General features: G+C 39.3%; 2 protein-coding genes across 4 annotated transcripts in view; one reads left to right on the plus strand and one right to left on the minus strand.

Moving 5' to 3' along the window:
• acvr2ab (activin A receptor type 2Ab) overlaps positions 1 to 14,880 on the plus strand; it is an 86,586-nt gene extending 71,706 nt beyond the window's left edge. For all 3 annotated transcript variants that reach the window (XM_082136162.1, XM_082136163.1, XM_082136164.1), the window contains 7 exons: positions 3,745 to 3,888; positions 9,631 to 9,774; positions 10,416 to 10,561; positions 11,022 to 11,136; positions 11,429 to 11,567; positions 11,644 to 11,774; positions 12,999 to 14,880. In XM_082136162.1, coding sequence (XP_081992288.1) covers positions 3,745 to 3,888; positions 9,631 to 9,774; positions 10,416 to 10,561; positions 11,022 to 11,136; positions 11,429 to 11,567; positions 11,644 to 11,774; positions 12,999 to 13,193 — 1,014 coding nt within the window. In that variant the 3' untranslated portion in view covers positions 13,194 to 14,880. The remainder of the gene's footprint in view (positions 1 to 3,744; positions 3,889 to 9,630; positions 9,775 to 10,415; positions 10,562 to 11,021; positions 11,137 to 11,428; positions 11,568 to 11,643; positions 11,775 to 12,998) is intronic.
• A 20,639-nt stretch (positions 14,881 to 35,519) lies between these two features.
• On the minus strand, positions 35,520 to 47,591 carry LOC309473964 (uncharacterized protein). The gene is made up of 7 exons (XM_082136257.1): positions 47,465 to 47,591; positions 47,156 to 47,361; positions 37,888 to 37,966; positions 36,636 to 36,704; positions 36,341 to 36,424; positions 35,953 to 36,042; positions 35,520 to 35,761 (listed from the first exon to the last, which is right to left on the minus strand). The coding sequence occupies exons 2-7, from the start codon at positions 47,160 to 47,162 to the stop codon at positions 35,551 to 35,553; spliced, it is 540 nt and encodes a 179-aa protein (XP_081992383.1). The 5' UTR covers positions 47,163 to 47,361; positions 47,465 to 47,591; the 3' UTR covers positions 35,520 to 35,550.
• Between the last annotated feature and the right edge of the window lie 24,498 nt (positions 47,592 to 72,089).

A 72,089-nucleotide genomic window follows, 5' to 3' on the forward strand; every position in this document is an offset into this window, starting at 1 on the left:
TGTTGGGTTAGGGTTTGGTTTAGGGTTATTTGCATATAATTATGCATAACTTACTGCTATTATAACAGCAAGTACATGTAACATAAAGGACACTGTAAAATAAAGTGTTACTGTGTTGCTGGTCATTCATAAAAACAACAATCAACTATTGTACCATTGGACGGCAAGTGTCACTGCTAAAAGTGATTTTCTTACTCAGAATTTTTGTCTTGTTTTCCAGTGTAGTTTAAACAAGAAAATAATCTGTCAAAGGTTGTTGTTTTTTTTTAAGCATAAACTCACTCAATTTTGGATTTTTTTTATTTTCCAGTCTTAATATTTTATGTCATTTTGCATTTCAAGTCAGTGTTATTTTAGTGTCATTGATATATGATTCTATTTTTATTCATATTTTGAATTAGGTAGAATTTTTTTATACTTCTGTTTTTATTCAAAATTTTAGTTAAAGCTTTACAAATTCAGTTTTTTTGTGTGTGATTTTATTCATTTAAAAAATGCATATATAGTTTTTATAGGTTTTAGTTATTGGTTTGAGTTATTTAAATACTTTAAAAGTTTCAAACAAGACAAAAGTACTGAATGAGAAAATGATTTTATTAAATATGTTGGGCATGTTTATCTTCTTCCAGGGGGATTCATCAAGCAACACCATCCCAGAAATCTTTATAAAATGGTGTTCATGTTGTGTAATAAGTCAAAGGATTGTGATTGGTCCGTCCTGACCAGTGCTGAGATTAGATTTTTTGAAGCGTACTGTCAGTGCGTTTGCTTGTTGCTTTATTCTTCTTTAAAGGGTAACTAAACCCCTGGTCAGAGCCTGACTCCACCCACTGTCAATATTTGAAAAATGCTAGAAAAGTGGGCAGACCCCAGCGGAGATAGAGGGGACGAACCGTGAGCGGGGGGGCGTGCACCTGAGTTTGCTCACAGGGTCGCAAGACGACGTAAAGTACATGCATCTGATGAGTTTTATCAGAGCCCGTCATTCTCTGGTTTTATCAAGTTGATGTCAATAGCGCGCGCTCTCTATATAGGCATATTCATATTTTGCCGCTATGTGAAAAAATCCAGCAAAATGCGCCGACGCGTTTGTCGACCCAGAGGATTAACTTTAGCCTAACCATAAATTGTGATTAAATTATATGATCACTCACATCAAGACGCCGCTGCGGTGGTGGAGTCCATGCAGGAGCGTTTGTCACTGCGTCGCTTTTCAGCGCGAGCTGTGTGGAGAAGCCCATTTCCACCTCTATTGCGTTGGAGAAGCAATCCCGCGAAAATGCAGGTTTCACACTCACGGTCTTCCAGGCCAAGTGCATGCAAACACTGGCGCCTATTTTCCAAGTCTGCTGGAAAGTTATGCAGTCCAGCAGTGCTGTTCCTTGCAACCAGCAACACTACACCTACGTACCCTCCTGACCACTGTGCACAGATAAATCTACGCTAGCTCGTACCAGGGGCGTGATGAGCTCGTACCAGGGGCGTGATGAGCTGGAACCTGCTTACGTCACCTGCCACCTTTTACGTCACTTGCCACCGCAACATCCAATAGGAAAATTCATCTGCAGTAGCCACCGTTCAACCTTAAGAGGGCAGCACTCAGATGTTTTTACACCATATATTGTAAAATTAAAACACTTTATACCCAAATGTCAAAAAAGTTACTCGAATCAATGAACAGCACTAATAAAGCCTCATTCTTACAGATCATTAAATAAAAAAAGTTAGTTTAGGGTTTAGTTACACTTTAAATGGGGGACAAAACAGTCCATAGAAGTGCTAATTAGATTTTTTTTAGATAGCTAGGTGCATATGTGTTTGTTAGAGTGTGGGTGTGTGTGTGTTTGTGTGTTTCTCATTGTGGCATATGAGAATCTATCACAGACACCACATCAATATTTCTCATTCTCATGCTGAGATGATTTTAAGCTCGTTCTTGCTCTCATCACAGCACTTGTGTGCTAGAAACAGTGAAATCCCTCTCTTCATCTTTTGCTAGCGCGCCTTTCATATCATGATAGAGGTAAGAGCTTCATTCACTCTCCCATCCTGCCATGCCGATGCTGTGGTTTTCATCCTCGTTCATGAGTTTGTGATGCGGTCACTCTTGTCTGTAAATGGACTCTTCCTTCTTTTTTTCTTTCTTTCTCACTCACTCGCATGGATTAATATTTAAGTTCTCCTGCATTAGACACTGTTTGTGTGGAGAGTCTCAGCAGTGATTGGTGTGTTTGTGTGGACAGTCTCAGCAGTGATTGGTGTGTTTGTGTGGAGAGTCTCAGCAGTGATTGGTGTGTTTGTGTGTTTGTGTGGAGAGTCTCAGCAGTGATTGGTGTGTTTGTGTGGAGTCTCAGCAGTGATTGGTGTGTTTGTGTGGAGAGTCTCAGCAGTGATTAGTGTGTTTGTGTGGAGAGTCTCAGCAGTGATTGGTGTGTTTGTGTGGAGTCTCAGCAGTGATTGGTGTGTTTGTGTGGAGTCTCAGCAGTGATTGGTGCGTTTGTGTGGAGTCTCAGCAGTGATTGGTGTGTTTGTGTGGAGTCTCAGCAGTGATTGGTGTGTTTGTGTGGAGAGTCTCAGCAGTGATTGGTGTGTTTGTGTGTTTGTGTGGAGAGTCTCAGCAGTGATTGGTGCGTTTGTGTGGAGACTCAGCAGTGATTGGTGTGTTTGTGTGGAGTCTCAGCAGTGATTGGTGTGTTTGTGTGGAGTCTCAGCAGTGATTGGTGTGTTTGTGTGGAGAGTCTCAGCAGTGATTGGTGTGTTTGTGTGGAGAGTCTCAGCAGTGATTGGTGTGTTTGTGTGGAGAGTCTCAGCAGTGATTGGTGTGTTTGTGTGGAGAGTCTCAGCAGTGATTGGTGTGTTTGTGTGGAGTCTCAGCAGTGATTGGTGTGTTTGTGTGTTTGTGTGGAGTCTCAGCAGTGATTGGTGTGTTTGTGTGGAGTCTCAGCAGTGATTGGTGTGTTTGTGTGGAGTCTCAGCAGTGATTGGTGTGTTTGTGTGGAGTCTCAGCAGTGATTGGTGTGTTTGTGTGTTTGTGTGGAGAGTCTCAGCAGTGATTGGTGTGTTTGTGTGTTTGTGTGGAGAGTCTCAGCAGTGATTGGTGTGGAGTCTCAGCAGTGATTGGTGTGTTTGTGTGGAGAGTCTCAGCAGTGATTGGTGTGTTTGTGTGTTTGTGTGGAGAGTCTCAGCAGTGATTGGTGCGTTTGTGTGGAGAGTCTCAGCAGTGATTTGTGTGTTTGTGTGGAGAGTCTCAGCAGTGATTGGTGCGTTTGTGTGGAGAGTCTCAGCAGTGATTGGTGTGTTTGTGTGTTTGTGTGGAGAGTCTCAGCAGTGATTGGTGCGTTTGTGTGTTTGTGTGGAGAGTCTCAGCAGTGATTGGTGTGTTTGTGTGGAGTCTCAGCAGTGATTGGTGCGTTTGTGTGTTTGTGTGGAGAGTCTCAGCAGTGATTGGTGCGTTTGTGTGGAGAATCTCAGCAGTGATTGGTGTGTTTGTGTGGAGTCTCAGCAGTGATTGGTGTGTTTGTGTGGAGTCTCAGCAGTGATTGGTGTGTTTGTGTGGAGAGTCTCAGCAGTGATTGGTGTGTTTGTGTGTTTGTGTGGAGAGTCTCAGCAGTGATTGGTGTGTTTGTGTGGAGTCTCAGCAGTGATTGGTGTGTTTGTGTGGAGAGTCTCAGCAGTGATTGGTGTGTTTGTGTGGAGAGTCTCAACAGTGATTGGTGTGTGTGTGTGTGTGTGTGTTGTGTTCAGGATCCCGGACTGACGCCCCCGTCTCCTCTGTTGGGCCAGAAGCCTCTTCAGCTGTTAGAGGTCAAGGCTCGAGGACGCTTCGGCTGCGTCTGGAAGGCTCAGCTGCTCAACCAACCGGTGGCGGTCAAAGTCTTCCCTGTCCAGGTATCTGAGAGATTCCGTGTCATTACTGTTTGCACATGTTACCTCTTCAGCTTCAGTATAGAATATATGTTCAAGGCTTTAACATTTATAATTAAGCAGTAAGTTGCTGCTCAAAAATTGCTAAAAGCAATTTTACCATGGCATTCAGCATTCAAGATGTAAATGATAGCGATGATGTCATAGTATTATAAATCACAATCATATTTTACTTTTGCACCAAACTAGTCACCAGAATGTGTTATCCCAATATGACTAATCATATTGTGCATTTGCTCTATGTGTATTGCTTATTACTTATTGTGTTTTGTTTATTTATATGGTCAACCTTCTGTGTTGTCTACATGACACTATGTTATGGTTCTCTGTTATTTATTTAAATGTTTGCATAATTACTGCTATATGCAACTGCATTAGCTCTTGTCCATCATCCATATAATTGCTGTTTAGTATTAATTAATTGTTGTATTACTGCTCTTTGTGAAGCGTCCTTGAGCTTAGGAAAGGCGCTATATGAATTACACATTACTATTAAACATTTACCTTTATGCTGCAAAAACTTCGGAGAACAAATCTATTTGCTTTTACGGAAACAACAGCAATATTAAACACACCAGTTAAAAATAAAGAAATAATTGAATTAATAATAATAATAATTTGTTTTAGTGACAGAAGCTTCCACAGCACAAACAGAATAACAGTGAGAAACGATCATTCAGAAAGAAAACGATTATAAAAATAGAAAAAGTAAATTGGAAAAAAAATATACAAAAAATATAGAATTTTTTTTTAAACACTATACAAAAATAGACAATAGACAGTATATGTATGTACAGGTATGTTATTTACAAATGCAAGGAAACGTAAACAAGAAGTATGGTGTGTTAAATAAATAAATCTTCTGAGGTCTGATTTGGTAGCTGAGCTGAACCAGGGCTCCAGACTAACCTTTTGCCTTGGTTGCACTGGTGCGCCTAACTTTTTTATTTAGGTGCACCAGCACAAAATTTGGGTGCACTGAACATTTTTCTCGGCTCGCGTCACCTTTAACGCCACAATTTCAAGCTCACCTTTTTATCACGCTCTATATACATTCATATTATGTAAATGATTTTAAACAAGAATAAGGTGTAGGTAGGTAAATAAAAATCCAAAAAAAAAAAAACATTTTTTAAGTGCTTCACTGAGCTGCCAAACTAACTATTTTGAGTCTCTAGCTCAGGCGCGGTATAGGCTCTACCTCCGTCTCTGAGTCGGATGCCATCTCCGACGAAAGACCAGGGCTTGGCATCTTACCAGGGACTGGGGAGAATGGTGGCTGAAGTAGCTTCATGTCTGGGCTGTTGTCGGAGCATTGACCGGGGAGTAAAGGGTTTTAATGGTATTCCTACTCTTACCGATACTGCTTATCGATCCGGTACTTTAACTGTATTCTTATCGGTTCTTTTTGTTTTTATATATATATATATATATTAGTCTAAAAAGAAATCTAATAAAGTAATCAAATGTAAAATAACACTGCATAATTTTTCATAAATAGATTAATGCTTAATAAAGCTGAAGTTATTCTTTCAAGAGCTTTGTAGTGATTTTTCTCTTGTTGTTTGATTCGCAGTAATGGCGCAATCGTCCGCATGTTTATTAGACTGCGGCCCCTTTAAGACCGAGTGCAGATCTGCTATTGATCTGATGCACCATATTCTCCCAACTATTTCCATAACTACGTCCATTTAAGAAATAAACTGTTTTTAGTGAATCTCCAAGCCGGTCATTTTGACATACTTTTGTGTACATTTGATCGTTTAGACACGCACATTAAACCCAAAGTAGGCTATAATTTGCTTGTCTCGGTTTCGGTTTCGGAGCGCGTGCCGCCTTGCGAACAACATCTCTTGCGCAGATTTTGTGCTTTTAATAGCTCTTTTAATTATTTAACGCGTCTCGCAAGTTAGCAACAGTAGCTAGACTGCATTTTACAACAATCACCGATCGTGCTGATTCTGTCGTTAGGTTTGAGTTTTAGGGAGAAATGACAGTGTAATGCTGCGAAGGGAAGAAGTTGCACTAGATAGAATGCGGCTATAGTTTTTAATGGTTTTACCTCAATATATTATTTTTTATAATCTTTGGAAGCCGAAATCTAAAATAAAATCAGACTAATATCACAGACCTTAAGTGTAACCAGGCTACGTTTGAATGTTTAATTCTGTCCTCCGTCATCACTCATTAAGCGTGAGAGAAGAGTGTGAGTTCCCATGAGTGTGTGAGTTCCGTCAAAGGAGAACAAACACTTAGTTCGTGGAGAGGCAGCGGATGCGAGGACGTTAGGTGCACCGGTGCGACCTAGGAAAAATTGTAGTCGCACCCTTACAAAATTTGGTCGCATGTGCGACCAAATTGGTCGCACTCTAGAGCCCTGTGAACCAGACAGTTATAGAAGTGCAGAGAAGCGACTCGATGACTGCAGAGTAGGGCTGTACTGTCCCAGTCGATTAGTCGATTAATTGGTCGATACGTTCTGGTTCGACCAAAATTCGCCGCGTTTATTTCATCAGTTTTGCCGAGCTGAGGCGCGCTCATTTCATCAGGTGGAAAGCACTAACTGCTAATGGGGGTGTTTTCAGAGTACCCTTGTTTCACTGTAACAGTCTGTCTTCAGAACACCCCCCTTGTTTTCACCTTTTTTGGATTAGCCCAACCCAAGAGAGAGCGATAACTATAGAAGGTTTGATGCTGAATATTATTTATTTAATTGTGAGAGCGTTTAATAGTCAGTCCTCTTCTAACATGTCAACCACAAAGAAATCGACAGTGTGGCAGCATTTTGTTAAAATTGATAACAGGAAAAAGGTCGAATGCAAAGTTTGCAAGCAACAGTTTTCCACAGCTCGACAACAAACATGACATATCATCTAAAAGTGGTAAGCTCACTTGTCTGCGTTAGCTTGCCCTGCCTGTTTTGAGTAGGCTATATGAACATATCAGAATTTGCTTATTTCAATGTTTTAGTGTGATAACCTAACTTTTTAATTTTTTATTTGGAGCCTAATGTGCAATTGCGCTGTGCTGTTGGTTGTGTTAGTTTTGAGCCTAGGATGCTTTATTTTTCAGTTATGCACTTTATTTCGTTTCTGCTCTTGATCTGGTTTGTTTAATAAATATTCTTTTTTTATTAAAGTGGACGAGCTTTTTGTGTTTATTAAGAGTAAAAGCTTTAAGTTAATAGTCTATTCGTGTCTCAGCTGCGAAGCTGAGCTCATGTTCAGCCTCGCTCGGTGCGAGGACATGCACGGTGAAATGATAGTGTCTGACAGTTATAACTTATTATTATAACATATGACAAAAATAATTGTCTAAATTATGTTGCATATTCCTCAACAGTTCTTGTGATATCATCACTAGTTGACAACATAGTACTATTTTCGGAAATCATAAGCTATGATATTGCGCAGGTGCACGTGATGCAACGCTGTCAGAGCCGACAGACTCGAGTGTCAGACTCATTTCAGTGCAAAATAATTAGGTCAAAAACGATTTAATATACTGCAAATAGCCTACTAGTTTTTTTTATGTTTATTTATAATTAATTTAGGCGGACAACAAGGCTACCAAGTACTGCGCACAGTGCGCATCTAATTAATTTCACTTTTTTTTGTTGTTGTCAATTTTAGTCGATTTTTAGTCGAAAATTTCAGGACTTCAGTCGACCAAGATTTTCTTTGGTTGAGTACAGCCCTACTGCAGAGTAGCTCCTGTCGCAGGCTGAACTTCCTCAGCTGGAGAAGGAAGAACAGTCTCTGCAAGGCTGAGTCAATGTGAGTGTCCCACTTCACGTCCTGAGAGATGGTGGAGGCCAGGAACCTGAATGACTCTGTGATGTTGAGTGGGAATAATGCTGGGGTGTTTCTCCTGAAGCCCACAATAATCTCCGCTGTTTTGAGTGTGTTAAGATCCTGCACCAGTCTGCCAGCTCTTTAACCTCCTGTCTGTAAGCTGACTTGTCACCGTCCTGGATGAGGCTGATGTGTGTGGTGGCGTCTGCATACTTCAGGAGCTTGACAGAGGGGTCTGTGGAGGAGCAGTGCAGAGGGAGAAGAGCAGTGGGGAGAAAGCAGTGGGAAGAAGAGCAGTGGGAGAAGAGAAGTGGGGAGAAGAGCAGTGGGAGAAGAGCAGTGGGGAGAACAGCAGTGGGGAGAAGAGCAGTGGGGAGAAGAGCAGTGGGGGAGAGAAGAGCAGTGGGGAGAAGAGCAGTGGGGAGAGAAGAGCAGTGGGGAGAAGAGCAGTGGGGAGAGAAGAGCAGTGGGGAGAAGAGCAGTGGGGAGAGAAGAGCAGTGGGGAGAAGAGCAGTGGGGAGAAGAGCAGTGGGGAGAGAAGAGCAGTGGGAGAAGAGCAGTGGGGAGAGAAGAGCAGTGGGAGAAGAGCAGTGGGGAGAGAAGAGCAGTGGGGAGAGAAGAGCAGTGGGGAGAAGAGCAGTGGGGAGAGAAGAGCAGTGGGGAGAGAAGAGCAGTGGTGAGAGAAGAGCAGTGGGGAGAAGAGCAGTGGGGAGAAGAGCAGTGGGGAGAAGAGCAGTGGGGAGAGAAGAGCAGTGGGGAGAGAAGAGCAGTGGGGAGAGAAGAGCAGTGGGGAGAAGAGCAGTGGGGAGAAGAGCAGTGGGAGAAGAGCAGTGGGGAGAGAAGAGCAGTGGGGAGAAGAGCAGTGGGGAGAAGAGCAGTGGGGAGAGAAGAGCAGTGGGGAGAAGAGCAGTGGTGAGAGAAGAGCAGTGGGGAGAGAAGAGCAGTGGGGAGAAGAGCAGTGGGGAGAAGAGCAGTGGGGAGAGAAGAGCAGTGGGGAGAAGAGCAGTGGGAGAAGAGCAGTGGGAGAAGAGCAGTGGGGAGAGAAGAGCAGTGGGGAGAGAAGAGCAGTGGTGAGAGAAGAGCAGTGGGGAGAAGAGCAGTGGGAGAAGAGCAGTGGGGAGAAGAGCAGTGGGGAGAAGAGCAGTGGGAGAAGAGCAGTGGGGAGAAGAGCAGTGGGGAGAAGAGCAGTGGGGAGAAGAGCAGTGGGGAGAAGAGCAGTGGGGAGAAGAGCAGTGGGAGAAGAGCAGTGGGGAGAAGAGCAGTGGGGAGAAGAGCAGTGGGGAGAAGAGCAGTGGGGAGAAGAGCAGTGGGAGAAGAGCAGTGGGGAGAAGAGCAGTGGGAGAAGAGCAGTGGGGAGAAGAGCAGTGGGGAGAAGAGCAGTGGGGAGAAGAGCAGTGGGAGAAGAGCAGTGGGGAGAAGAGCAGTGGGGAGAAGAGCAGTGGGAGAAGAGCAGTGGGGAGAAGAGCAGTGGGGAGAAGAGCAGTGGGGAGAAGAGCAGTGGGGAGAAGAGCAGTGGGGAGAAGAGCAGTGGGGAGAAGAGCAGTGGGGAATTTTTGGAGCGTGAACCTCCTTACGGGGATCCGCGCACCATTAATTCAAAATGAAACAAAAAATTTTTTTGTTATATTACGCAGATAATTGGTCTGTTCAGTTCGTACAGCACATAAAAGGTCTGAACTCATGATGTGTACAATTAATGAATAGCCTGGCCCTGATTCTATGTTTCGGTGTGGGCAGTCAGAGTACTGGCAACATGTGAGAAGTAATAAAGTGAGGGTCCGCTACAGATTAAAGTGTAGAAGTGCTGGCCCACTTCAAGAACTAAGTTATTGTGCATATTAACTATTTATAAATAGTCATATAACTTTAAATGTGGGTAATTTTGCAAGTTTTTGTTTGTGATCTCTTTCAGAATAAGCAGTCATGGCAGAATGAATATGAGATTTATAGTGTGAGTGGAATGAAGCATGAAAATATCCTTCACTTCATTGGAGCAGAAAAAAGAGGAAGCGGAGTGGATATAGAGCTCTGGCTCATCACAGCGTACCATGAGAAGGTACACACACACACACACACACACACCTGTGAACATCATCATGTAAGTGTTTGTCATCGGCTACACTCACAATTGATATTAGTGTATGGTGATTACTGCATACTGTACAGTGTTTAATTCCAAATATTGAACAAATGTGTAGTACACAGTATACAATGATAAATGTTTTATATTTAGTATGAAATGGAAATTGTGATCTTTTCTTCCCTATTGGGAAATATATCTGAGTGAAACTACTTCTGGAAGGAGAAAAAATGTAGGGCGGGACTTGATTTTGTCCATCGGGAACTGATTGGATTGTTGTTGTTTTGATAATTTGTTGTGATGAGATGTTGTTTTGCGAGGGAAAGGGGAGGTTATTGTTTTTGATTGAAGATTACGAGGCACATGAATGTAAAAAATAATTATGTTCAAGGATAAATAATTTACGATAAACATTGCAATACATAAAAAAATAAGAATGATTAGTTTTGATTTTATGGTGACATGTTAAACAGTAGCATTCTACATTACTGTCACATGACCTTACTATGTTGCACAACTGACAGAGACTGATTGAGTGTTGATGATATCGTGTGTGTGTGTGTGTGTGTGTGTGTGTGTGTGTGTGTGTGCGTGCGTGCGCGTGTGTGTTTACTCAGGGCTCGTTGACGGACTTCCTGAAGGCTAATGTTGTGTCCTGGAATGAGCTGTGCCTGATAGCGCAAACGTTTGTGCGTGGCTTGGCGTATTTACATGAGGACATACCCAACCTGAAGGACGGACACAAGCCTGCCATTGCACACAGGTACAGATCAGTGTTTTAGAGGGCCGGATATGATCATTCTCGTGTGAGGACCCCATCCTCATTTTGAATAGTCATCAATATAGTTTCCTGTATAAAGACTGTATACTGTAAAAAATGTGTACTATAAATATGTGTAAAATATTATTTGCAAAATATTTAGTTTAGTTAAATTAAATTACAATTTCTACTCATAGTAATGTACTGTTAGAGGAATTATTTATTTATATAATTATTTATATGTTTACTTATTTATTTACTTTTATTTATTTACACTATTTTTCTCTAAACTTTTTCACGGACCCCCAGAACTGGTTTGCAGCCCCCAGTCAGATGGCAGTGTGTGTCATTATTTGTTGTACAGGTTACTCATTTTTATTCTCTCCCTCTCTCTCTCCCTCTCCCTCTCTCCCTCTCCCTCTCCCTCTCCCTCTCTCCCTCTCCCTCTCCCTCTCTCTCTCAGAGATATCAAAAGTAAGAATGTGTTACTGAAGAGCGATTTAACCGCCTGTATGGCCGACTTTGGCCTGGCGCTGAAGTTTGAGGCAGGGAAATCTACAGGTGACACACACGGACAGGTAAGTGTATGTGCTTAAAAAAAAGTATGATTTTTTTTGTTGTTGGTGCAAGTAATTTCATTCCCCCACAAAACAATTAATTGCAGACCTTCGTTGACTCTGACTAGTCCTTATTTGTGACAGATTTAAAGTATTAGCTGATTGTTGATGATAATGCTGGTGAAGGTTCCGTCAGCAGTTGTTGTGTGTGTGTGTGTGTGTGTGTGTGTGTGTGTGTGTGTGTGTGTGTGTGTGTGTGTGTGTGTGTGTGTGTGTGTGTGTGTGTGTGTGTGTGTGTGTGTGTGTGTTAAAGGTGGGAACACGACGCTACATGGCTCCTGAGGTGTTGGAGGGAGCGATCAGTTTCCAGCGCGACGCGTTCCTCAGAATCGACATGTACGCAGTGGGTCTGGTGCTGTGGGAACTGGCCACGCGATGTACAGCAGCCGACGGTAAAGCTCATTCACTCAGAGACTCACGAGATGTGTGTGTGTAAACTGGTAGTGACCGTGTGTGTGTCTCTCTCAGGTCCTGTGGATGAGTTCTCTCTGCCGTTCGAGGAGGAGGCGGGTCTTCATCCGTCTCTGGAGGACATGCAGGACGTCGTTGTGCATAAGAAACTACGACCGATATTCAGAGAAGACTGGCTAAAACATACGGTAGAGCACACACACACACACTCACAATCACACACACGCTCTCACACTCACTCACACTCTCTCACAAACACTCTCTCACAAACACACACACACACACACTCACACTCACACGCTCTCACACTCACAAACACTCACTCACACACACACACACTCACAATCACACACACACACACACACACACACACACACACACACACACACTCACTCTCACACACTCACACACACTCACACTCTCTCTCTCACACACACACACACACACACACACACACACACACACACAATCACATACACACACTCTCTCAACACTCTCACACACTCACACACACACACACACACACACACACACTCCCACACACACTCTCACTCACACTCTCTCTCTCACACTCACACAATCACATACACACACTCTCTCAACACTCTCTCACACACACACACACACACACACACACACTCACACTCTCTCTCACACTCACTCACACACTCACTCACTCACTCACTCACTCACACACTCACTCACTCTCTCAACACTCACACACACACACACACACACACACACACACACACTCTCTCTCTCACTCACTCACATATACACTCACACACACTCACTCACTCACTCACTCACACTCACACACACTCACACACTCTCTCTCACACACACACACTCACACCCACACACTCTCTCTCTCAACACACTCTCTCACACACACACATTCACACTCACACACTCTCTCTCACACTCACTCACTCCCTCTCTCACACTCACACACACACTCTCTCACACACACACACACACTCACACTCTCTCTCAACACACTCACTCACACACACACACGCTCACTCTCTCAACACTCTCACACACACACACACACACTCTCTTTCTCTCACTCACACACAAAAATAGTTTTTCACTTAATATCTATATTTTACTAGAATTCAGCTTTATCGAATAACGAAAAAAAATCAGTTGTTTTAGTGAGGTATTGTTCGTAAAAAGTAGTTAGTAGTTAGAGAAAGTTACTGTATTTTGAGAAATACAAAGTAAAGTTATAAAAAATATGGAAGAAATATATGACTTTTTATTATTAAATTATATATTTTGCGATTCTTTTTTAAAAATGTTATACAGTTGTTCAGATTTTCTTGCTCCCACTGAAGCTCCAGATGCTCGTAGGAAGATCTGAGATCCTGCTGATCAGTGAAGTCTGATTGGTTCTCGTCCTGTAGGGTCTGGCGATGCTCTGCGAGACGATCGAGGAGTGTTGGGATCACGAGGCCGAGGCTCGTCTGTCTGCGGGATGTGTCGAGGAACGCATCATCTCAATGCAACGCAACACCAACCTCATCGCCCCCGACGACATCCTCTCTGTCGTCACCATGGTTACCAACCTGGACTTCCCCCCTAAAGAATCCAGCCTATGATGCTGTTCTCTCAGCCAATCGTATTGCGGCGTGTGAAAGACATGTGAGAGAGAAAAGCGGACTCAAGTTTAATTGTTCCGTGCAAAATGAGTGGAAAAACTCAAGGAACTCATGACACACGGACATCTGTGTTTGCACCAAAACGTCTTTTATGCATAAAGGAAAGACTTTTCTGTTTTGTAAGAACACCAACTCATGTGATTTTAGTATAAAAAGGGCAAAACTCTGGACTGCACTTGCTGTTCGTTTCTGCAAATCATTACAGTCATGCCAATACGAGACAATTCTGAATGTCTGCCGTTCAGCCGTGAATCACACACAAGGAATTAGTGCTGAAATAACCATAAACCTCCTTAAACAGGAATACCTCATTTTGATTTTTCGTGCTTTTATCTGAGCAGCTGCTACAGAGGCGAGACGAGTAGCTGTAACACACGGTAGTGTTTCTGCCTTTCACATCTGTGCTTCATTTCATGCCATCACAAAACTCTTCTGAAGGGGTCGTATCATGAGGAGATGTTCGCGTTACTGAATCACAGAATCCAGGGTCCAATAATAACGTCTGCCAATAGTGGATGAATTTGGAAAATGTACTAGCCAGACATTATTACCACTTGTGTAAATGTATTTTACATTTGTGTTAAACACAATTTTCCATGTTATTGACACATCATTTGCAGCGAAACTGCACTGACACATTGTGTTTATGCTCATATTTTTATTTGTGTGGCTTAATGTGAGGAATGGAGAGCTGGAGAGTTCATTTTAACCCCATGCTGTGAAAACAACTCGTTCTGCACTTCAACTTTCTGATGTGAACATCAATGTATGAACACGTTAAATGCCTCCCAGTCATGATGTCTAACAGTCTGATCACCAGCAGAAATTACAAGGAGAGTAAAATGTGGTTAAGTGTGTAAAAGCTTGTGCCGTGGCGCAGCAGAGCCTTCAGTTAGAAACAAGCAGCTCATGTTTTCCAACAAGATCCCTGATCATTTCAGTCTGAGCGACACATTTCTGTGCAGATTGATTTATGAATCTTCACAAAGAGGCTGTTAGCAGTTAAAAACTAGACTGAACCCACAGCAGACACACTCATTTTACTCACACGTGAAGAGATGTTTACATTGAAGACAAAAGTGTAGTAGGATAAAAACCTTGACATGCATTATAAGTGGACCTTCAGGGGGAGCAAGATAAATGATGATAGGCCCCTTTAATGACAGTGTCTGTACGCAATCACATCTTTCAGGGCTGTAAAATCTGTATAACGCCACATTCTCCTGCCGCTGTAAAGCGTCTCTTTCATCATCTTTCTGAAACACTACAGCAGTATTCAGGGAGGCAGGATTCTGCTCAACTCACAGCAATTATGCAACCGACATGCAGCAGCAATTGCAACTGTAGCTTCTATTTATTTCATTAATAATGTGACAAATTCTCAGTACTGTGAAAACAAATGGAGGTTATTGAATGTGTTAACAAACAAACCAACTGTTGGGTGAAAAATGGGTTTGTTAAAGACATTTCAGATCAATCTGTAAATCCCCCAGCAAAACACGTGTACAGGAAATGAATAATGTAAATATTATTGTTGGTTTTAAATTATTAGACTAGCATGATGTTGCTCTGTTCTTTTTGGTGTCACTAATCAAAAACAGTCATTTATAAAGAAATTATTCCAAAACATTGTGATGCTGAGTATTTTATAAAACTTTTTATTGTCTTTATGTTTGCAGGCCCAAAGTCACTGATTATACATGTGATTCTCTCTCCTTTTTTTAATATAAAGACATTTTCTTTATTCTCCTTTTTCTTTAATGAATGAAGATGATTGACTTATTCACCACTAAATAATCACAAAATCAATAATGATTCAATCATTATTGAGCCTATTTACTATAATACCGGTACACATTACGGGGCCTGTATATATAATTCTTCCACAAAAAAGGTCATAAAAACTGTACTCTATTTGCTAAAAACAATGATTTATAAAAAGTGTTATTAAATTCATTAACATGGACACTTCTAATCAAAAATAGTCAAAATGAGTAATAAAACAGCTCCATAAAAAAATTATATATAACTGAAAATGCATTAGAATATAAACTATAAAAATACAAGCTTGGTAGAGGATGTTTATTTTTATTGTTTTAAGATATAAGAATCTTTTTGACTATCTTAGAAGAAAACAAACTCAACCCTAGGTATTCATTTAATACAGTGGCTAAATTAATTATAAAATAATTACAGTAAATAAAGCTAACTTACATAAAATATGGGAAATACTGGGTCTGCACTGGCTTTAAACTGAAGCTCGAACCTGGCCGATACCTGAAATCATTGAATTATATTTTAAGCCCGAACTTGAGGTCTGTTTCTTTTGAACATGTAAAGAACTAGATGTACCGCATGGCGGTACAAAATATGACCGCCGCTCAGGCCTGCACTGGCTTTCCACAAAAATAAATGACGTGGAGCAATTTGGCTGTATTGCGTGTTTATGTATATACCTAAAAAAAGTAATAGTATGTGCATGTCTGTCTGTGTGTGTGTCTGTGTGTTCGTGTCTGTGCGTGTATGTATGCGTGCGTACATGTGTGTGTCTGTGCATGTGTCTGTGCAAACGAAATTTTTCCGTAAAAGCCTAGTGGGGCTACATGCCCACCAAATTTCATGTTCCCCGGTGTTTCGGTGTCCCTGGTATCGTTAACGAAAAATTCAGTAGATGACAAAAAAAAAAAAAAAAAACTTTGACAATCCCTATAGGCTATGACCGCTTTCGCTAGCTACGCTAGCGGCGGTCATAATAAATAAATATATATATTATATATATATAAAATACAATTAAAATAACATATAAATAAGGACATGGACTTCTCAGCACAAGAGGAAGAAGTTCAAAAAAAATTTTTTCTGGTCCTACCCCCTTTCTCTTCTTTTATCCTTAATTAAATACAAAACAAGTAAATGCTTTATATTTTTACATACAGATTCACCTTATATCTACTTACAGTACCTACACTCACCGAAACACATGTATACACAGACACAGATGCATACCTTCATGCAAACACATTCACATTTCCATCTATCTTCTTCGTTTCCATCTATCTATATCAATCCGAATTATAACCCATCCAAACTAGACTTAGTATATAATCCCAGAAACCATACAGTCAGTATACAATACTAACGCCTCAAGTCCTTTTCGTATCCATTCAATATTTTTATTTTAAATGTTTTTTTTTAAATTGCTCATTGTTGTACATGATTTCATCTCTTCACTGCAGTTGTTCCATAAATTAACTCCTTTGGTTGTAATGCCGTGATATTTAGCACTTGTTCTCATAAGTGTCTTTTGAAATACAAAAGTTCCTCGATGCTCTCATTTGAAACAACCCTTGGATATTTTTCAATAGCTGTTGATTATTTACTTTATACATAATTTGTGCAGTTTTAAAGTCAACAATATCTCTAAATTTGAGTGTTTTTAGTTTGATGAAAAGAGGATTAGTTGGTGCTCTATAAGTGGTTTTATTTACAATTCTTAAGGCTCTCTTTTGAAGTATGAATATAGGTTCAGTGTTCATTTTGTAAGTGTTTCCCCACACTTCCAAACAATAGGTAATATATGGAAGTATGAAGGAACAATACAACGTGTACAATGAGCGTGGATTTAATAGGTATTTGGTTTTATACAGTATTGCAACTGATTTGGATATTTTGGCCTTAATATAATGTATATGTGGTTTCCAACATAATTTTTCATCAATTATTACTCCCAGAAATACTTTTTTCTATTTCAATGTCATTTATCATAAGTGTTTTGTGTAAATTTGTTGCTTGATTGCCAAAAATTCATTTTCCACTGTATCCAAGAGTTGATCCAAATTTTCCCCAGAACAGATTAAATTAGTGTCATTAGCAAATAAATGGTTTTCAGTTTTTTGACACCTCCCATATATTATTTATATACAAATTACAGTTTTTCCAACTGCTTACACACGTTTTCAAAACTGTCACCTTTTTTCAAAACTCTACACACAATTCCCAAAACTGCACACACAAAATGCAAAATGCCTCACATGTCCTTAAAAATGTAAAACTGTATTCAAATGCCATAAACACATGTCAGAAGGAAGCATTTGCATCAAATGGCAAACACTTCTTTCATAATAGTAATTTTTTGGATATACCATGTAAACACTGCTGTTCTAAATCTAAAGCTCTTTGGTCTTTCATAGGCTTATATCTACTTAAGGGGGCTTTATCTCTTCTCCGGGCTGGGTCTGGCCACAATACTTCGTCCACATCACAAGATACGTTTTCTCTTGCCAAACATCGAGGGAAGTATCTCCTAGCATGGCATATCAAACCTTGGACAGAGGAAACCTCTATGTCCCCACATGCGTCCTCCATTGCCTGGAGAAGCGGCATGCGGGCATAGTGTTGGCGATCATACACTTTCCAGCGCCAGGCTGAGAAGAATTCATCTATGGGATTTAGAAAAGGTGAATATGGGGGTAGGTTCAAAACTACAAATTGTGGATGGGTGGCAAACCAGTTTTGGACCAGAACAGCCCGGTGAAAACTAACATTTTCCAATATAACCACAAATCTAGCAGGCTCCTGATCTGGATCAGGGACAAGCATTGTGTGAATTGCATCCAGAAAAGTGAGCATATGGCCGGTTTTGAGTGATGGCAGCACATCATTATATTACCCCCACGCTCTCCGGGGACATCAAAATACATTTTATTAACTATTTTATATTGATATCTTTTATCAATATATAATGAACCCCCAACCCTGTTGATAAAAAAGAAAACTATTTTATATTGATATATTTTATCAATATATAATGAACCCCCATCCTGTTGATGAACAGGACCCTGTTTCCTGTTGATATGAAACAGTTCGTATCCCTCAATCTCAACCAAATCATGTTGTTCTGCCGTGAGCCAAGTCTCTGTTATTGCAATTGCTGTAAAAAAAAGAAAAAAAGAATCCCACTTGTTTTAGGCACTGTTTGATTTTTGAAAGGTTTGCGATAAGACTCCTGCCATAAAAATGTATTATTGATATTGTGCCATCCATTTTTATATACTCTTTAAACTGCTCAACTGTGTAATATTCGTACTGGCTGTGAGTACCAATATAAAAGTTTTTATCTGGGTCAATATAATTTTCAATATCTTGTGGTTTATGTTCAGTATATTTGAAAGTTTCCAAGTTCAGTTGTTCCTGTGAAACAGATAAGTTTCTGTCCAAGTTTGTCATGGTTATTGCGTTTGATAAGATCAGTTCAGTTTGTATTCAGTTACCTTATGAAGGCCTATGTTGCTCTTTATTCATTCCTTCTTCAAACTTATCCAGCTCGGTGATATCCCTGATGAGGAGCACTTTCGCTGCCTCAGGTGTCGACCCATGTAATTTGATAAATATTTTACAATTTCTTACCCATGTTGCCTGGATCTTGTTTTCTGAGTATGCAAGCTTTTCTAGCGATGTCAGCGTTTTTCTTGGTGAGGTGTTCATTGATGTAAACTTCTGTCCCTTTTAATTTCCTTCCCTGTCTGAGGAATGCTGACTTTTTCTTTCTGTTTGTGAACCGGATTATCATCAATGGAGTGGCCTTTTTTTTATTTTTGCTTGGCAGGGTATGACAAGCCTCAATGTCACCGCTGTCAACATAAATGTCTTTGCTGTCCAGAAAGCAAATCACATGTTGTTCCAGCGACGCCTTCTCCTCCTCGGAAGCTTCACTCACTCCGGCCGCGGTGTGCCCAGCGTCCGCAGCCACCCTGGCACAGTTCCGGTGTTTGGTTCTTGATAACCACATCGTTAACTCTTGGAATATTGCTTGAGGTCTGCTTATTGCAACATGAGTCTCCAGAAAAGCGATCTTTCGGTCCTACTCCAAGCATTGGCTCTTGCTGATTGATTGGATTGCGCTTGCTGATCGATTGCTTGTCTGCCTCGTTGCTCCTGCTGCTGCGTTGGTTTGCGTCTGTAAGCGTCGCATGTTTTTCTGTTTTGAATCATTATTTACTATCATTCCTCGTTGTTTATACTGCTAAATATAACTTAATCAACGTCACACATTAACCTGACATCGCTAGCTTCAATCTAAATCGTTATTGCTAGCACAACACGCTAGTAATTTGCTAGCCTGTTAGCGTGCCATCCGTCCGCCCTTTATTTTTATTTTTATTTTTCTCGCGCCTTTTACGAGTTCATCAAACAACTTAGGTGAGTAGGATCAGTCAACAAACACGGTAAGTCTTGTCATCTTCTCCTCTTATTGTTACTTGCACTTCATGCCACATGTTTAGCATTGCCTTCACCGTCAGCACAGGATTTCCATGTGATAAATGCAGGGAGATAGTCAAGCTGACGGGGAAGACTTCAGAACTAGAGACACGCATCAAAGCTTTAATTGAGGTTAATTGTAAGAGTGCAAGGGATTTAGATACTGCTTTGGATGCGACTAGCCTAGTGAACTCTTTACATTGTTCGGTTCCGGTTGTAGAACCCGTGCAGCAGGACAATTGGGTGACGGTGAGGCGCTGTAGTCGTGGGACAAAACACTGCTCTTCCATTCCAATTACAACTTCAAATAGATTCTCCCCACTCAGTGAAACACCCACTGAGAATCCTGTTGAATGTGCCCTAGTCATTGGTGATTCTATTACACGGAACATGAAAACAGAGACACCAGCCACCATAGTCACATGTTTACCGGGAGCCAGAGCGCCTGACATCAAAGCAAATTTAAAAGTGCTGGCTAATGCTAATCGTAAATTCTCTAAGATTATTATTCACGTCGGCACTAATGATGTTCGACTCAGCCAGTCGGAGATCACCAAAATTAATGTTAAAGAGGTGTGTGAACTCGCAAGTACCATGTCAGGCACAGTAATTTGCTCTGGCCCCCTTCCTGTTCACCGGAGTGATGAGATACTTAGTAGATTGTCCTCACTCAATGGCTGGCTGTCTAAGTGGTGTCCGCAAAATAATATAGAATTCATAGACAATTGGAAAAGTTTTTGGGGCAGACCTGACCTGTTGAAAAGAGATGGTATCCATCCCTCCTGGGATGGTGCTGCTCTTCTCTCTAGTAATATGGCTCATAGTCTTAGAGCTCAAACATGAATTGGGGCTCAGGTCAGGAAGCAGACAGACTGGCAAAACCGACCGTCTGCCAGCCGTCTCACGTCACCAATGTCAGATAAATCCCATCACATAGAGTCTCTTTCACCTAGATATCATCATATAGAGACTGTGACTGTTCTCCGAATTAGGACATACAAAAAACTTCCAAACCCATCTAAGCTTAAAAATGTAATTGATGTTCAACAAATAAAAAACAGATATAATATAAATGAGCAAATGATAAAGCTTGGGTTGCTGAATATTAGATCCCTTACTTCAAAAGCACTTATTGTTAACCCTCTGGGGTCTAAGGTGTTTTTGGGGTCCTTGAGATGTTCTGACATGCCCTTACATTTGTGCTTTTTTCAGTTGCTTATAAACATATTAATGGCAAAGGTATAATTACACTATTTAGCACAAACAGGGCTACCATAATATGTGAGCAACATGTATGCACATGTTTGTATTTTTGAGAGAATAATGTTTATGCATGGTTATTGAAAAAAACTAAAAATGAAAATTTCAGAAATTTCAGAAATATTTCACTAAATATGTGTCCATAAGACTTCTGAATAATGCATTTTGTCGCCTAGAGTTTTTTCTTCAAAATGATGTGAAAATCATCCTGACTAATCATTCACATAAAACAATACATTGATTTAAATTTTGTAAGACACTTTTTGTTTGGAAAGGCAATATGCGGGTGGGCGTAAACGACCAACACCATAATGAAAATTGAGTGGTTCACACCTGAGAAGTTCACACCCATAATTAGCCTTTCATTCAGGTGTGTCACTGAGCCACAAGAAAGAATGCAAGGACAAAATAAATAAATAAATAAATAAATAAATACTGTATGTATGTATATATATATATATTTAAATAACACAGTTGTTGTTGTTTTTTTTTACAAATTGTGCTTGCAAATTGTATAATATCCAAGGTAAACATTTCTAGTAATAGTGCAGTTAATTGTTTTCACTGTATTTTCAGAAAATTTTGGAATATATTATCTACCCAAATGTGTCACTAATAAAGCACAATAAAAATAATTTAAAGAGAAGGCTTATATTGACCTTTTAAGATCTATCCTTGTATATATATATATATTTGCTATTTTATTAAAAAGGTTATACAATTACAACAACAATTAAAATTAACAATATTTCCAGTGTAATCTTTCTTTGTAAAAACTAAAGTATACATTTTATCATACATATTTCAAATTTAAGGATTCATTAGTTTGAATATAGCCTACATTGGAACAAACACTAGGCCTATAATAACATCTTAGTTGATTACTTTATTTTTGACAAAACATACACATATACACACATATACATACATTATATATATATATATATATATATATATATATATATATATATATATATATATATATATATAACAAGCAGAAATTGGCAACATTATAAGCTTATTTGATGTGGCAGTATTTTACAGTAAAAACTTTATAAACTATCCGATTTTTACTCATCTCTGTATAGCAATAGACTTTGGTAAAAGCTGCTCATTCATTCACACAAAAACGCGATTCATATTTAAACAGTATTTTTTGCCAGCTGTAGCTACACAACAGCGCGCATATGTGCGTTCATTCATTCACACACAGAAACGCGATTCATATTTAAACAGTCTTTTTGCGTGTACAGACACTTGCGATTAGATCAAAGCAAATATTTAACTGACCTATTCCTCAGCCGGATCTTGATCCTCGAAATGAAACTTCCAGCACTTCTGAGGTAAATTTTCCAGGATTATTATTAAGATAGTATTATTCCTCACAGAGTCGTAAAGTACATGAGTCTGAAAGTACATGAGTCTGAAAGTGAACTCGCGGTGTGTGTTATCCAGCTGATGGGGGCGTTCACGTTCGCATGGATCGCCTCAGATAATTTGCGTTTGAATAGCGCGCGCTCTCCGTGGGCGGGGTCACATTAAAACTTAATGAGATGAGATGAGAACGACTGACATCTCTCTCTTTTCATACATATTACATAAACTGAGAATATTTGTTTTTTATAAAAATTACTTCATTTAAAAGAAGATAATTCAAGCTTCATGCCTGTGTATCTGTATGCCTGTTTGAGTATTCGCTGAGTTAGTTCATTTTCGAATGCGTTTCAGAATGGACTACACTGACAGAGAGTAGGCAGAACTCACATCATGTTTATTTTTCTTTATTTGGCAAAAAGCACAACACTTTGTTTTTATTGTGAGTATACACACAAAAAAATGCACACTTAACAGGATCGATTGATGTATGAAACTTGTTTGTAAGATCAAAGTCAACAGAGTATTTTGAGTCTCTCTTGCACTGATAAGAAAAAAGCGAGCCTATCGCGCCGGCGTGATAGCCGACCTCAGGGGGTTAATGATATGATTACAGATTATAACCTAGATGTGCTGTGTTTGACAGAAACCTGGCTAAAACCAAACGATTACATTAAATGAGTCCACCCTGCAAGATTACTGTTATAAACATGAACCTCATCTGAAAGGCAAAGGGGGAGGTGTGCTGTAATTTGTAGTCATATTTTCAGAATTACTAAGAAGTGTAGTTTCAAATAAAATTATTTTGAAGTGTTGGTGCTTAATATATCAATATATAGTGTAAATGATAAATCACCTTTGAGATTTGTGCTGGCTACTGTATACAGGCCACCAGGGCACCATACAGACTTTATCAAAGAATTTGCTGACTTTCTATCAGAGTTAGTACTGGTTGCAGATAAAGTCATAATTGTTGGTGATTTTAATATACATGTGGATAACGAAAAAGATGCATTGGGTTTGGCATTTAAAGACATTCTTGATTTTATTGAAGTTAGACAACATGTGTCAGGACCCACTCATTGTCGTAATCATATTCTAGATCTAATATTATCATATGGAATCAATGTTGATGCCGTTGAAATTCTGCAGCAGAGCGAAGACATCTCAGATCATTATCTAGTCTCGTGTAAACTTCATTTAGCCAAGGCTGCAAAGCCGACTCCGTGTTACAAATATGTTAGACCTATCACTTCTGCCACTAAAGACTGCTTTATTAATAATCTTCCTGATCAGTTTCATCATCTCAGCATCCCAGATAGCTTAAAAGAACTCGATATTGCGACAGAAACTTTTAATTCTCTCTTTTTCAGCACTTTAGACACAGTTGCTCCGATGTGCTTAAAGAAGATTAAAGAAAATAGTCCAACGCCGTGGTACAACGAGCACACTCAGGCCCTTAAGAGAGCAGCCAGAAAAATGGAGCGAAACTGGATGAAAACAAAACTAGAGGTATTTCGCATTTCATGGAAATAGAGCTCGATTGCATACAGAGAGGCCTTAAAAGCTGCTAGATCTGCTTATTTTTCAACCCTATTAGAAGAAAATAAACCAAACCCTAGGTATTTATTTGAAACAGTGGCTAAACTAACGAAAAATAAAGCTTCAAGCCCAGAAGTTTCCAAGCAGCACAGCAGTAATGACTTTATGAACTTCTTCACTTATAAGATGATAATATCAGGGATAAAATGATAACTATGCAACCTTCTACTACAGTATCACATCAGGGAGTGCACTGTAGTCTCCCTAAGGAAAAATGTTATTCATTCATTGCTATAGAAGAGGAAGAATTTGCTAAACTCGTTAAATCATCTAAATCGACAACATGTTTGTTAGACCCTATACCGACTAAGCTACTGAAAGAGATGCTTCCAGAGGTCACAGATCCTCTTCTTAATATCATTAATTCATCTTTGTCATAGGATACGTACCAAAAACTTTTAAGCTTGCTATGATAAAACTGCTTGTTAAAAAACCGCAACTTGATCGTACAGAATTAGTCAATTACAGGCCGATCTCGAATCTCGCTTTTCTGTCAAAGATACTAGAAAAGGCAGTATCCTCACAACTATGCTCCTTTTTAGAAAGAAAAGATATCTGCAAGGATTTCCAGTCAGGATTTAGACCATACCATAGTACTGAGACAGCTCTCATCAGAATCACAAATTATTTGCTCTAAACATCCGATCGTGGTTGTATCTCTCTATTAGTGTTCCTCGATCTTAGTGCTGCATTTGATACTATTGACCACAACATTCTTTTAAAATAGACGCGAAAATTATATTGGCATTAGTGGAATTGCATTAGCATGGTTTAAATCATACTTATCTGAGGGTTAGGTTAGGGTTAGGTAAATGAAGAGATGTCTCATCGATCACAAGTTCAGTATGGAGTACCACAAGGCTCAGTACTAGGACCATTGCTTTTCACTCTGTACATGCTACCCTTGGGAGATATCATGGAATCCTGGAATCCTGGAAACGGTGCCATGGATGAGATCCTCCATCACTCCACCTGCCCTTATGAGACCGTCCATCACTCCACCTGCCCTTATGAGACCGTCCATCACTCCACCTGCCCTTACGAGACCCTCCATCACTCCACCTGTCCTTATGAGACCCTCCATCACTCCACCTGTCCTTATGAGACCCTCCATCACTCCACCTGCCCTTACGAGACCCTCCATCACTCCACCCGCCCTTACGAGACCCTCCATCCCTCCACCCGTCCTTACGAGAAACTCCATCACTCCACCCGCCCTTACGAGACCCTCCATCACTCCACCCGTCCTTACGAGACCCACCATCACTCCACCCGCCCTTACGAGACCCACCATCACTCCACCCGCCCTTACGAGACCCACCATCACTCCACCCGCCCTTATGAGACCCACCATCACTCCACCCGCCCTTACGAGACCCACCATCACTCCACCCGCCCTTACGAGACCCACCATTATTCCACCCGCCCTTACGAGACCCACCATCACTCCACCTGCCCTTATGAGACCTTCCATCACTCCACCTGCCCTTACGAGACCCTTATGAGACCCTCCATCACTACACCTGCCCTTATGAGACCCTCCATCACTCCACCTGCTCTTACGAGACCCTCCATCACTCCACCTGCCCTTACGAGTCCCTCCATCACTCCACCTGAGGATGTGGAGCCCAGAGCTGAATCCTGGAAACGGTGCCATGGATGAGATCCTCCATCACTCCACCTGCCCTTATGAGACCGTCCATCACTCCACCTGCCCTTATGAGACCGTCCATCACTCCACCTGCCCTTACGAGACCCTCCATCACTCCACCTGTCCTTACGAGACCCTCCATCACTCCACCTGTCCTTATGAGACCCTCCATCACTCTTCCTGCCCTTACGAGACCCTCCATCACTCCACCCGCCCTTACGAGACCCTCCATCCCTCCACCTGTCCTTACGAGATCCTCCATCACTCCACCCGCCCTTACGAGACCCTCCATCACTCCACCCGCCCTTACGAGACCCTCCATCACTCCACCCGTCCTTACGAGACCCACCATCACTCCACCCGCCCTTACGAGACCCACCATCACTCCACCCGCCCTTATGAGACGTCCATCACTCCACCTGTCCTTGTTATGGAGGGTCTCATAAGGACAGGTGGAGTTTTTAACCCTTTTTTTTAATGGTTGTTCGTGAGTCCCTTGTTTGTCCCGAACAGTTCAACTGCCCAATGGTCTTCAGAAAAATCCTCCAGCTCCTGCACATTCTTTGCTTTTCCAGCATCTTCTGCATATTTGACTCTTTACTAGCTGTGATTGTATGATTTTGAGATCCATCTTTTCACACTGGGATTCATACACAACTACAGGTATTACAAACACTGCAAACATTCAGTGACGCTCAAGAAGGAAACATCCATTCAGTGCCAGGGCGTGTAAATTGTTCTTATTTTGTTTAAAAATTCATTAACTAGTTTAATACTGCCCTTCAGAGGCTAAATACGATATTAACATGTAAAAAAAAAAAAAAAAAAAAATGTACACATCACCATCTTCTTGCTCAAACGTTTACCCCTGGCTCTTAATGCATCGTGTTGCATTCTTGAGCATTACCTTGCAGATTCTGAATAACGTGACCAATCATAATGCAGATATCCTCCATTTTTGTCTGACAAACAAACCAAACCAAAACCAAAAGGTGTGTATTGACATCTTTTTGCATTTCTAATGTTCATTCATGTTTAAATCGTGCTATAACTAAAATAGATGATCAGTTCACATGCTGCTTGAACTAAGGCGCTATACAGTAAAGCGCCAAAAAATGGTATTTATTGTTTGAATTTCACAAAAAGTACTCAATTTTAACCCTCTGGGGTCTGAGCGGTTTTCTGGGCCCTGGAGGTGTTCTGACATGCTCTGACATTTGTTTTTTTTTCAGTTATTTATAAACATGTTAACCCTCTGAGGTCTGAGCTGTTTTCTGGGCCATGGAGGTGTTCTGACATGCTCTGACATTTGTGTTTTTTTCTGTTACTAGTGACATTTTCATGGCTAAAGTCTGATTACACTGTATTCAGCACAAACTCTGCTACAATAATATATCAGCAGAATGTATGTAAAAGTTTGTAGTTCCCTTTCAAGGGAACTCCCGTTGCGTCGAGAAATGACGCTATGGGAACGCTTTGCGTGATGACGTCTTGAAGCACATGTAAAATCAGTCCAATGGTGTGGCGGAACGTCAGAGGCGGGTGACGTCACGTACCAGGAAACTATAAAAGCCGGCCCAAAACAGAAAACGAAAGCTTTCTGAGTCTTCAGTTGCGCTCTGTGTTGAAATCTGTCCTTGTTATTTGGTGTTGTCTGTCTATATATATATATATATATATATATATATATATATATATATATATATATATATATATTGATTCAGTTATTGCGAGCAAGCAGCAGTATCGAGTGTGTGTCCATCCCTGCCCGCGTTATTTAACGGGAGGTGACACACACACTCTTTGTGTCGTTTGTTTGGGAGAGGAGCATGCCCAGTCAGCACTCGAGGGTGGTGACTGTGAGCATTGCTGTGCGCTTCCATTGCGTACGCTCCGATCCCGTTTGGCTCGGTTCAATCCCGACCACGTTCCCCAGGGCTCGGGTCCCGCCGCGGCTGAGGCTCGGCGGCGATATCAGACCTGGGGTTCGCAAATGGATCTGTCAGTGGATGTTGAGACGGGCTCTGCCTTATCTCAGCATCAATCTGACAGATCCAGTGCCTCTCATCAGGGTGCGGAAGCACGCGCTGCGGTTTCTTCCCCCCTGATAGAGGCACCAATACTGCAATTGTCCAGCTCTGAGGAGTTGGATGTTGTGAGTGTTGAAGCTGAGTCTGAGGATTCGCCACCTCAGTCTCACGCGTTTGAGGAACTGCTCGATGTTATCACTAGAGCAGTTGACAGACTTTCCATTGAGTGGCCAGAGGATAGGCAGGACGTTCGCTCAAAAAGCAAGCTTGACGAACGCTTCCTGCCATCTCGTGCGCAGCCCCAGCGCAGGAGTCTTCCGTTTTTCCCCGATCTCCACACCGAGGTGTCGAGATCGTGGGAAAAACCAGTGTCATACAGAGTATTTTCACCACACACATCCCACTACTCTTCCATTTATAAATATAAAGAGCATGGTTATGGGGAGATGCCGAAGGTGGAAGAGACGCTTGCGAGCTATCTCTCTCCAGCAACGGCATCTTCCCTGAAGACTCCTACACTTCCATCTAAACCAGTTAAAATAACATCTTCCCTGGTTCATAAATCGTATGCAGCCGCTGGTCAAGCAGCAGCGTGTCTGCATACGATGTCTATTATGCAAGCCTATCAGGCTGAACTGCTGGGTGATTTAGAGGAGGGCGGGGGTATTGGTCCCGACACTGTGGCTGAACTACGCAGAGCCACAGATCTGTCTCTCAGGGCCACCAAGGAGACCGCCAGATCAATTGGGCGGTCTATGGCAGCCCTGGTGGCCACTGAGAGGCATCTGTGGCTCAATCTGAGCGACATTAAAGATAAAGAAAAAAATGTTCTCTTAGATGCTCCGGTCTCCACGGTTGGTTTATTTGGCGATGCAGTTAATAGTGCAGTAGCAAAATCACAGGAAGCTGCCAAACAAGCAGCTGCTCTCCAAAGACTTCTCCCCCGCCGTTCTTTCTATGAGGCTGCTGAGCGGGAGCAGCCTCACTCCTCTAAAAAGAGCGCTGAGCACCGTGCCACTCAGAAACAGAGCGTTTCCTCCCGTGCTCCCCCACAAAAACCTCGGGGACACGGAGGGCGCGCTCAAACCCAGCAGTCTTCGAGGGGTAGAACGGATCTGCGGACCGTTCTTACCGCCAAGAAGGCTGCTGGGAAAAAGTCCTGACGTCCGAGGACCCAGGACAAATGAGGGTAGTCCCCCCCGAAGCAGAGCGGTTAACACCTCATTTTACGGTGCCCGTCTCTCTTCGGTGCCCTCAGGGGACCGTTCTGCCAACCCTGCCGCCTCCGGTGTTTCAGGGCGCAGCGGTCTCCGGCGAGCACATATCTCAAGGTCCACCCGGAAACGTAGTGGCCTCGGGATGCCCGCCCCCTCCGAGGAGGGTGCTAGAGCAGTCTGTTCGGTCGTTCCCTGCCGGTTCGCCGTTACAGGGCGTCGAACCGACTACTCAACAGCAACAAAATCCAGAAACCAGTCTCGAGAGGCTGGTACCTCTAGTAGAATCTTTGACAGCGTGGAAGCTACTGTCAAATGTTTCTCGTTGGGTCCTGCAGACCGTGGAAAAAGGGTATCAGATACAATTCAAGAAACGCCCACCTCAGTTTATGGGGGTCCTGCCCACAGTGGTGGGCCCCGAGCAGTTTCTGGTTATGGAACAGGAAGTGAACACTCTGTTAGAGAAAGGGGCCATAGAATATGTACCTCCCTCCAGCAGGGAAACCGGGTTTTACAGCTTCATAGTTCCAAAAAAGGACGGGGGATTGCGTCCCATTTTAGATCTTCGAGTTCTGAACGAGTCAGTCATGCAGCTCAAGTTCAAAATGTTAACATTGAGGCAGATCGTGCCACAGATCAGGTCCGAGGACTGGTTTGTCACGATAGACCTCAAGGACGCATATTTCCATATATCCATCCGTCCGTGTCATTGGAAGTTCCTGAGGTTTGCTTTCGGGGGCAAAGCATACCAATATCGAGTTCTTCCATTCGGCCTAGCTTTATCACCCCGCACTTTCACCAAATGCATGGATGCAGCTCTGGCGCCACTGCGCCTCCAGGGTATTCGCATTATGAACTACATCGACGATTGGTTGATTTTAGCTCATTCGCATCAGATGGCGGTTCAACATCGAGATGTTGTTCTCGCCCACATGAAAGAGTTGGGGTTACGGCTGAACGCCAAGAAGAGTGTGCTTTCTCCACTACAGAGGACCACTTTTCTAGGCGTGGTTTGGGATTCTGTGTCGATGCAGGCGCGCCTGTCACCGCCACGGATAGATTCCATCCTTGCAGCTGTGAAAAGTGTAAAGCTAGGCCAGCTACTCACTGTCAAACAGTTCCAGAGACTGTTGGGTCTCATGGCAGCAGCTTCCAACGTGATACCTTTTGGACTGCTACACATGAGGCCCCTGCAGTGGTGGCTCAGGACCAGGGGGTTTTCCCCGAGGGGCAACCCATTTCGCACAATCAAGGTCACGCGGCGATGCCTACGTGCCTTGGTTATGTGGAAGAAGCCTTGGTTCCTGTCCCAGGGCCCAGTGTTGGGAGCTCCTTGTCGTCGCAAATTGCTAACGACGGATGCTTCCCTCACGGGCTGGGGAGCGATCCTGGAGGGTCGCTCGTCTCAAGGTCTGTGGGAAGACCATCATCGTTCCTGGCATATCAATCGCCTAGAGATGTTAGCTGTCTTCCGGGCTCTGAGGAGCTTTATCACAGATCTCAGGGGGCACCATGTGCTAGTACATACGGACAACACATCGGTAGTCGCCTATATCAACCACCAAGGGGGTTTGCGCTCGCGCTCGCGCCCGTTATCCAACTTGGCACGCCATATCCTCTTGTGGTCCCAGGGGAAGTTACTGTCACTCAGGGCAGCTTACATCCCCGGGGTACAGAATATAGGAGCAGACACTCTGTCGAGGCAGGGGCCGAGGCCCGGGGAATGGAGGCTCCACCCCGAGGTGGTGGAGCTGATATGGAGGGAGTTTGGCCAAGCACAAGTGGATCTGTTTGCGTCTCGAGAGACGTCTCACTGTCCACTTTGGTTCTCCCTCACGCATCCAGCTCCTCTGGGACTGGATGCTATGGTACAGACGTGGCCGAGGCTACGTCTGTACGCCTTTCCCCCAGTTGCTCTGCTCCCGGGAGTTCTGGAAAGAGTTCGCAGGGACCGGGTCCATCTACTTCTTATAGCCCCGCGCTGGCCGGGCAGAGTATGGTTTCCCGATCTTGTGTCCCTCCTCGACGGGCATCCTCTGGAGTTACCCGTCAGGAGGGACCTTCTGTCCCAGGCAGAGGGCTCGATATTTCACCCTCGGCCAGAACTGTGGAACCTGTGGGCTTGGCCTCTGAGGGGGCCCAGCTCATAGAGTCAGGTCTCTCAACCGAGGTTGTTGAGACCATTCTACAGTCCAGAGCTCCCTCCACGAGGAAACTTTATGCCCTGAAGTGGAGAGTATTCACTTCTTGGTGTAGTGACCGTCGGTTGGACCCAGTCCACTGCCCAATTGGTACAGTGCTGGAGTTCCTGCAGGAACGGTTCACTGCAGGTCTGACCCCGTCCACTTTAAAGGTCTATGTGGCGGCCATAGGTGCTTACCACATTCCTTTGGGTGGAATGTCTGTGGGGAAAGACCCCTTGGTATCTCGTTTCCTTCGTGGCACTTGGAGGCTGAGGCCTGCAGTTCGCTCGAGGGTGCCACCTTGGGATTTGTCCTTTGTGCTACAAGGCTTATCCCAGGCCCCCTTTGAGCCCATTGAGGAGGTTCCTGAGAAGTTTCTTACTCTGAAAGCTCTTTTTTCTTCTGGCTATTTCTTCTCTCAAGAGAATAGGGGATCTTCAAGCATTGTCGGTTGCTCCGTCATGCTTAGAGTTTGCTCCGGGTATGGTTAAAGCGTTCCTTCATCCGAGACCGGGTTATATCCCCAAGGTCCCCACTAATGTGGTCAGACCTGTTGTTCTGCAGGCCTTCTGTCCTCCTCCCTTTCAAAATGCTGACCAGGAGGCTAATAATTTGCTTTGCCCTGTGCGGGCGTTAGACGCTTACGTCCACAGAGCTGCCCTGTGGCGTAAAAGTGATCAATTATTTGTGTGCTTTGGGTCCCCTAACAAAGGGGGCCCGGTGTCTAAGCAAAGGATGAGCAAGTGGGTGGTCGAGGCTATCTCACTTGCTTATGAGGCGGCTGGGCAGCCTTCTCCTTTGGCTGTCCGGTCGCACTCGACGAGGAGTATGGCGGCCTCTAAGGCCCTTATTTCAGGAGTTTCATTACAGGACGTCTGTGATGCGGCAGGCTGGTCCTCACCGCACACTTTCGTCAGGTTTTACTCTCTGGATCTAGACTCTGCTCCAGGGTCTCATGTTTTGTCTTCCTAGTGCTGCTCTACGGATTTCACACAGGACAGACATTTGTAGCTATGGAGGCGTTGGTATAGACGTTCCCATAGCGTCATTTCTCGACGCAACGGGAGTTCCCTTGAAAGGGAACGCCTCGGTTACGACTGTAACCTCGGTTCCCTGAAGAGGGAACGAGCGTTGCGTCGCCCTGCCATATCTCCTTCATGCCTGTCAGCTCGACTTCAGACTTTTACGAAGCTTTCGTTTTCTGTTTTGGGCCGGCTTTTATAGTTTCCTGGTACGTGACGTCACCCGCCTCTGACGTTCCGCCACACCATTGGACTGATTTTACATGTGCTTCAAGACGTCATCACGCAAAGCGTTCCCATAGCGTCATTTCTCGACGCAACGCTCGTTCCCTCTTCAGGGAACCGAGGTTACAGTCGTAACCGAGGCGTTTTGAGATAATGACATTTATGCGTGGTTTGTGAAAATACAAAAAAAAATTCTCACTGAAATAAGGCCATGAAACCCATACTGATTATTTCTTCACAAGACTTTTGAAAATTGTATGACATAGCCTAGAATATTTGCTCCAAAACTATGTGAAAATCACCCTGTCTGCTCATTCAGATAAGACAATATATTGATTTAAAATTTCTAAGACGTGTTTTGTGTGACAAAGCCATATGCGAAAAGGCGTGATCATCTCATGAATATGTAAGGTTTTAACACCTGAGAAAGACAAAGACACTCCCCTAACTGCCCTATTAGGAGCGATCAGGCCCTGTCATTCAGAGCAACCTTGCACAAAGAATGAGGAGATTTAAAAAAGAATGGCTTTTAGATTGTTTGGATTTATTTACAGCACAACACAATCCAAAAATACAAATGACAAAAGAGCACATTGAAAACAATGATCCAAAGACAGAGACCTTTGTGCCATTCCTAAAAACATTGTACATACCTTTCATTTCCAAGGTGTTTGATTTTCACTTTACCATGTTCATGTACAGAGACTCATGTGAATGTAGAAGTCAGCAGGACTCAGTTGCATCTGGTCCCTGAAAGAAAAAAAAAAGAAAAAAACTGTGAACATAATGATATCAAGAGAAACTATAGGGCTGCACGATTTTGGGAATAGATTTTAGATTTTTCTGGTTAAAATTTCTTTTTAAAATTCACAGAATACACACACACACACACACGTTTCCAACAATATATAATGAACACCAGGTTTGTTGTGCCTTGTAGGCATAGGCTACGCAGTGCTGCATAAAATAATAATAACAATAAATTAAATCTTCCAAAAGATTTCAAGAACAACTACGCTAGAGAAAAATATATTGATTATCATATGTTACTTCAAATGTTTCTGTCACGGAGCAAACCCGTGATCATGAATGGACTGTATGTAGGTACACCATATCAAACACACAAACATGTGCGGCATTAACGCAGTCTAGTTACTGACACTGATATCCTGGGTATTCAAACTGCAGTGTTGTGAATGTGCAATGTTTGTGCAATACTTGAATGTATTGTGTATAATGTGTTTTAGATATTTGAGATGTTTGGGTATCATTAGCCGCTAACATTGTTCATTCATCTTTATAGAGAACCACAACACAAATATGTTTGATTTGAAAACTTTATTAAAAATTGTGTAACACATTATTACATATCTAACTTACCTGCTTGGAAAACGCCTGTGACCAAACCTGTATTAGTTTAAGGGCAGAGTATTTAAACATGGTGGACATGCTGCCTGATTGGGAGAAACCATGTTGGGTAACTGGGGGGGGGGGAGTTTTTCCAAATGTTCCTGTAAAGCAAGTTTTATTGTTAATTCATTGTTTTGCATCATAGTTGCATGTTCTTGTTACTGTGTAATGTAATTATGGATGTTGTTTAATATGCATTAGGTGGTTGAAAGTACATATGTTAGAAAGTAAACTTACCTGTAGAATGGTACATTTCCGGGTGTGGCCTAGACTATAAATGGCTGCCAGAAAGCATGGTGCAGGAGGGTCAGGTTGGTTGTGTGAAGTGGAAGCAAATTCATAGAACCTTGTTCCAGAAAGTTTATTAACCAAACGACACAACTGCTGTTGTGGCTACCTTCCCACAAAAACTTGTAAATATTTATGTTATTTTTTTTATAATTTTTCTTTTTTTTATTTTTTTATTTTTTTTTTGTCATTGGATTTGCACTGTCTGCACAATAAATTCACCTTAATTGGGATTTCCTGTCGCACTTGGTCTTATTATGCCTCTGATCGCAAGGGCGATCGCTAACAGTTTCCATTCGTTATGATGATATGAAATGAGATAATAGTAAAAACATAAAGCCTAATGTTTGGTGCATTTTTCCTTTCAAACGCAATCGCGCTCCAAAATATGATACATTAAAACCCACAGCGCGCTCCAAAATATGATACTCAAACCCACAGCGCGCTCCAAAATTTGATACATTCAAACGCCATCGCGCTCCAAAATATTAAACATTATGGTTATACATATCTATGTTTAAGCAGATATCCACAAACAGTATTTATCAGGAAACACGGGTATAAATAGTATAATATTCACCATATACAGTATCTAGCAACAGTTCAACTGCAATGTGAAGTTTATGCAACAATACCATAAACTAATAAGTAAGAATTTCTTACCTTACATCTTTCTTGTCTTCAAATCGCGTTCTTCTTCTTCTGAGTTAAATCCAATGTAAGCTCAGACGTGTCTTCCAAACTCGACGAAAAGCAGAGACTTGTGAAGTTTTTTGGTGTTTTGTGTTTGAGGTAACGAGGGCGTTCGCGTTCCATGTGGAGATTTGCATGTGAATCTCTTTTGCGCGAGTGGGCGTGTCGAATTAAAAAGTAATTAGCAAGCGTTTGAGATACTGGACATCCTGTTGGTTTTATACAAATTACTTAAACAGAGAATATTTGTTTTCAGTTTGAATCCGATCATTTAAAAGTACACACTTAAATGTTTATAAAGGTAAATGGCTCATAAATGTGTGAGAAGTATTCGTTGAGTTTTGTTTCAGTTTATAGACGTGCTTAAGAAAAAAAAGTTCACCGCAACGGAGAGGCAGAACGCACACCCTGTTTATTTTCTTTATTTTACAAAAGCACAATGTTTTGATTTGATTGTAAGTGGACACATACAAAAGTAGAAATATCACAGATTATTTTTTTATATTTCTTTTTTCTGTATAACCATAAATGACGGAGTAATTTAAGTTTATGTTGCTGCTATGTGAAAAAAATCCAGCAAAACGCGGGGGCGCGTTTCTCGACCTCAGAGGGTTAATGGCAAAAGTGTAAATTCACTCTATATAACACAAACAGGGCTAGCATAATATCTGATCAACATGCTTGTAAATCTTTGTATTTTTAAGAGAATAATGTTTATGCGTGGTTATAAAAAAAAAAAAAAAAGTTGCTGAAAAAAGAACACAAAACACATTCTAAATATGTGCCCACAAGACTCTTGACTAATGTATGTTGTCGTTTCTAGTTCTGGCTTCAAAATGATGTGAAATTCATCCTGCCTGATCGTTCTCTTAAAAAAATACATTGATTTAAACATTGTAAAACAGTTTTTTTTGTCAGAAGAGGTTTATGCGTGGGAGGGGTAATCGCTCATCAATATTAATGAGATTCAGACCAGGGGTGTGACATAGACACTCCCCCAATGACTAATGGGCCATCAAGAGAGGCAGCCTGAACAAAGTAGAGGAGATTCAAAGGTTTTGTTTTTCACTGTTTTATTGTAATTCCTCTATGAGGAGGAACTAAATGTTTTAAATTTGCAATGTTTTAAACTCAGCTGTGGTCCAGGTTCCCGTGCAGGCAGGAATCTCAGAGTCTGTGGAACCATATCAATGTCAGTCTCTGTTTTCCATGACAGAGTAGACTGCTTGTTGCTTGTCTGAATGTTTGTCTTGGCCCTCTTTGCAACAGGTGTCTGATGATCACCATCACCTTTATAGCTGTAAAACAAACAAACAACTGTGAGCATGTTTAATACACAAAATATAACAACTGCATTTCAATCATTATAAGTAACATTGGCCAGATGCAAAGCCATACAGACACATAATGTTTGTATGGACTATGTAAAACCAGAATATGTAAACAGAATTATACTAATATCTGAAAGAAAGGGAATAAGTGTACTTACTTTTCAGTTGTTCTCAAAACTGAACGACACCTGTTGCGTGCCCTCCCAGTGCGAGTTGCAGGTGAGGTTGAGAATGATGCTACCACATTCCTATAAAAATAATAATATTAATATTAACAAAGGTTGAACAAAGTACTATGCCAGCACATGCATAACTGATGGACAGTCAGCATTTTGGTAAAACAACAAAAATAAGCTCTTTTATACTAACATTACCAATCACTAATTGTAATATTGTGCATACATAACACCACAATTTTTGCAATTGTGTCTGGTAATTGTGTTTTGCAATTGTGTCTGGCAATCCACACAGGCACATGTACATTTGTAGCATCTCTAAGTAAACAAAATTGGTCTAACATCTGTAAAATTGTGGGTAAATATGTACTTCTTCTGATTTCTGTCTGTGTTGCTGCGTGCCCTCTTAGTGCGAGTTGCAGTGAGAGGTGAGAGTGAGCAACCTACATCATTCCTTTCAAAAAAAGTTGAAAACTATTATTATCATATAGAGTACTATTCCAGCACATGCACAACTGATGGGCATTAGCATGCGGATAAGATAGCACAAAGAAAAAATATGTAACATTATCAACCAACCTCCAAAAATAAATAAACTCATACAGGCTCATATTGAAATAAGTATATAAACAAAATTGAACAAACATGGGTAAATATGTACTTACTCTTTCTGACGTTCAACTGTGTTGCTGCGCGCCCTCCGAGTTGCAGATGAAGGAGATGCAGCTACATTCCTGTTTTAAAAAAAGTTGAAAACTATTATAACATAAATATTTCAAAGTATAGTAGCCTATCATTAGTCTATATGAATAACTGATGCAAATAATTGTAGACACGTGCTGTAGGCATTTATTGCGTGTAATGGGCCATTACCGGAGATAGCACAACGCAAACATTAACACATTTGCAATTCATCAGCTGGGCATATTTACACATTTCAGCACATACACACATTTGCAATAGATATTTGCAAGCACTCTTCGTTGATGATAATGAGGCAGCATAAACACTAGTCAAAATATAATCTAAACATACATAATATTTTCTAAATTAATTTCAAAATTCTAACTTTCATACAGGCCTATAATCTAAACGTTGTACATATATACAGCATGTCTAGGCTATGCTGTATAAAGTCTTCTGAAGGCACGCGCCGAAACGCGTTTGTGCAAATAAGTTTATTTATGCATGAAGCCTCTCTCCTACTTTATACAGCATAGCCTAGACCATTTAAATATAAATTACTCTGAATGGAAAGTATGGAAATGGTCAAACCAGTAAAATCTGTAGCCTACGTTTATTTAAAATAGCTTGTCAACTAATTTCTCTGTACTGGCTAATTGGCCTACGTGTTGTAGCCTAGTCATTAAATAAAACAATTTAGTTCATATTTAGGTTTAAATAAAATCTTTTATGTTGATTATATGAAAAGTGAAAAGCATGAGTCAGATCATGCGCAATCGCGAGACAAATGGAGTGGGCAGAGAAGATTTTGACCATTTCATTAAGTTTATTTTTTGTATAAAGCCTTTCTTTAAAGTGAATTTCGTTTTGTATTAATTGTATCTTAATTTTAATAGTTGTTTCATCAACCAATTGCCTGTATTTATTACATAAGAATTAAAAATAGCAGGAACTGGAGGCCTCATAAATGAACCCAAACTCATAAGCTTTGCCTAAAATACCAGAGAAATATATAGAAAGCTCGAAATGTGTTATTTTAAACAAAACTATTAAAAACGAAAGAAAACAGACTGCATGAAGCCTCTCTCCTACTTTATAAAGCATAGCCTAGACCATTTAAATATAAATTACTCTGAATGACAAGTATGGAAATGGTCCAACCAGTAAAATATGTAGCCTACGTTTATACAAAATAGCTTGTCAACTAATGCAAGTAAATTTAAAAAGACTTACTCATCCGAAATATTATCCACGCCTGGATCAAGTCGCTCTTCAAAATACAAACGTTCGTTGTCAGAGTCCTGTTCTTCTTCTGAGGAAAAAGTGAACTCTTCATCACTATCCAGGACTAGCTGAAGGACTGTGTGTCATCTTCCAACGGCGCAGGAAAGTGAATGAATGAAACTTGCTGGTTTTAAAGCATTTCAGGGGGCTTTTTACCTCATTTTGCATAGATCACCTCAGCACATTATCTTATGAATAGCGCGCGCTCTGCAAGAGGGCGTGAACTCATTACAGCTAATTAGATGAGGCGGGAGAAACTGTACTTCTCTTTAGTTTCATACAGATTACATTGCAGGAGAATTTTTGTTTTGAATGTGAACTGTTTTATTTAAAAGTAGAAATTTAAAGCTTTCTTTAGACGCATGTTTCATGGTTGTGTGATAAGTATTCGCTGAGTTGCAGTTAATTTTCCAGACTTGTTTCAGAAAGATTTTTGCGGAGACAGAGTGAGCTGAAAGCGCACCCTGTTTATTTTATTTATTTAAAAATAAAAACAAGGTTTTGATGTTAATGTGAGTGTACACAAAAAAAAGAAGACCCTCTATAGTTTATAATCATGTATTTATTTTATTTATATGACCATAAATGACGGATTTTTTAAAGTTTATGTTGCTGCTATGTGAAAAAAATCCAGCAAAACGCGTCGGCGCGTTTCTCGACCTCAAAGGGTTAAAGCTGAGACTTTATTTTATACCAAAAGGAACCTGCTCTGTCTTGTCTGTTGGCGCATTGTCAGTATCCTCTTTGCTCCGCAATACATTTTTCACTGTGTGAGAACATGATGTGTGGAGTGAGAGCAGAATGGCTTGTCAGACATAGCAACACTTAGGTAAAGTTGGTTTTATATTCGATATTCGCACATTCGCGGACCTCCGCGTTCAATAACTCGTGAACTAAACGTTGTTGCTACAGAAAACACCTATCACATATAACTACAGATAAAACACCAGAAGCTACAACATAATTTTCCTCAAAACGATCTTTCCTTCGCACTGGACAAAATACATTATCTCTATGCGCAGGCTGCTAAGAAGGGACCATCTGCAAAGTGCAAACCCGAAGGAAAGCTCGTTTTGAGGAAGATTTAAATATTAAAACAATGTTATTTGTGTAGTAACAATATTCAGCTCACGAGATATTGAACGCGGAACTCCGCGAATATGCAAATATAAAACCAACTTTACCCAAGTTGCAGACTTGATCATGTAGGACCTCAGTACCACATACGTGGACAGCACCATGAACATAGTCAAGTAAAAAAAAAAAAAAGATTGCCAACCAGGGTAAAAATAGTTTCAGGTTTGATATTTTATATTTTATATTCACCTAGACTGCTTTAGTGTACTTTTGTGTAGGCTACTGTACATACAGTACGCAAATATGTTTTATGTAAAAGTTACAGTAATTCACCACAGGGATTTTTTTCATGTTCCAAAGGTAGTGCTTTCCTATTGACCAGACTGACTTACTACAGGTGAAATTTTGACAATACCTCCTTTACTGTACGTACAATAAACAAATAAGTTTAAGAAAAAAATACTGTAATTCACCTAAAGTATTTTTTCATGTTCCAAAGGGTGTAGTGCTTTCCTAGTGACCACACTGACTTACTACAGGTGAAATTTTGACAATACCTCCCTTACTGTAAGTATAGTACAAACATATTATTATTTAAAAAATACTGTAATTTCTCCTTTTTTCATGTTCCAATGGTTATAGTATGTTCCTCGTGATCACTCAATTAACTTTGATAAATGTATTAGGTAAAAGTATGTATTAGAACTGCTGTTCCTTGTACAACACAATTCTTTCATTGATTAAAAAAAAATGCAGAGATTTTAGGTTAATCATATTTTCAACGTTATAAATAAGCAACACCCTTATTGTAATGATTCAAGTTAAGTTTTTGTTATGAAGTCCTGAAGAAGTGGATTCTGGAACACACTGCTGCTTCAGTGTATATCTAATGAGTGATTATAATCAAGGTATTAATCAATAGTTTTCCTTCTATATATCAAATGAGTTGAATGACTTCTCTAGGCTTATGAGATTTTACTTTGTTATAGAAATTATCAGTGTGATTATCGAAAATGTTATTTCATGTATCCTTTAAATGTCTGTATTTGATATCTGAGGTGTAACGTAAGGGTCTGGCCCATGCCAGGAATGCAGTAACAGTGCCTGCTCATTTAGCCTGGCTTCCAGAGATGAAATGATGAAGATGACTTCTTTAACAGGTGTCACTACATCAATCTGTTTTTCTAGGCTACCCTGATAGCAATGGTCTCAGGAGTCATTGAAACCTATAGTTGAGAGACCATTTCTTAGTTAAAGTCTTTACTTTCCAGTTAGATTTAAAGTATCCTCTCCTTGAGAGAAAGAACATGTTATCTTAATGTTTTGAGAAGACTCTCCTCCTCACCAAATCCAATCTTGAAGAAACTGTCTGTGTGTGTTAGTATTCTTGGTTACAAGTTAAGGAACAAGTGGAAATATAGCTGCAAGCAGCGATACGGGGCCAAGCCCCTGAAGCAGCAGCAAGAGCAGGAATAGTAAAAACAGCAGAAATTGAAGAAAAAAGAGCTGGTTTAGAAGTATAGGTGAAAATGAACTCAAAATGAACAGAAGTTCAGATGAGAATGAACATAGAATGAACAAGACATACATTAATCCAAGAGGAAGAAAGATTAGTACAACGTTGAATAATAAAGGAATCGACATGACACAACATTACACACAATTTTTTTAAATCATGCCACGTGGGGCTCAAACCCATTATCTCTGGGTCAGATACCTGTCACTCATATCATTGCGCCACTGGGAAGTTGTGTTTTTGGCAAGATTAAGAAGGTCCAATAGTTCAAGTGAGAAGCCATTCAAAATGAAAATTTTTTGTATAAATTTGCTTCATGTTGTATTTATCGAGTTCGTTCACATATAGGCACCATGTCTGGAACAGAGGCAACTTTTCCACCACTTAAGGCCACAATACCTCTTGCGATCTGGGAATGTGCCATACAGCATTCAAACCCACAACCGGAATGGTTCATGGTTCATGTTAACCAATTAGCATGCTAAGCTAACTACCATAAGTCAACAAATACAGGTCAAATTTGGAGAAAAATATATCGGGAACGGTAGCAAAAATCAAAAATCTGTTCAGTCACTTCTGTGTGGCTCGGTCCAAAGATCATCTGAGCCAATTTTCAGAAAAATTTTACAAAAATTGAATGAGGAGTAGCACAAAAAATTGAACACTGTACTTTTCAAAATGGCCACTAATGTAATGGGCAGAGTCTTATTGTAAGATATTTATTGTGATTACCATAATGAGTGGAATCAGGGGCTCGTTCTTCGTACGTTGCTTATTACATCCGAGATCAAATGACACATCCAAGATGATATCATCGTGCTAATCATGATCTGGCTAAATCGGTTCTTCGAACACACTTGCCGGATGAGATTAGTATCGCTGGATTGAGTTATCTGAGATAATTGCGCGTTCATGCGCTGGGTTAAAAGGGGATATGTATCGATAGTAGAAACATTGATCAGCAACGCTGCTATTGGCTGTTCAGCGTGGCCAAAGAGCGCGCTCAGTTTTTCTCCGCAGCAGAGCAAGAACTAATAGTCGAAGTTTATTCGGAATTTTAATGTTTAATCAAAACGCCAGGGAACACCTCAAAGTCTGCAAAAACCAGGAGAGAGGGCTGGCAAAAAGTAGCAGACAATTTAAATCCGTTAGATGTGGCCATGTTAGATGTTTTTATCACTTATTAGCCTATATATTTGTATTTTAATAATTGCATAATTAGTTTGTTCATTGTAATGTCAGAGTCACCACACTAGAACATGGGAACAAATAAAAGTGAAGTACAAAAATATTCTACATAATGGTAATTTTTAGTTATATTATAGTCTCTTTTATAAAAGCCACTGTTAAATATATGGTTATCTGTTTATAAAAGCAACCAAGAAAAAGGCTGAGAAAAAAGAGAAAAGATCTTAGTAGCCTACACTGTAAAATAATTTTTGCTGCATTAAATTAAGGCCATATAGTCATTTCAACTGTTAAATCTTGAGTAATGATGAATTTTGACTTGTGAAAGTGGAAACTGATAAACTTGTTAATGTAAAAATATTTTGCCATGAGTTATTGATCACATTTTTCCCGAGTGTAGTTCATTGTAATGACATTGCGTTTTCCTCTTTTGTGCACTTTTACATAATACACCAACACTTGTATCTGTTCCCAAGGAAGTGGTGGCTGAAATATATGCAGTAAGTGGACATTTTCTAACTTTCCAAAGGAAAGAAAGTATAAGACTTTGTAATGTCCATTTGTTTCCATTGCACTGGACAGTGAATAAACCCTGTCAGATAACTGTCATATGGAGGAACTAGCCTACCTGCAAGTGCATAAATAACTTTACTTAATTTATACTTGTATGCTTTATGGCTGCAATATAAGTTGCAGGATTCCACATCTACAGAAAGGCCTACAGAAGAGTCTGCACAGACAGAGGAGACATAGGCCTACAGGTGGGCAGTGTATAGCCAACTTTTCCTTTTTATTTGTTGCATGAGGCATGTGTCTAATATCTCTTGTTGCAGGCACTTGACCACTGGCTTTTCTTTACAAAGAACAATTGAAATAAAACTCAAGGAACTAAGCATATTTGTCTTTTATTAAACATTTAATGAAAAGATTTTTTTTTTTTTTGCAATGTTGTGTAATATGGCACATGCAACAATGTCACAGGCCCTGTCAGGTGTGCAACCCTCAGACTTATCAGACACTGAAATCTTCCCTTTAGTTAGCCAAAGTTCATTTCATTGTGTGCCCTTGTCCTGGCTAGAACTGCATTGTAACTGGTTTGGGTCAGGGAATGGGGTCATAAAACACCTGTCTGCAGGCAGGAACATGTCATAATCACCTATGAAGAAATGCAGTTCTGTTAGGATCAGCATAAGTGTATGTGATACAGTGAGCTTGATATTTAATTGTGGAACTTTCCTTACCACTTTCAAATAATGTGCATAAATGTGAATTTCTGAAAATTCTTAAGTCATGCACAGTTCCTGGCCATTTTGCTTTCACATTTGTGATATGGAAGATTTTAGTCAACTGCCTTTTTTAAATTTGATATAATATTATTAATCTGGAATATTAAGAATCCCAATAGTAACTGGGCTGCACATTTACATTGTGAACCCCCTTTCTGTTCACATAATCCCCTTCATTGAGGCCTTGATGGCAGTCTATGCTAGCCTATAGTATGGTACCAATCACGTTAGTGAAGCCTGAGTGACATATACTGTAATCGGCATGGTCATGATGGCATGATCTTCATAAAAAATTATGATAGCCAAAAAAAAAAAAAAAAACTGCTTTAAAAAAAACTGCTTTACAACATTGGGTCTTAAGTGGCTTGGAAATGCCACAAAAAAACCTAAAACTGTTTTTTAAACCTAAAAGCGCCAGGTAAACTTAACATCAAGTTCTCCGCATCTCCAATAGTGTAAAGGAAAGAGCCACTCGCAAATAATCTTAGGGCAATGCAAACAGTTTGTGCTGTAGTTAAAGGCCGACTCCGACAAGTCGAAAATAAATGTGCGTTTCCAACAATTTTATAATGTAAACGACAATCTCACGAGTCACGAAAAAAAATATACATCTCAGAAAGTGCACTATCGCGCTGCGCTGGACTTCCCCATGGACTTCCCATATCAACTCCGCTTATGAAGCCGCAGTCTAATCCTGTTTACATGAAATAAGCCTGCTCCCGAGCAGGTTCAAGTTTGCGCACCTGTTGCTATGACAGCAAGTCCAGGATGAGCGTCGAAGAACCAAACAATCCAAGATCATGCCAAATCGTCAACAATCAAATCCAGCTAACTGAGTTAGCGACGTACGAAGAACGGGCCCCAGGTGTACTAAGTTTCATTTGACATCTATTTACATTCACATCTACATCAAAGAGTTCAAAAGCTATTACCCTTTTAATGTTGCATTTTTGAACTGGTCGTGGCGCTATAGAGTTGGTCCTACAGACTCAAAAATTGGTCCAATTACTATTCATTACAATCACTACAAGTGTGGAAGGTCACGACGTGCCTAAATTCAGGGTCCGAATGTCAGAAAAACTTAAACCAAGAGAGGATCAACAACAGCAAAATTTTGAAGAGGTGAAATTGAAATATTACTCTAACCACGAGGAATTAATTACAACTTTTATGTATAATCCCAGTGGTATTCCATGAACAATTAGAAAGATAATAGAAATAAAACAGTGGACTGTACAGTATCTTGAATGCCTCCATGATCTTGCTGTTCATTATCTGTCAGATTTGCTGCACCAATGCGTACAGGTTCAGTCACTACTGTTAATAATAATGTAGCCCCTATTAATGTACTACAACCTTAAACAAACAAAAAAAATTACAGTATTATATTATTATGTAAAACAGTATTATTAGGTATTGTCAAAATTTCACGTGTAGCAAGTCAGTTTGGTCACTAGGAAAACACTACAGCCTTTGGAACATGAAAAAATACTTTAGGTGAATTACAGTAATTTTTTCATAAACTTATTTGATAATTGTACGTACAGTAAGGGAGTTATAGTCAAAATTTCACCTGTAGTAAGTCAGTCTGGTCATTAGAAAAGTACTACAACCTTTGGGATATATATAAAAAAAACACTATAGGTGATTAATAAACACATGTAATAATATGCTCATTACATAAACATATTTGATAATTGTACAGTAAGGGAGGTATTGTCAAAATGTCACCTGTAGTAAGTCAGTGCTTTCACTAGGAAAGTACTACAACCTTTGGGATATATAAAAAAAAAACACTATAGGTGATTTACAGTTTATTTCATAAACATATGTAATAAACATATGTAATAATATGCTCAGTACATAAACATGTTTGATAATTGTACAGTAAGAGAGGTATTGTCAAAATTTCACCTGTAGTAAGTCAGTCTGGTCACTAGGAAAGCACTACACCCTTTGGAACACGAAAAAATACTTAGGGTGAATTACAGTCATTTTTTCATAAACTTATGTGTCAACTGTACATACAGTAAGGGACTTTTTGTCAAAATTTCACCTGTAGTCAAGGCCGCATTAATGCACGGGCTTACCTGGGCTGAAGCCCAGGGGCCTCCCAAGTTCAGGGGCCTCCCAGGTTCAGGGGCCTCCCATGTTCAGGTTCATGATGAGCTGAAAAGGTCATATTGTTTTAACTTGTCAGATTTTGTCGCTGTATGTCGCTAGTCGCTTGTGGGCGTTGGTAGTGCTGTCGCTCTAATGTTATTGTTAAGGTGCGTTCACACCAAACGCGAATAGAGCGTCTGGCGCGAGTGATTTCAGTGTTGTAAAGACACGTTTATGTGCATCTAGAGGTCCCGCGGCGCGAATGAGGCGAGACTGCTCGTCTGGCCACATCTATACAAAACACCACCACAAGTGATATTATACAACTATATCATTTTAATTTGACTAGGAATTAGGCTCAAAAGAAACAGTATGCTGTTGGGAGAGTGTTTTTATATTACACACAGCAGTGTTCAGGGATTAAATCATTTACTAGATTAACGATCGATCAATCTACAAATTAAACTCACTCATACTGTCATCAATTACTAAAACGTCATCCGAATTTGACAAATAGGCTAATACATTTTCTTGTCCCTAATAGTCAACATAATGCACTGTAAAATGAACTGCAGCAGTGCTAAACTTGCATCATAAAACTACAACACTCGAACTATTAATGTATGAATTAAACTCACTGAGACTGTCGACAGTTTCTTTTCCATGCATCATTTTATTATATCCATGTTTGCGGTTAGTTGCAGTCAAATCATATAAAACAGTGAAATCGCCCTTGAACTCTTCTGTCTTGCCTGCACTGCACTCGAGACGGTGACGGGAGCTGAGCTCCACTGAAAGGCTTCTTTCCTATTGGTCGTCACTCGCGAAAATCGCTTCTCATTTGCATAAAGTTGAAATTTAGTTGCTGTGTGTGGTTGTTAAATAAAGTGTCTTGTGTTTATGTGCTCAGTGATATGTTAATAACAATATTAAAATGAAAAACAATATTTAAAAAAATCACTGTTGTAGGTCTCGAAAGAAACTAATGCATTTTGTGATGTAGATTACCTATAGATAGGCTATTACACTTTTTTTAAATGAGACTCTTTAAATTGAGGGGATGGGGGGCCTACAAAACCTCTCAGCCCCGGGTCCTAACATTAGGTTAAGGCGGCTCTGCCTGTAGTAAGTCAGTCTGGTCCGTAGGAAAACACTACAGCCTTTGGAACATGAAAAAAATACTTAGGGTGAATTACAGTCATTTTTTTAAAAACATTTGTCAACTGTACGTACAGTAAGGGAGTTTTAGTCAAAATTTCACCTGTAGTAAGTCAGTGTGGTCACTAGGAACATGCTACAACCTTCGGATAGTAAAAAATCCCTTTAGTGAATTAATGTAATTTTATTCTAAAAATATTTATGTACAGTGAGGCAGGTTTCCTAAATACAATCATTATAATGCACTTTTTATTGTTGCTAAAGTACAATCAATAGCATTAGAACACATAATGTGAGAGAGATTTGCTGGTACATCTGTACTTTGCAAAAATTTAGTTGTCAGTTTGCACACAATGGAACAAAATATAACTTTTTAGACGGTCCCTATCTTCTTTACCACACACATTGAATGTTCGCTGAATTTGTATGCCATTAAAACAATATTTGCCCATTTTGATCGATTGTGGAGAGTGTTGTAGTTCACCATCTTTGTCCTAAAGATCATGTAGCTGCTTTTATTTAGCAAAAATGTGCTTTATTGCGCTTGTTATTGAGACAGTTTTTAAGCAAAAAAGTGCGAATGTGCGAATATAAAACCAACTTTACCTAAGTCATAGCAACAGTAACTAAGAGGGGCGGGTCTTTGTGAAAGGTCAATTTCAAATCATTAAAATCTTTGTGGACTCGGCCGGACTCGACTCGGACTCGGATGTCAAGGGTCACATAAATAAATGAGGAGGGATCAATCACCATTTACCAAAAGTTATATTTCCTTAAGTAAAGTATACATTTTTAAATCATAAAAAATGTCTTGACAAAATTACATGAGGCAGAGCATTCGGAAGTAAAGCCTTATAAATGTACACACAATATTAAAGTCCAGAGTTACCACACATGTCCTTGGTCCATCACACCATTGTAGATGTTTAAGATGTTAGAAGAACAACATCATCCACATTTGTTCAACAAGGGTTAATCCAAGGAAAAAGTGTCTTTTCGTTCAGGAGTTCGGATATACTTCCACGTTGAAGATAACAACACAAAGAACTTGAACCAGTTGAGAAGCCCTCAAAATCAAGCAGATACCAAAACCCTCTGGTCAAAATAAAACAAACAATACAACAAGAGGTTCAGCAAGCAAAATACTTTCGCACTATAAACCTTTGTTAATGTTAAAGAAACAAATAAATCAACTCACATTGAGATATTGAACACAGATGTTCCTCAACAGGGTTTTCCAAATGAAAGCATAGAAAGAGCATGTGCTCTCAGCTAAAAGGTATTCCTAACTCACACTTTCCTCTAACTTTTACTCTCTGGCCTGGAGAGATCTCTCTAGTAATGGCTCCCTAGTGCTCTCTAATGGCCGGGAGTGAAATTACAACTTGCATTCAACATAGGAGACAGGTAACAGTTTACTAGAACTGTTACAAAGGACTCAGACTCAAGTCCGACTCGGGCCCATTTGGACTCGGACTTGGACTCAAACTTGATTGGTAAGGACTTGGACTTGACTCGGACTCGACAAAGGTGGACTCGGACCCAACGCTAGTTCCTTGTGTTAAAATCGCATGTGTTGAAATACTGTAGAGTAAACTGTTGAATTGTTGAAGGTGTAAAGACGTTAGGCCGTATAGTATAGTTGTGATTTTGCTGTAAAAACACGTTTTATTATGTATAGTTATCAGGGGAGCTCCTGTAAGCACATGTTTACGTCTCCAAAGTGGATTTACATAAACCTTAAATATATCTTAAAGACGCTAATTTTAGATATCTATTTAGATCTGACAGGAAAATCTTCTAAAAGTATTGCAGATGAGCACATCACAACATGAAATAGACAAATGTGATGAATGTGTGCTATTATGTCAGAGAATGCACTGTCGTCAACACTGCTTACATTAGATAAATGATCTGTGAGGAAGGTAAATAAACACATATATAAAGTAAACATAAGTTCATCACAGAGGTAATCTTGTTTGAATGTTACAGGGACAGATGAACACGTGTGTGTTTATTGAGCTCATAAATCATAGAGGTAACATGAATCTTGTCTGGATGTTACAGGGTCAGATGAACACGTGTGTGTTTATTGAGTTCATAAATCACAGAGGTAACGTGAATCTTGTCTGGATGTTACAGGGACAGATGAACACGTGTGTTTATTGAGTTCATAAATCATAGAGGTTACATGAATCTTGTCTGGATATTACAGGAACAGATTAACACGTGTGTTTATTGAGTTCATAAATCACAGAGGTAACGTGAATCTTGTCTGGATGTTACAGGGACAGATGGACACGTGTGTGTTTATTGAGTTCATAAATCACAGAGGTAATGTGAATCTTGTCTGGATGTTACAGGGACAGATGGACACGTGTGTGTTTATTGAGCACATAAATCACAGAGGTAATGTGAATCTTGTCTGGCTGTTACAGGGACAGATGAACACGTGTGTGTTTATTGAGCACATAAATCACAGAGGTAATGTGAATCTTGTCTGGATGTTACAGGGTCAGATGAACACGGGCAGATGACGTGACGCATGTTTTTTCTGTAATCAAGTGTAAATGTTTATTGAACTGCATTTCTCAATTAAAACAACACATGCCAGTTCAGTTCAGTTCAGTTCAGTTCAATTTTATTTATATAGCACATTAAAAACAACCATAATTGACCAAAGTGCTTCACAAAATCCAACAAAGAAACAAAAACAAATTATTATACAGACAATATCACACAAAGTAGGCCTACAAACAAAATAACCAACAGGTCAAGATATCAAAGCTCAACTAGAATTGAAAGCCAAAGCATAATAATGCGTCTTAAGCAAGGACTTGAATATTTCAATAGTCTGAGCATTCCTTACATAAATTGGTAGACTATTCCAGATATTAGGAGCAGCCACTGCAAACGCTCTGTCACCTTTGTTTTTTAGCCTAGATCTGGGCACATCGAGGAGCATCTGGTCAGAAGACCTCAGTACTTTAACAGGTGTGTGGACATGTAGAAGCTCCGTCAAATATGAAGGCGACAACCCACTTAAGGTTTTAAAAACAATTAATGCAATTTTAAATTTAATTCTAAAACAAACAGGAAGCCAGTGAAGTGAGGCCAATACTGGTGTAATGTGTTCACGTTTTTTGGTCCCGGTTAAAAGTCGAGCTGCTGCGTTCTGCACTAACTGTAGCCGTCGAAGTGATGACTGATCCAATCCGGCATACAAAGAGTTACAGTAGTCTAATCGCGACGTAATAAAAGCATGTATGAATCTTTCAAAGTCTTTGCGTAGCATGTATTGCTTGACCTTAGCCAGAAGTCTCAAGTGGAAGAAGCTAGTTTTAACAACTGAACTAATTTGTTTGTCAAATTTAAAAGCACTGTCAAAAATTACACCCAGATTCCTGGTAAAAGGTTGAATATGGGAACATAGAGTACCAAGAACATCTGCACATTCACTTAAATGTCCCGCACGACCAAACACAACAATTTCGGTCTTTTTATCATTGAGACATAGAAAATTCTGATCTAACCAAATTAGATTTGTTGTTCTTCTCATTGTTTTTTACAGGCAAATAGATTTGTACATCATCTGCAAAACAGTGGAAAGAAATGTTATGTTTTTTTAAAATGGACCCTAAGGGCAGCATTTACAGGGAAAAGAGCATGGGTCCCAGAATGGAACCTTGGGGAACCCCACAAGAAAGAGGTACAGCAGATGAAGAGCAATTCCCAAGGTGGACAGCAAAACTCCTATCTGTCAAATATGATTTAAACCATTTCAGGGCCGTACCCATAACGCCAACACTTTGTTCAAGTCGGGATAAGAGGATAGAGTGGTTGACAGTGTCAAAGGCAGAGGTCAAATCTAAAAGGACTAAAACAGCTGATTTTCCTGAATCAACTGCTAAGAGAAGATCGTTATATACTCTTAGAAGGGCGGTTTCAGTACTGTGGCGGGGTTTAAAACCAGACTGGAACTTTTCATAAATGCAAAAATCATCTAAAAATGATTGCAGTTGATTAAAAACTACCTTCTCCAAGACTTTAGATAAAAATGGGAGTTTAGAAATGGGTCTAAAATTAGAAAAAAACGAATGATCCAGATTTTTCTTTTTTAAGAGGGGTTGCACGATTGCATGTTTAAAAGCTACGGGAACACACCCTGAGCTGAGAGATGCGTTAACCAAGCTTAAAATACTGGAACCAACAATGTTAAATATTTCTATGCCAGTGGGGCATAGAACATCATTTTATTTAAATATTATGATTTTGGGACGTAAAATGTATTTGGTGTTGTTCATATTTCAAGGTGAATAGCAAAATGTCCTGCGGTGTGACTGTAACATTGATGACTCATCAAATGTAAATATTAGTAAAATAAAGCAGGTATGCTTGGAGCAGCTAATAAATGCCTTGGCATTTTTTTATATGCATTTACTTACTTAACTTAAGTTTTCAAAATGCTAAAAAGTACTAAAATAATATTTACAGTACATTTAGTTTTGAAACACAAATGCTGTCCTGCAGTGTGACGTAGGATATTAGATTTTGGTACTGGCAGTTACATGGACAGCCATAGTCAAGTCAAGTCAAGTCAAGTTTATTTGTATAGCGCTTTTCACAATACAGATTGTATCAAAGCAGCTTCACAGTTTTAATTTAAATAATACAACAAAGTTTGTTTCAAGAGGAATTTATTGATCGATGAAATTAAATTAAATATCCCCAAAATATCCCCAACTGAGCAAGCCAAAGGCAACAGTGGCAAGGAACCGAAAAACTCCATCAAGTGACCTAATGGTGTCCTAAAACTCCATCAGGTGACCTAATGGAGAAAAAAAAACCTTGGGAGAACCCAGGCTCAGTCGGGGGCCTTTAGTCCTTTAGTCAAGCCCCCTACCAGGAAGTCCCCCAGATGTTTGGATGTGCTAAGGAGGTTAAAATGTGAGTGTTAATCTCTTATTAATTTGATATATTGTATAATTTCTGTCAGACCATGAACGTGTCCATTTTTGATAGTCCTGTGGTGTGACTGATCTAGACTGATCTAGTTCGAGAAAAAATTAAAATATTTTTAAAAAAAGAATCATATTCAGGTTTAAAACAATGAACTTATTCAGTTCCTGTAATGCCCAAGGTCAGTCTTGTATAGCAATTACTCAAAATGGCTGCAAAGGTGAAAAAGTCCTGTGGTGTGACAGCCCGTCCTGTAGTGTGACATAATTAAATCAGATGTCTAGCTAGATTCTCGTCTGTTATGTTTGCAATATTAAACATAAATATAAATATATCTCTGTCTCTATATATATATTTACGGTGACGCATTGCTGCCACATACATATTATTTCCCCCCCCCCCAATTATGTCGTAATAACGAGATCTTATGTCGTTTTAACGACATATTTTCTCGTAATAACGAGATCTTATGTCGTTAAAACGACATCTTTTTCTCGTAATAACGAGATCTTATGTCGTTAAAACGACATATTTTTCTCGTAATAACGAGATGTTATGTCGTTAAAACGACATCTTTTTTTGCCCTTATAAGGACATGTGTAGTCATGTACAAAATATGCCTTTATCCACATAAAATTGACAGCCTATCGCGCCTTTATCACACATTCAAAAAGCTTAAGCAAATAGTAGCAGCCCCCAATCATGCAAAATTAATCAATGAGGCCCTTTTTAAAAGTTTTTTTTATATATATATAATATATTATATATAATATTTATTTTTGTTAATAGGCTATATCTTCATTCATTACCTAGAGATATAAGTAGTCAAAACACAACAGAACATTTTACAACATTGTGTTCTTATTTTGTTTAATTAACGAAATGTCAATCTTCGTCTTTATAACAGAAGATAGCCTACAATACAAAAATCTTCAAGATGTATAACGGATTGTCACCTTATAAACAGTCCTTTTTTAATGGCATAATACACCCTTATAATAAAGAAAAAGCTTCAGTGATAAAGAATATGAACACAATGCATTTAATTATACGTTAAGCGTTTTCCTTCCATAGAAACCCTTTATTATAAAGAAAATAGGTGGCTCTTAACGTGTCTTTCTATGGGAGGATGGTATTGCGGTATTATTAAACAGAAATGAAAAATACAAGTAGCCAATAAAATAAACAAATTATTGTGGCATTAATTAGCCCATAAACAATATTTATTTTAAAGCCTAAACGAATTTGTTTAAAGAAAAACACCAGCGTTGGGCGTTTATCTGCAGGCTAAGTGTTTCAGCCGTACTTTTCAAACTGGCGCAATAAAATGCAACAGAATTTGATTAGTTAAACATGAAGAGGATTATCCGTCTGGCATGGCCGCTCGCTCTAACGGTAACCTAGATAAATGTTTGCTATTATTAAGCGCATATCCAAGTGTTTGTGCGGAGTCATGGATGAAGGCGCCGGTGCCATCACTCGCATTTTCCTATCAACAGTGGAAACAACTTAAAATACTCCATCATTTCTGGTCATACAGAAAATAATAATACATCAGTCGCAACTACTTTTATTTGTGTAAACTCACAACAACAAGAAAACGGTGTGCTTTTGTAAAATAAAATAAAACGAACAGGGCGCGCTTTCATGATCTCTGTGAATTGGAGAGCGCCTCAAAAATGAACTGAAAAACAGTGTATAGACAAGCCTCACAGACATGAGAAATATAACTATAAAGTTTATTAAAAAAATGTCCACCAACGAAAAAAAATCCAATCGAAAGCAAATACAGTACCATCTGATTATGTAATCCTGTCCGTATGAAAGGCGCATCTGGCTACATTACAGCGGAGATGTATGGAGATATGTATGCAGGCAGCCTACACTGATTTAGAAAAGACTAGTTCATTAATAAACAATTAAAATGCTTCGTTATTTTTTTCAGATACATTTATTATATCATTAGCCTACTTTTGCCGGCGCTTTGCGGCAAGTTTTATGCATGCGCTTGAGCGCGGAATATAGACTATAGTCTACATGCACCCAGGATTGAAAATAAACGTGCGATTAGTCCTAATTGCTTAAATGAATGACTACTAGTCTAGACAAATCCTTTAGTCTATGGCAACTCTAATCAATAGCCCACATTTAATATTTGACATTATTTCATTAGTAATTAGTATCCAGCTCTTCACATTTAATTAGTTGAGTTAGCATAATTAATGAACTAATAAAATAATAAAAAAATTAATAAATGAAGATACTAACCATATATTTCTATATAGCATTGCTTATTCCACCACACAAAGGACTGTTTATAAGGTGACAATCCGTTATACATGTGAAGATTGTAGGCTGTATCTTGAAGATTTTTGTATTATATTGTATCTTCTGTTATAAAGACGAAGATTTACATTTCGATAATTAAACAAAATAAGAACACAATGTTGTAAAATTTTCTGTTGTGTTTTGACTACTCTCTAGGTAATGAAAATATTGTCCTAACAAACCATACATCAATGCGTTGATGTGTTTGGAGCTCCGTCGAATTAATTCATAAACCGTGATTTTCTTCTTTACACTCTTTTACAAACGAACTCTTTCATTTTTACAGCGTGTGAACATATCTGGAATACTATTCTATTTAAAAAACAATTGGATTGCTCTGATATCGCTACTTATATCCAACTTTCCGAACTTCCGCTACTAGCCTTAGCCCGCTAGCATTGCACGCGTGGCCGCGTCTATTGATCGTCTTTTTTACACCTGTATCACTTAAAGCTATAATTCGCCCTTATAGCACATCTGCTATAATGGCGAATATATCGGATGTGTGTCTAACGTTACCTTTGAGTGCAGGTGAGCACACGTTCGAGTGGCATTCTGTGCAGCTAGAGTTGGACTCAGTGGAAAAGCAGATCCGCGACCTACTAGAGAGACAAGCCTAGCTGCGAGATCGGCGATCAGCGCTTGAAACATCACGCGCCGATGCTCACAAGTCAGTGGTTAGTAACCTTTTGACTCCGACCTCGTCTACTCCGTGTTTTTCTCTGCACAGGACGCGAGCAACCAGGACGCGATCATCCCTGGTTTCATTCACTCCGGCACCGACACAACACCACGGACCCTGGGTGATTCCACAGCGGAAGACGCAAGCCAGGACCAGAGCAAGGACCTCTCCGCCCCTCCCGGTTTTCGAGATCTCCACCCGGAACCGCTTCTCCCCTCTTCGCGAGACGGGACGCGACGCTGTGATCATCGGCACTTCCATCGTCCGGCATGTACACGCTACCTCAGGTAAAGGTAAGGTGCGCACTCACTGCTTTCCTGGTGCTCGTGTTCTCGATGTGGCTGCGCAGGTCCCCGAGATCCTGAATGGTGACGAGCGCATCGGAGCTGTCGTGCTACACACGGGAACGAACGACATCAGGCTGCGGCAGACAGAGGTTCTGAAGAAGGACTACAGGAGCCTGATCGAGACGGTACGCAGCACATCGCCTGAAACAACGATCATCGTGTCTGGACCGCTTCCCACGTACCGACTAGGACATGAAAGGTTCAGTAGATTATTTGCTCTAAATGAATGGTTAATGTCATGGTGTAACGAACAGAGACTGCTCTTTGTAAATAATTGGAATCTGTTCTGGGAGCGACCTAGGCTCTTCCGTGCTGATGGACTTCACCCAATCGGAGCGGCTCTTCTGTCGGACAACATCTCCAAGGCGTTGCACACCATATGACTAGTAAGTCAAAGTCCAAATCACACTCTTTGCTGTCCAAACTTAATTGATATAAGTACCAATGTAGAACATTATATTGAAACTGTGTCTATTCCTCGTTTAGTGAGGTCAAACATTAAATCTACTGTAGGATCTAGGAAAAATCTAATTGTAATTAAACCAGAAAATCTCAATATTAGTGAACAAAAACAATTTATAAAGCTGGGTCTTCTAAACATTAGATCGCTCACACCTAAGGCAGTTATTGTAAATGAAATGGTCACAGATAATAGTTTCGATGTACTTTGCCTTACTGAAACCTGGCTTAAACCAAATGATTATTTCGGTATTAATGAGTCTACTCCTCCTGGATACTGTTATAAACATGAGCCCCGTCTGATTGGTCGTGGTGGCGGTGTTGCAACCATCTATAAAGACATTCTTAATGTTACTCAAAAAACAGGTCACAGGTTTAATTCGTTTGAAGTACTTGTACTAAATGTTACACTCTTAGATGTAAGAAATAAATCCCTATTATCACATCTGATCTGCCATTGTGTATGAAATGTGCTATATAAATAAACTTGCCTTGCCTTGCCTTGCCTATTATCTCTAGCCTTGGCAACCGTATATAGACCGCCAGGGCCTTACGCTGATTTCCTAAAAGAGTTTGCAGATTTTCTATCAGACCTATTAGTCAATGTCGATAAAGCATTAATTGTTGGAGATTTTAACATACACGTAGACAATCCAAATGATGCGTTAGGGGCTGCGTTTACAGATTTATTAAACTCCTTTGGGGTCAAGCAAAACGTCACCGGACCAACACATCGTCTTAATCATACACTAGATTTAATTATATCACATGGAACCAATCCAAGCGATATAGATATTATACCACAAAGTGATGATGTCACTGATCATTACATGGTAACTTGCATAATACGTACTGCTGAAATTTGTCATGTTGCGCCACGTTATCGACCAGGCAGAACAATCCTCCCATCCACCATAGATAGATTCTCAAATAGCTTACCTAATCTATCTCAGCTGCTCAGTGAACCCAAACAAACGGATGAACTAGAGGAAATGACTAGCACTATGAGCACCATTTTCTCTAGTACATTAGACATCATTGCACCAATTAGATTAAAAAAGGTTAGAGAGAAAACTAAAGCGCCATGGTATAACAGTGCTACGCATGTTATCAAGAGAGAAACTCGTAATTTAGGCGTAAATGGAAACAAACTAATTTAGAGGTCTTTAGAATCGCGTGGAAAGACAGTATGTCACGTTATAAAAAGGCCCTAAAAGCGGCCAGGGCTGAGCATCTCCACAAACTAATAGAAAATAACCAAAGTAATCCAAGGTTTTTATTTAACACCGTGGCTAGACTAACAAATAAACAGACGTCACCCGAACAAAATATACCATTACAGTTCAGTAGTAATGATTTCATGAACTTCTTCACTGAGAAAATAGAAAGCATCAGAAACACAATTGTAAATGTACAATCTTTAATGGTGTCTTATGATTCAGCCTCAATTATCGCCCCTCAAGAACAATTACAGTGCTTTACAACTATAGGACAGGAAGAGCTAAATAAACTTATCATTGCATCTAAACCAACAACATGTTTATTAGACCCAATACCCACTAAACTACTGAAAGAAGTGTTATCTGTAGTGGAAGAGCCTCTTCTCAATATTATTAACTCGTCTTTATCTTTAGGTCATGTTCCAAGAACATTTAAACTGGCAGTTATAAAACCTCTCATTAAGAAACCACAATTAGATCATAATAATCTAGCAAATTATAGACCCATTTCAAATCTTCCATTTATGTCTAAAATATTAGAAAAAGTGGTGTCCGCTCAACTGGGCTCTTTCTTGCAAGAAAATGATATCTATGAAAAATTTCATATATATATAACGTATAGGCCTATATAAAATATATTTTCAAAAAAGGGCCTCATTGATTACTTTTGCCTGATTGGGGGCTGCTACTATTTGCTTAAGCTTTTTGAACGTGTCATAAAGGCGCGATAGGCTGTCAATTTTATGTGGATAAAGGCATATTTTGTACATGACTACACATGTCCTTATAAGGGCAAAAAAAGATGTCGTTTTAACGACATAGCATCTCGTTATTACGAGAAAAAGATGTCGTTATTACGAGAAAAAGATGTCGTTAAAACGACATAAGATCTCGTTATAATGAGAAAAAGATGTCGTTAAAACGACATAAGATCTCGTTATTACGAGAAAATATGTCGTTTTAACGACATAAGATCTCGTTATTACGAGAAAAGATGTCGTTAAAACGACATAAGATCTCGTTATTACGACATAATTGAGGGGAAAAAATAATATGTATGTGGCAGCAATGCGTCACCGTATATATTATTATATATAATATACCTATATTATACATATATTAAACATATATATATCTGTCTTCATTATACATAATATACCTATATTATACATATATTAAGCATAAATATATATATCTGTCTTCATTTGTTTGTTGTATGTGTATGTTAACAGTCACTGATCATTGTTTTTAAAGTGATTTGTCAGTTTTTAGGCATGAGTAAAGAAAGGACAAGGAGGTACAGGGAAATTATGAAGTCAGATTTCTCTTGTTCACTGGAATCTTTGTTCAAAGAGCTGAATTGATGATTTTAACATGCTTTTAATTATTTTAGCATGATTTTAATGACTTTCCCCTGAGAAACAAGATATTTGTTTAGTCTTTTAAGTTAAAAATAGAAATGAATGGTCTTTATCAGTGTTGGGGAAGTTACTTTTAAAAAGTAGTGTTTGCTCGTTACTCGTTACTTTTTAAAAAAGTAATCCGTTACTTTACTTAGTTACCCCGTTTGGAAAGTAACTTTTTACGTTACTCGTTACTTTTACGTTACTTTTATGTTGCTTGACTTTGGGCAGAACCCAATATCTGTTCCTAAATATGTAGACATAAAGTTATACAATGGAGGACATAACAGGTAATTATTTTGTGCTCTTTATTATAAAAATAGTATCAATTTCAAAAGAAAAAAAGTCCTTCTCATTGGCGCTGCTGTGTGCGGCAACTTTTATTCTCAGCCGGCTCTGCATCATGGGGTAGAGTGCGACACTCCGCGATGAGCCGCGTGCTCGCGCCACTTCTCTCCGCTCCGCTTCCCCTATCCACCGAACTTTAAATTTCGGCAACAGCCAATAAAGCTTGCCTGCTCTCTAACACCGGTGCGAATCGCGTCTTGATAGCATAGGACAAAATGATATAGAAGACATAAGCTTAGTTTTCAGACATACTCACTCTATCAAGGGAGTAGGAGAAAAAAAAGAGATTTTGAGAGAAAAAAAATATATTTTGTTTAAAAGTACACATATTCAAGCTTTCTATATATTTCTCAGGTCTGTGAGACAAGTAGCTTATGAGTTTCGGTTCATTTACAGTATGGAGAGGAGCTCCAGTTCACGCGCTGGTGCCGTCATGATTATTTTGCATGCCATATTTACTTATTTATTAAATTCAGGCAATTCATTGGTTGGTAAAACATTGATTAAAATTAAGATACAATTAATACAAAACGAAATTCGTTTTAAAGAAAGTCTTTCTACAAAAACACTTAATAAAGTGGTCTAAATCATGTCTGCCCACTCCATTTATCTCCCGATATATTGCACAAAATTATGATCTTACTCATGCTTTTCACTTTTCATATAATCAACATAGATTAAATTATTTATTTATTTATTTTATTTAAACATAAATATGAAACTAAATAGTTTTCTTTAATTTACTTCTTATTAAATTCAGGCAATTGGTTGATAAAACATTGATTAAAATTAAGATACAATTAATACAAAACGAAATTCACTTTAAATACAGGTTTTCTACAAAAACAAACTTAATAAAGTGGTCAAAATCATGTCTCCACACTCCATTTGTCTCCCGATATATTGCGCAAATTTTTTATTTAATTTAATTTAAACATAAATATGAAACTAAATCGTTTTCTTCAGTTCTCAACAGTTCTCTTCTCTCAAGCGCGCAGCTGAGGCAGTGTCGCTGTCAAATATATCCATGGGAAAAGTAACGTTGTGCCGAATTGAAAAAGGAACTACGTTTCGTTACCAAATTTTTAGTAGTAGCGCGTTACACTACTTTTTACCCCAAAAAGTAGTTACGTTACTGTAACGCGTTACTTTGTAACGCGTTACACACAACACTGGTCTTTATGACTGGGTCTGATCTGACACCTCCAAAATGTTAATTATTCAGTATTCTTGTTCACTATGTTTTTAGTTCAAATTCATACACTAAGTAATAAGATTGTACTGATATGGTGGATTTTCATTATTGTTCAAATAGAGATGCAAATGAATTTGTTTGTTACAAAAGTATTCAATACATTTTACCATAAATGTTCATACAGTGTTTCATTTCGTCCTGTGGTGTGACGGGATGTCCTGTGGTGTGACATCACTTCAAACACAATTAAACGACTTTTACTATGTTAACTAGCTTAAATAATTATATGCATTTGAAAACATTGCATAATATAACTATATAAAAAAATAATAAACATTTTCAAATATTTTTTCTCATTTTAAACAATATTTCCACTGGAGTGAGTGGTAAAAGATGGCACAAACAAAGAATATAATCGAAAAACAGCTGTGAAAAAAAAAATATATGCAGAATTTTAATGATCATTCTTTAAGAATACTTGTTAAACATAAAACATACCTGATTTGTATTTGAAATTAATAATATTTCAATATTTGAATTTTATATTAATGTCATGTCACACCGCAGGACATATTTTGCCTGGAGCTGTGAGAAAAGCTTAATAAATTACATTATGAGGAAAAAAAATCTGCTAACCTCTAACAGTTTCAAAAACAACAGTATTTGTACTTTACAAATTCATACAATTCTTAAGCAATTTAGAACTTTGTTTTAAAAAATGCTGTTTCACCCTTATTTGTACGTGTGTGTTTATTGAGCACATAAATCACAGAGGTAATGTGAATCTTGTCTGGATGTTACAGGGACAGATGGACACGTGTGTGTTTATTGAGCACATTAATCAATGAGGTAATGTGAATCTTGTCTGGATGTTACAGGGACAGATGAACATGTGTGTGTTTATCCAGTGGAGAGTGGCTCATGAACGAATGCTGCCATCAAAGGCTTTCAGTGAGCACCCTACAGAAATAAATAACAAAATCTATTTAAATCTTAGGTTGTAGTTTATTTTAATTATTGTAATTTAAAACAGAGCTATTACAGCACTTTTCTGATTCTTGATATCTGTGCAATTTAAATAAAGTTCCAACCTACCTATCATGTGAATCCTGGCAGAGAAAGCACATGGCAGAAGAGCAGACTCTCTTTTAGGGTGACTTTTAACATCTGTCCGGGGACTGCAGATGAAAAATAGCCTTCTGGCTAACTCTGGCATATTGGCAGAAATGTTTATTAATATGCACTGTCCCTGTAATAATAAATACATAAGATCTGGAGACATCGTCACATCAGCCTGACTGAATAAAAACGTATAAAAATAGTAGAAATAAATACTCCCAACCTTTTTACATGAATCATGTTATGGATCTTTCCAAATTTCAACTTGAACACAATAGTATATCTTTGTTCAGTCAGATGAGCTTTGCTACAACGTGTTTTACTTACATTTACATTTATGCATTTGGCAGACACTTTTATGCAAAGCGACTTACATTGCGTTATCCTATACATTTTATACATAGGAATGTGCAATCCCCTGGGATTCGAACCCACAACCTTGCGTTGTTAACGCAATGCTCTTACCACTGAGCTACAGGAAAGCTTACTTCACACAATTTATTTAAAGCAGCCCAAATTAACAGAAAACCGCCCAGTATAACAGCTTGAAAAAACAGAACAGCTTCTGGAATGAACTTTTATATCTATGCTGTGGTGCATCTTGGAAGTTGGGAGAAACCAAGTCTAGAAGATGAAGGGGAATATTTGTTTTAAAATGTAACAGTTTTTCGCTGAGGAAAAACTGTATGTAATACATGGCTGTTAAATAATAATTTGTGGATTAGGGCATGTGCAGAAAGTTTATTATATTGAGATTTGGTTGTTTGTTGAATTTAATTCCTGGTTGTTTGCATTTCTGTCAATGGTTGTGCCCATAAGTATAAATGCCCACAGGCTGATCCTGCACAGGATTGTCAGTGTGTGATGTAGGTTGGAGAGTGAAGAACCAACTGAAGTGAGGGTAAGAAATGTATTTTAATGTTGTTTATTTTTCAATTGTACTTAATTCTTCTTGTAGATCTCTAATCTTTATGCATATTTGTATTTTCATAAAACATTTACAAAGTTAATATTGAGCTCAAATGTAATAACCCAATCAAGAGTTGTTTCATTAACGAGTGCTGTTGGAGACACAAGAGTTTGATTGGGACATGGAAGTGAGGAGCTGTGTCAAGAGATTGAAGACAAACGGTCTGAGGATAGGAACTGTCCAGGTTTGGCAAATATTGCATTTGTATATTTTTCTGTTCTTGCGTTTCTATAGTCTTTACTGGTTTATTTATTTATTTTTCCTGTTAGTGTAATTGTGGCTTGTTTTATACACCAACGATGTGTGAATATGAGGAATTAGTTAATTGCTTTTTCATTGTCACTGGAAAAGGGTGAGTAACATTCAGCTACATCCCACACAAAGCTTGAATGGTGTTTATCCCACAGCTCTTCAGAATTAGTGATTTGAGTCTGAACCATTTCTAATAAGGTTTTGTCTTTGTATACCTAACAGGTCTAAAGGGTCTTGTTTTATTTTAAGCCTAAATGTTTGATTTCTTTGTATTTATGCAGTTTACTTTATTTTTACAAATACATATTATTTGAACATTGAATTAAGAACTTTTTTGTTCCTAATATTGAACCATTTAAAAGTTTGCCCTGTAGGCATTTACGAGCACGTCATTTATTGTCTGTCTTAAATTTAATTTGTTTAATACTCCTGAAATTGTTGCTTTTGTATTTATGCCTTCACCTTCACCTCATGTATCCAATTTAAGACTTGTTTGTCTGTCCATTGTCTCAATGGCCCCTTTTTTTGTGCGGGTTAGGGTCCCCGCCTCTAATGGCTCCATCTGAGTGGGTTTCCCCCTGGTTCCATCTGGTCCGTTCACCAAAGGTCCACCTATCCATTCATCGACTGTGCATTGGCCCTCCATCCTGGTGATCCTGCTGGGGCTTTCGGCCATGTTCTCGCTTACTGTTCATTCCGTGATCTCCTCCGTGGTTGTTCCCTCTGTCAGCACCCGCCTTGGTCACACCTTTCTCCAGCTCCACATCTTTGAGCCACCACTTTTTTGCCTCTATATTCATATCACTTTCATCTTTTTTGTACAGTTTTGTATTCCTGTTTAAATAACTCATGCTCCTTTATTTGTCCCTTTTGTATAGATAGTAATGTTTTGTGTTTATGCTGTTGACTGATTGTAATGTATTTTTCATTTATTGTAAAAATGTTTAACAATTTATATATATAAAAATTAAATGTACTCATTTTGTGTCTTTTAATTTTGGGGTAAGAGTCCCAGGGGTAAGAGTCCCAGGGGTAAGAGTCCCAGGGGTAAGAGTCCCAGGGGTAAGAGTCCCAGGGGTAAGAGTCCCAGGGGTAAGAGTCCCAGGGGTAAGAGTCCCAGGGGTAAGAGTCCCAGGGGTAAGAGTCCCAGGGGTAAGAGTCCCAGGGGTAAGAGTCCCAGGGGTAAGAGTCCCAGGGGTTAGGGTTAGGTAGGGTTAGGGTTAGAGTTAGGGTTAGGGTTAGGGTTAGGGTTAGGGTTAGGTAGGGAGGTAAAAACGACTTTCACCCTCATTAGTAACCACCCTCATTTGCATAAAGGGCATCTGATTGGCCGAATCTTAACTGTCCATATATCTGCAACGGTGTGTTTTATCTGTACGAAACTTGGTTTATATAGTAATTGATGTATGGCTAGTCGACTGGTGGTGGTTTGGTGCGCCTCTAGCGCCACCAGGTGTGTAGACACGGTACTGCACTTTATTTTTTAGATTTGTTTTTTTTTAACAGGGGTCTATTTTATAAATTGCTGTTGTATCTAGGGTTATTTTATATAGGGGTGGTCTATCCTGGTATATTTTGGGTAGGGTCTGTGTAGGTCCCGCCAGTGGTCAGTGTTTTTTGGTTTTGTTTTCTGTTTTTTTGTGCAGGTGGTGGGTAGGTTTAGCTGGTTAGGTGAGGTAGCGTGCCAGGCCTTTGGCCTTTGACCCTGCATCCATGCAGACGCCCTGACGCAAACTGAACTTGAGTTTTCCCCCAGCTGTTCACCTGTCAATGCAAAATGGTTGCATTTGCCGTGCATATCAGCACGAGTGCTGAAACAGCACCAATGCTGACAGGTAAGTGTCTATTTCTATAGATAGATTGATGGATGGAGTGATGGATGGATGGATGGATGGATGGATGGATGGATGGATGGATGGATGGATGGATGGATGGATGGATGGATAGATAGGTACATGAGTTGAAACAACTTTTTGTTAAAAAAAATTTTTTTGTTAAAAAAAATGTTTTTGTTTGAAAAAGTGAATGTTTTTTAGGCCTGTGTTACATTGATGGATGGAGTGATGGAGTGATGGATGGATGGATGGATGGATGGATAGATAGATGAATAGATGAATATATAGATACATGAGTTTAAACCACTTTTTGTTAAAAAAAATATGTTTTTGTTTGAAAAAGTGAATGTTTTTAGGCCTGTGTTATACATGGATGGATGGAGTGATGGATGGATGGATGGATGGATGGATAGATAGATAAATAGATAGATAGATGAATAGATGAATATATAGATACATGAGTTTAAACAACTTTTTGTTAAAAAAAAAAAAGTTTTTGTTTGAAAAAGTGAATGTTTTTAGGCCTGTGTTATACATGGATGGATGGAGTGATGGAGTGATGGAGTGATGGATGGATGGATGGATAGATAGATGGATAGATGGATAGATGGATAGATGGATAGATGAGTTTGATCGACTGTTTGTTCATATTTTTTTATTGTTTTGTGTTAAATATTGAAAGTAGTCTTTGGACTAATGGTTAGTTTGGGTTTAGGGTTAGTTTGAGGCTATGGTTAGGTTAGGGTTAAAATGGCATATAGGTAGGGAGGTAAAAACGACTTTCACCCTCATTAGTAACCACCCTCATTTGCATAAAGGGCATCTGATTGGCCGAATCTTAACTGTCCATATATCTGCAACGGTGTGTTTTATCTGTACGAAACTTGGTTTATATAGTAATTGATGTATGGCTAGTCGACTGGTGGTGGTTTGGTGCGCCTCTAGCGCCACCAGGTGTGTAGACACGGTACTGCACTTTATTTTTTAGATTTGTTTTTTTTTAACAGGGGTCTATTTTATAAATTGCTGTTGTATCTAGGGTTATTTTATATAGGGGTGGTCTATCCTGGTATATTTTGGGTAGGGTCTGTGTAGGTCCCGCCAGTGGTCAGTGTTTTTTGGTTTTGTTTTCTGTTTTTTTGTGCAGGTGGTGGGTAGGTTTAGCTGGTTAGGTGAGGTAGCGTGCCAGGCCTTTGGCCTTTGACCCTGCATCCATGCAGACGCCCTGACGCAAACTGAACTTGAGTTTTCCCCCAGCTGTTCACCTGTCAATGCAAAATGGTTGCATTTGCCGTGCATATCAGCACGAGTGCTGAAACAGCACCAATGCTGACAGGTAAGTGTCTATTTCTATAGATAGATTGATGGATGGAGTGATGGATGGATGGATGGATGGATGGATGGATGGATGGATGGATGGATGGATGGATGGATGGATGGATGGATGGATGGATAGATAGGTACATGAGTTGAAACAACTTTTTGTTAAAAAAAATGTTTTTGTTAAAAAAAATGTTTTTGTTTGAAAAAGTGAATGTTTTTTAGGCCTGTGTTACATTGATGGATGGAGTGATGGAGTGATGGATGGATGGATGGATGGATGGATAGATAGATGAATAGATGAATATATAGATACATGAGTTTAAACCACTTTTTGTTAAAAAAAATATGTTTTTGTTTGAAAAAGTGAATGTTTTTAGGCCTGTGTTATACATGGATGGATGGAGTGATGGATGGATGGATGGATGGATGGATAGATAGATAAATAGATAGATAGATGAATAGATGAATATATAGATACATGAGTTTAACCAACTTTTTGTTAAAAAAAAAAAAGTTTTTGTTTGAAAAAGTGAATGTTTTTAGGCCTGTGTTATACATGGATGGATGGAGTGATGGAGTGATGGAGTGATGGATGGATGGATGGATAGATAGATGGATAGATGGATAGATGGATAGATGGATAGATGAGTTTGATCGACTGTTTGTTCATATTTTTTTATTGTTTTGTGTTAAATATTGAAAGTAGTCTTTGGACTAATGGTTAGTTTGGGTTTAGGGTTAGTTTGAGGCTATGGTTAGGTTAGGGTTAAAATGGCATATAGGTAGGGAGGTAAAAACGACTTTCACCCTCATTAGTAACCACCCTCATTTGCATAAAGGGCATCTGATTGGCCGAATCTTAACTGTCCATATATCTGCAACGGTGTGTTTTATCTGTACGAAACTTGGTTTATATAGTAATTGATGTATGGCTAGTCGACTGGTGGTGGTTTGGTGCGCCTCTAGCGCCACCAGGTGTGTAGACACGGTACTGCACTTTATTTTTTAGATTTGTTTTTTTTTAACAGGGGTCTATTTTATAAATTGCTGTTGTATCTAGGGTTATTTTATATAGGGGTGGTCTATCCTGGTATATTTTGGGTAGGGTCTGTGTAGGTCCCGCCAGTGGTCAGTGTTTTTTGGTTTTGTTTTCTGTTTTTTTGTGCAGGTGGTGGGTAGGTTTAGCTGGTTAGGTGAGGTAGCGTGCCAGGCCTTTGGCCTTTGACCCTGCATCCATGCAGACGCCCTGACGCAAACTGAACTTGAGTTTTCCCCCAGCTGTTCACCTGTCAATGCAAAATGGTTGCATTTGCCGTGCATATCAGCACGAGTGCTGAAACAGCACCAATGCTGACAGGTAAGTGTCTATTTCTATAGATAGATTGATGGATGGAGTGATGGATGGATGGATGGATGGATGGATGGATGGATGGATGGATGGATGGATGGATGGATGGATGGATGGATAGATAGGTACATGAGTTGAAACAACTTTTTGTTAAAAAAAATGTTTTTGTTAAAAAAAATGTTTTTGTTTGAAAAAGTGAATGTTTTTTAGGCCTGTGTTACATTGATGGATGGAGTGATGGAGTGATGGATGGATGGATGGATGGATGGATAGATAGATGAATAGATGAATATATAGATACATGAGTTTAAACCACTTTTTGTTAAAAAAAATATGTTTTTGTTTGAAAAAGTGAATGTTTTTAGGCCTGTGTTATACATGGATGGATGGAGTGATGGATGGATGGATGGATGGATGGATAGATAGATAAATAGATAGATAGATGAATAGATGAATATATAGATACATGAGTTTAAACAACTTTTTGTTAAAAAAAAAAAAGTTTTTGTTTGAAAAAGTGAATGTTTTTAGGCCTGTGTTATACATGGATGGATGGAGTGATGGAGTGATGGAGTGATGGATGGATGGATGGATAGATAGATGGATAGATGGATAGATGGATAGATGGATAGATGAGTTTGATCGACTGTTTGTTCATATTTTTTTATTGTTTTGTGTTAAATATTGAAAGTAGTCTTTGGACTAATGGTTAGTTTGGGTTTAGGGTTAGTTTGAGGCTATGGTTAGGTTAGGGTTAAAATGGCATATAGGTAGGGAGGTAAAAACGACTTTCACCCTCATTAGTAACCACCCTCATTTGCATAAAGGGCATCTGATTGGCCGAATCTTAACTGTCCATATATCTGCAACGGTGTGTTTTATCTGTACGAAACTTGGTTTATATAGTAATTGATGTATGGCTAGTCGACTGGTGGTGGTTTGGTGCGCCTCTAGCGCCACCAGGTGTGTAGACACGGTACTGCACTTTATTTTTTAGATTTGTTTTTTTTTAACAGGGGTCTATTTTATAAATTGCTGTTGTATCTAGGGTTATTTTATATAGGGGTGGTCTATCCTGGTATATTTTGGGTAGGGTCTGTGTAGGTCCCGCCAGTGGTCAGTGTTTTTTGGTTTTGTTTTCTGTTTTTTTGTGCAGGTGGTGGGTAGGTTTAGCTGGTTAGGTGAGGTAGCGTGCCAGGCCTTTGGCCTTTGACCCTGCATCCATGCAGACGCCCTGACGCAAACTGAACTTGAGTTTTCCCCCAGCTGTTCACCTGTCAATGCAAAATGGTTGCATTTGCCGTGCATATCAGCACGAGTGCTGAAACAGCACCAATGCTGACAGGTAAGTGTCTATTTCTATAGATAGATTGATGGATGGAGTGATGGATGGATGGATGGATGGATGGATGGATGGATGGATGGATGGATGGATGGATGGATGGATGGATGGATGGATGGATGGATAGATAGGTACATGAGTTGAAACAACTTTTTGTTAAAAAAAATGTTTTTGTTAAAAAAAATGTTTTTGTTTGAAAAAGTGAATGTTTTTTAGGCCTGTGTTACATTGATGGATGGAGTGATGGAGTGATGGATGGATGGATGGATGGATGGATAGATAGATGAATAGATGAATATATAGATACATGAGTTTAAACCACTTTTTGTTAAAAAAAATATGTTTTTGTTTGAAAAAGTGAATGTTTTTAGGCCTGTGTTATACATGGATGGATGGAGTGATGGATGGATGGATGGATGGATGGATAGATAGATAAATAGATAGATAGATGAATAGATGAATATATAGATACATGAGTTTAAACAACTTTTTGTTAAAAAAAAAAAAGTTTTTGTTTGAAAAAGTGAATGTTTTTAGGCCTGTGTTATACATGGATGGATGGAGTGATGGAGTGATGGAGTGATGGATGGATGGATGGATAGATAGATGGATAGATGGATAGATGGATAGATGGATAGATGAGTTTGATCGACTGTTTGTTCATATTTTTTTATTGTTTTGTGTTAAATATTGAAAGTAGTCTTTGGACTAATGGTTAGTTTGGGTTTAGGGTTAGTTTGAGGCTATGGTTAGGTTAGGGTTAAAATGGCATATAGGTAGGGAGGTAAAAACGACTTTCACCCTCATTAGTAACCACCCTCATTTGCATAAAGGGCATCTGATTGGCCGAATCTTAACTGTCCATATATCTGCAACGGTGTGTTTTATCTGTACGAAACTTGGTTTATATAGTAATTGATGTATGGCTAGTCGACTGGTGGTGGTTTGGTGCGCCTCTAGCGCCACCAGGTGTGTAGACACGGTACTGCACTTTATTTTTTAGATTTGTTTTTTTTTAACAGGGGTCTATTTTATAAATTGCTGTTGTATCTAGGGTTATTTTATATAGGGGTGGTCTATCCTGGTATATTTTGGGTAGGGTCTGTGTAGGTCCCGCCAGTGGTCAGTGTTTTTTGGTTTTGTTTTCTGTTTTTTTGTGCAGGTGGTGGGTAGGTTTAGCTGGTTAGGTGAGGTAGCGTGCCAGGCCTTTGGCCTTTGACCCTGCATCCATGCAGACGCCCTGACGCAAACTGAACTTGAGTTTTCCCCCAGCTGTTCACCTGTCAATGCAAAATGGTTGCATTTGCCGTGCATATCAGCACGAGTGCTGAAACAGCACCAATGCTGACAGGTAAGTGTCTATTTCTATAGATAGATTGATGGATGGAGTGATGGATGGATGGATGGATGGATGGATGGATGGATGGATGGATAGATAGGTACATGAGTTGAAACAACTTTTTGTTAAAAAAAATGTTTTTGTTAAAAAAAATGTTTTTGTTTGAAAAAGTGAATGTTTTTTAGGCCTGTGTTACATTGATGGATGGAGTGATGGAGTGATGGATGGATGGATGGATGGATGGATAGATAGATGAATAGATGAATATATAGATACATGAGTTTAAACCACTTTTTGTTAAAAAAAATATGTTTTTGTTTGAAAAAGTGAATGTTTTTAGGCCTGTGTTATACATGGATGGATGGAGTGATGGATGGATGGATGGATGGATGGATAGATAGATAAATAGATAGATAGATGAATAGATGAATATATAGATACATGAGTTTAAACAACTTTTTGTTAAAAAAAAAAAAGTTTTTGTTTGAAAAAGTGAATGTTTTTAGGCCTGTGTTATACATGGATGGATGGAGTGATGGAGTGATGGAGTGATGGATGGATGGATGGATAGATAGATGGATAGATGGATAGATGGATAGATGGATAGATGAGTTTGATCGACTGTTTGTTCATATTTTTTTATTGTTTTGTGTTAAATATTGAAAGTAGTCTTTGGACTAATGGTTAGTTTGGGTTTAGGGTTAGTTTGAGGCTATGGTTAGGTTAGGGTTAAAATGGCATATAGGTAGGGAGGTAAAAACGACTTTCACCCTCATTAGTAACCACCCTCATTTGCATAAAGGGCATCTGATTGGCCGAATCTTAACTGTCCATATATCTGCAACGGTGTGTTTTATCTGTACGAAACTTGGTTTATATAGTAATTGATGTATGGCTAGTCGACTGGTGGTGGTTTGGTGCGCCTCTAGCGCCACCAGGTGTGTAGACACGGTACTGCACTTTATTTTTTAGATTTGTTTTTTTTTAACAGGGGTCTATTTTATAAATTGCTGTTGTATCTAGGGTTATTTTATATAGGGGTGGTCTATCCTGGTATATTTTGGGTAGGGTCTGTGTAGGTCCCGCCAGTGGTCAGTGTTTTTTGGTTTTGTTTTCTGTTTTTTTGTGCAGGTGGTGGGTAGGTTTAGCTGGTTAGGTGAGGTAGCGTGCCAGGCCTTTGGCCTTTGACCCTGCATCCATGCAGACGCCCTGACGCAAACTGAACTTGAGTTTTCCCCCAGCTGTTCACCTGTCAATGCAAAATGGTTGCATTTGCCGTGCATATCAGCACGAGTGCTGAAACAGCACCAATGCTGACAGGTAAGTGTCTATTTCTATAGATAGATTGATGGATGGAGTGATGGATGGATGGATGGATGGATGGATGGATGGATGGATGGATGGATGGATGGATGGATGGATGGATGGATAGATAGGTACATGAGTTGAAACAACTTTTTGTTAAAAAAAATGTTTTTGTTAAAAAAAATGTTTTTGTTTGAAAAAGTGAATGTTTTTTAGGCCTGTGTTACATTGATGGATGGAGTGATGGAGTGATGGATGGATGGATGGATGGATGGATAGATAGATGAATAGATGAATATATAGATACATGAGTTTAAACCACTTTTTGTTAAAAAAAATATGTTTTTGTTTGAAAAAGTGAATGTTTTTAGGCCTGTGTTATACATGGATGGATGGAGTGATGGATGGATGGATGGATGGATGGATAGATAGATAAATAGATAGATAGATGAATAGATGAATATATAGATACATGAGTTTAAACAACTTTTTGTTAAAAAAAAAAAAGTTTTTGTTTGAAAAAGTGAATGTTTTTAGGCCTGTGTTATACATGGATGGATGGAGTGATGGAGTGATGGAGTGATGGATGGATGGATGGATAGATAGATGGATAGATGGATAGATGGATAGATGGATAGATGAGTTTGATCGACTGTTTGTTCATATTTTTTTATTGTTTTGTGTTAAATATTGAAAGTAGTCTTTGGACTAATGGTTAGTTTGGGTTTAGGGTTAGTTTGAGGCTATGGTTAGGTTAGGGTTAAAATGGCATATAGGTAGGGAGGTAAAAACGACTTTCACCCTCATTAGTAACCACCCTCATTTGCATAAAGGGCATCTGATTGGCCGAATCTTAACTGTCCATATATCTGCAACGGTGTGTTTTATCTGTACGAAACTTGGTTTATATAGTAATTGATGTATGGCTAGTCGACTGGTGGTGGTTTGGTGCGCCTCTAGCGCCACCAGGTGTGTAGACACGGTACTGCACTTTATTTTTTAGATTTGTTTTTTTTTAACAGGGGTCTATTTTATAAATTGCTGTTGTATCTAGGGTTATTTTATATAGGGGTGGTCTATCCTGGTATATTTTGGGTAGGGTCTGTGTAGGTCCCGCCAGTGGTCAGTGTTTTTTGGTTTTGTTTTCTGTTTTTTTGTGCAGGTGGTGGGTAGGTTTAGCTGGTTAGGTGAGGTAGCGTGCCAGGCCTTTGGCCTTTGACCCTGCATCCATGCAGACGCCCTGACGCAAACTGAACTTGAGTTTTCCCCCAGCTGTTCACCTGTCAATGCAAAATGGTTGCATTTGCCGTGCATATCAGCACGAGTGCTGAAACAGCACCAATGCTGACAGGTAAGTGTCTATTTCTATAGATAGATTGATGGATGGAGTGATGGATGGATGGATGGATGGATGGATGGATGGATGGATGGATGGATGGATGGATGGATGGATGGATGGATGGATGGATAGATAGGTACATGAGTTGAAACAACTTTTTGTTAAAAAAAATGTTTTTGTTAAAAAAAATGTTTTTGTTTGAAAAAGTGAATGTTTTTTAGGCCTGTGTTACATTGATGGATGGAGTGATGGAGTGATGGATGGATGGATGGATAGATAGATGAATAGATGAATATATAGATACATGAGTTTAAACCACTTTTTGTTAAAAAAAATATGTTTTTGTTTGAAAAAGTGAATGTTTTTAGGCCTGTGTTATACATGGATGGATGGAGTGATGGATGGATGGATGGATGGATGGATAGATAGATAAATAGATAGATAGATGAATAGATGAATATATAGATACATGAGTTTAAACAACTTTTTGTTAAAAAAAAAAAAGTTTTTGTTTGAAAAAGTGAATGTTTTTAGGCCTGTGTTATACATGGATGGATGGAGTGATGGAGTGATGGAGTGATGGATGGATGGATGGATAGATAGATGGATAGATGGATAGATGGATAGATGGATAGATGAGTTTGATCGACTGTTTGTTCATATTTTTTTATTGTTTTGTGTTAAATATTGAAAGTAGTCTTTGGACTAAT

The sequence above is a fragment of the Leuciscus leuciscus genome (assembly GCF_965113295.1).
Source record: "Leuciscus leuciscus genome assembly, chromosome: 14".
Lineage (NCBI taxonomy): Eukaryota > Metazoa > Chordata > Actinopteri > Cypriniformes > Leuciscidae > Leuciscus > Leuciscus leuciscus.

Excerpts from the sequence above, each read along its gene's own strand:
- LOC309473964 (XM_082136257.1), bottom strand. Across the intron at positions 36,705-37,887 it reads GTGGATAATATTTCGGATGA|GAATGTAGCTGCATCTCCTT; the intron begins GTAAGTCTTTTT and ends TTTTTAAAACAG. Across the intron at positions 36,043-36,340 it reads ACAGACAGAAATCAGAAGAA|GAATGTGGTAGCATCATTCT; the intron begins GTACATATTTAC and ends TTATTTTTATAG.